Source organism: Eucyclogobius newberryi, unplaced genomic scaffold (assembly GCF_026437365.1).
Source record: "Eucyclogobius newberryi isolate DKJ021-1_F unplaced genomic scaffold, fEucNew1.0.hap1 SCAF_7, whole genome shotgun sequence".
NCBI lineage: Eukaryota > Metazoa > Chordata > Actinopteri > Gobiiformes > Gobiidae > Eucyclogobius > Eucyclogobius newberryi.
Window position 1 is genome coordinate 33,333,966 of NW_027316389.1, and position 72,089 is coordinate 33,406,054.

The following is a 72,089-nucleotide window of genomic DNA, read 5'->3' on the forward strand; positions in this document are numbered from 1 at the left end:
AGACAGAAGTGTGGGTGAGCTGCCTTGGGTTCGTTTGTGAACTACACATCATATTTGCAAACCATAGCCCACAAGTGTCTTTTTTTCCAATACACATCATGTGTATTGAGCGTTGTGTTTTACATTGAGATTATAGTATTTGAAATGTCAGTTTACCTTGTTGCTAGTTAGTTATACAGTTGCTGTCAGGGGTGGTAGTTACATTACTTGAGTGGCTTTTTCATCCAGCTTTGTCCATAGGCCATAGTTACCTGACCAGTCCCTCCTACATTCTGTGTCTGGGACTGGCTGGTCAGGCAAACGCCATAGTTTAATTTAATACATCTGGGCAAATACTAGAGGTGTGGTCTTCTGTTGTAGATGTAGTATAAAGTATTAAGGGATTTCACTGTTGTTTGGTCATAATGTCAATAGTTGTAAATAAACATAAAAAGGTCATGTTTCTTCTTACAATAATTGTAACACTAAACAATATATATTATTAGAAAATCAAGGCCACGTTGCTCGCTTCACTTGAAAAGGCTGGATCAGCTTTGTCTCCGCATCAGAGTTTTACAGTTTTAAAAGTCACCCACAATTAAAACAGGAAAATATAAATGCTTCCTTCTCATTATGTTCTAGATATTTCATTCTTCTTGGAGTAGTTTTCAGACACCATACTTTTCTCCTACTTAGTAATATATATTATACAGTGTAACAGTCCTCTCTTATTTTTGTGCTTGTGAAGTGTAACTTTGTACTTCTACTTGAGTATTATTATTCTGAGGTAACTACTCTTTCTTGTTTTTACATTTCTGGTTTCTTTACCCACCTCTGTCTCATGTATTGAGGGCCCAAGAATTCAGAAGTCCATCTGGTACGGCTCCATGAGTTTGGAGTCAACAGTATTCAAGTTACTGCAATAGAATAGAATGTTGAATTTAATAATACTTCTTTGAGTGAGTTCTTTAAACCTGTAATTGTATCTGTAACTCCTTTACATTTATAATCCAAGGAGTTAGTGTGTACAAGTCCAAAAAAATATATAAAATAATAATAAATGAAAAATTCAGACTGTTCTTGATATCATCTTGTGACCCCCAACTCATGCCTCGTGACCCCCCAGGGGTTCCCGACCCCTAACCCTTACCAAATCGTCCCAATGTCGTCTCTCTGGTGTATCTGCTCCTAGACATACAGACAGAGATACAGACACAGAGACACAGAGACAGATACAGACACAGATACAGACACAGAGACAGAGACAGACAGAGACAAATACAGACACAGAGACAGAAAGACAGATACAGACACAGAGACAGATACAGACACAGAGACACAGAGAAAGATACAGACAGAGACAAATACAGACACAGAGACAGAAAGACAGATACAGACACAGAGACACAGAGACACATACAGACACAGAGACAGAGATACAGACACAGATACAGACAGAGACAAATACAGACACAGAGACAGAAAGAGATACAGACACAGAGACAGAAAGACAGATACAGACACAGAGACAGATACAGACACAGATACAGAGGGACAGATACAGACACAGACACAGATACAGACAGAGACAAATACAGACACAGAGACAGAAAGACAGATACAGACAGAGAGACAGATACAGACACAGAGACAGAAAGACAGATACAGACACACAGATACAGACACAGAGACAGATACAGACACAGAGACACAGAGAAAGATACAGAGACAGAGAGACAGATACAGACACAGATACAGAGGGACAGATACAGACACAGAGACACAGAGAAAGATACAGAGACAGAGAGACAGATACAGACACAGATACAGAGGGACAGATACAGACACAGAGACACAGACAGAATCTAATGTAGATTGGGGGCAAAAACAACTTAATTCAGCTTTGAATTGTTTCATTGTAGAATGCCTGGAGGAACTAGCAGAGGTTCAGACTTGCAAATCGTGACTTGGACTTGAGTCAGACTCGAGTCACTATTTTGATGACTTGAGACTCAACTCAATTTTTTTCTTTCTTTCTTTCTACAGTTGATACTTTTAGTCAGGACTATGAGCCATTTTCCATATTTTTGTACAATGACTTGAAAGTACTTGAAACTCAAGCATACAGTAGATTTATGTAGAGCTTTTTCCAACTTTAAGGCACTCGAAGCGCTTTACTAGGCAAGTGTCTTGCTCAAGGACACAACATTCCCTCTGGCGCCTCACTGTGGCGCCTGCTGTTCCTGCGGCCTCCCATCCAACTACTAACCAGGTCCTGCCCTGCTCACCTCACCAGATCGGATGAGATGGGACCTTTATGGGACTTGGGCCATTGACCTGACTAGGTCCCACCTCTGGTAACGAGTACTTTGATTACTAGTTTTCAGATGCGTAGTAGTGGAGTAGTAGCTCTACTTTTACAGGGCAAATCTCCAGTACTTTTTCCATCACATCACATAGTTGTTTAGTTACATTGTACTTTTCCCCTGAAATAACACTCAGTGCCAGGCTGAAAATGAGTGTTGGCCTCTGAATTGTAGCTAACTATTACAAACTGAATCTCAAACAAACATTCCCAAAGATAAAACATGAATTTATTGGGAAAAATAAGGACACAATATGAACAAATTAACCATTCAGAAAATAATACATGAATGTGCACTATAGCCCGTCTTATACTTAAATAATAACTATGAATTGGAAATACTTTGAGTCAATATTATAAACATTAATGATTGTGGCTATGTGTTCAAATAATATTGTTTTATACTGCATTCTGATCAAAATATGACCCAACATTAAATTAACATTTTTATTTATACAAAAAACAGAATACATAAAGATTGGGTCACTCTCATATTGCTTCAAATTGCTTTAGCTGAGGAAACGGCACGTGGATAAAAAAACTATATTAATAATAATAATAATAATAATTTGCTCATTTGTCACATCACTCCCTTTGTCCTGTTCCGGCTTTTGAAAACTACAGTAAAACAAAAATAACGAAATACGACAAAACGACTAAAACGTGTCCTAAAATCTACAAACATAAATAACAAAAACGCACATTGAGTTTGGCTTTACAATACACAGCTTTGAGAGTCCATCCAGTGTCCACTTTTCCTCATTTGATTGAGGGAAAAAAGAAGAAAAAAAAAAGATAACAACACTTATATCGTCAGTAAAGAGAGAGTGGCAGCAAAACAGAGAAAGACATTTTTGTTCCTCTCGTCTGTGGAAGCTCAGAGTCGCCCCGTGTTCTGTAACAAGTTCTGTGAGGTTCGGCCAGCAGGGGGAGCAAGTGAAGGTGTGAGAGGAGAAAAAGTAGTCCCCGTTCAAAAAGAAACGACTCCACACTGCGGGGCGGGAGCGGTGAACGGTCTGGAGAGCGCCGGAGCTGGGTAAGATCGAGTCAAGTCAAACCCGTCGTGGGAGTCCCCGCCTTCTCCTGTCCCGTGTGGGGTTTAGGTCATCCTCTTCTCCCTCGTCCGGCCCGGGTGTGGGGGTTTAGGTCATCCTCTTCTCCCTCGTCCGGCCCGGGTGTGGGGGTTTAGGTCATCCTCTTCTCCCTCGTCCGGCCCGGGTGTGGGGGTTTAGGTCATCCTCTTCTCCCTCGTCCGGCCCGGGTGTGGGGGTTTAGGTCATCCTCTTCTCCCTCGTCCGGCCCGGGTGTGGGGGTTTAGGTCATCCTCATCTCCCTCGTCCGGCCCGGGTGTGGGGGTTTAGGTCATCCTCTTCTCCCTCGTCCGGCCCGGGTGTGGGGGTTTAGGTCATCCTCTTCTCCCTCGTCCGGCCCGTGTGTGGGGGTTTAGGTCATCCTCTTCTCCCTCGTCCGGCCCGGGTGTGGGGGTCTTAGGTGGTCCGCTCCTCTCCTCCCCCCTCCTCCTGCCTGGTCCGGCGCAGGTTGCTCTTCATCTTGACAAACTCGGGCGTGTTCTCCTGCTCCTCCTCGTTCTTCTGCTGATCCAGCTCGAGCTGCACAGACAAAAGTCAAATGATTCATTTTTCTGGTGACAAAACGAAAAGTGAGATTTGTGCAGTGTCCAAATGAGTTTGGTCATTCATGTTTCGGCATTTTGTAAAAAAAAAAAAGGAAAAGTAATCAATCATGTTTTTAAAGCTTTTCCACATGCGTGTGTTTTTCTTTTAAATAATTTAAAGACCCAGTAAGTCACTTTTTAGACACAAAATACACTATGATAAAAGCATGGTTTATTCATTTGGGATGTTTTTATTCCACTGAAAAATGAGCGGGCTTGCCACTCCACAAACCTGACTCGTACATTGGTCTGTCCCTGGAAATGTTGTTTCTTTGGCTATAATATTCCAGAATATGGTATAAAACTATCTGCATGGCCAATGTTCTGAAGTGTGGTTTAATGCAGTGGATATAAAAGCCTGGATGATGTGTTATTGAGATTGGGAGTAACATCAGAACTACTAGAGTACTAATAACAACTGTAATGTAATGCAATCATTACAATTAGTCAATGATCAGTTTAGGCCTTTTTAATGGGACAGGTCCACAGCCAATCATCTGCCTGTAAAAGCATGTGGGTCAGAGCCATTTCGGTGTTTATTTGCAGTTTAAATGTCTGCTTTATGTTGAATAAATCAATATTTAAAGCCACTTGAACTTGTTTTGGAAATTGCTGAATAAAAAACTGAATAGAAATTCACGATTAACTATACGTACATCAAACATGAACTAACTAGTATTATATTTGCACACTTTCTCTTGATTATATTGCATTTCAGTGGTTTCCTATTTCACAAAGGCACAAACACAATAGTTTTACAGTAAATATGTAGCAGCCCTGTGACATGATCAAATACTACTGTACAAGCAAACGGGCCTCTCCTCTCTTTACAGTGTTAGTGGTCAAGTTTGGTCCTGTGTTCTGAACCCATCTGACCGCTGGGCTGAGAATGGCCTCCACAAAGTGCAGCCCTGGGTCAGGAAAAGCCCTCTCTTTAGTATAAATAGCCTCTAAAAGCTGCGCTCGGTCCAGCAGCCTCTGAAGCTAATGGAGCTCTTCTGTGTGTGAATTATTGACCTGTTCCAGTTTCTGCTGGCGTTTGTGAAGCTCGATCTCCAGGTCGCTCCTCTTCTTGTGGGCCTCCTGCTCCTCCCTCTGAGCCTTGAGGACCTGCTCCCTCTTCCTCTTCTCCAGCACCTTCTGCAGCTCGGGCTTGTTCTGAGGAGCCAGGCCTCTGCACAGAAGAGAGAGAAAGACAAATCCCTTTATTTTATGTTCTGTATCCAGATAATCAGTGGTGTAAGGTCAATTAGGTCACTTAAGTAAAACTACAGATACAGGAGCAGAATATGTACTAAAGTAAAGAGTATTGCAAAGAAAAGTTTAACTTATAGAGCAAAAAGCAGAAGGATTTATTATTAAAAGGTGAAATGTAGTGACCTTTAGCCGTTCAATTTCTCAAAGTTCCTACACTTTTCATGACTATACAGTATATATTTGTTTGCTCAATGCCGGGACTTGAACACAAAACCTTTCGGCGAGATGTCACTGTGAATATACTCTAAACTCAATAACACGTCACTTTCCGAGGCAGACATTTTGTTTCCATCCTGTCCTGCTCTTACAATGGTTGCACAGGAGTCTTGGTTATAGCAGATGTATATGAATTATTGAAACATTCATAGAAGCTTTTATGGGCTCTTTGCTCTCTGCGTTTTGGGGCATGAGCAGCACCAGCAAGTTTACACTGTCCCACGAACCAGGACCTAAGTGCCACAAGACATGGTCCGTCTTCTGGAGACGCGTCCTGAGCCGTGAGGTCAGGTGACATCACTGCTGACCTCATAATGATCATTTGCACCGGGACCAACGCTTTTCCTCATGCACAAGAAGTTATTCAATAACACGTACATTTGGCTATAGTTTTAAGTCCACATCTCGTATGGTCTTGTTCCCGTGGACTCAATATTGTGTCTTTTGTCGTCTCATGGAATTTATCCCTCCCACATAAACATTTAAGTCCAATTCTATGCTGAAATAAAACTGAAAATAAATGTAGTGTGACCGTCTGAATAGTTTTAGGTGCAGAACTGCAATACACCAATAAATGAAAGATACTTCTATTGAACTGGAAAGCAACCATTAGAAAGTACTACAGAATACTGTATATTTATATAGAAGAAAAGTACTGTATTTCAATGTATATGTAGTCACAATTCTACAAATACTGGCAAACTGCTTATCTATTATTTTTATGTTTTTAAAATGGATTGACAAAACATACTGAAGTGCAGATTCTGGTATTTCATTACCAAAGTATTGTCACTTCAAGCTATTACTAAAGTAAAAGTACAAAGTACACTTTCTTCAAAAAGTTATTTGAGTAAATAGAATGTGATCCTTTGTGCACTAATAGTATATAACATTTACATAAACCAATGGTAAAATGTATCAGCATTAGAAGTGTTGTTATGATCCTGATCACAGAAATACTGCGAGTCAGAAGAATTGTGTATGTGTAATGTATTTTTCTGCTCGTTGTATAACTTCCTAATAGTCTTTTGTTTTGATGTGGCTTATATAACTCTGCCCTCGGCCTCTGTCCTGTGCCTGCTGAGCGAGCTGCTGCCCGGTCTCTGGGTCTGTGCCCGTGCCTGTGCCCCGGTCTCTGGGTCTGTGCCCGTGCCTGTGCCCCGGTCTCTGGGTCTGTGCCCGTGCCTGTGCCCCGGTCTCTGGGTCTGTGCCCGTGCCCCGGTCTCTGGGTCCGTGTCCCGGTCTCTGGGTCCGTGCCCCGGTCTCTGGGTCCGTGCCCCGGTCTCTGGGTCCGTGTCCCGGTCTCTGGGTCCGTGTCCCGGTCTCTGGGTCCGTGTCCCGGTCTCTGGGTCCGTGTCCCGGTCTCTGGGTCCGTGTCCCGGTCTCTGGGTCCGTGTCCCGGTCTCTGGGTCCGTGTCCCGGTCTCTGGGTCTGTGTCCCGGTCTCTCCTCTAACCCACTCCCAGCCTCAGTGAGACAGAGGGCCTTCTGAGTGAGGAGCTGAGTGAGCATGTTCCCATCCGCCTCCTGCACACTCTTAATTAAACATATTATTAAATCTGGAGTCTTATGTAACCAGCGGGCCTGTCCTGGCAGAGAGGGGGGCTCTTAGAGAGGGGGGCTCTTATGAAAGCAAAACACCCGGTCAAAAAGGTCACAGTGAGAGTTATATAGTGAATATTGTTACTTCAAGAACAAGTTAACTGTAGTAAAGTGAGTTTTTCCTCTACGTGCTGTGCGGTGGGTCAGTGCGCACAGAGAAGATGCTTCAGTTCATTACTTTACATCCTGCACAGGCAGAGTACACTCAAATACAGTGATCAGACCTCATATACTTATTTCAGACAACTGAGCCATCAAAGCCTGTGGTCATGTCCCACCTACAGTCGCCCACTCAGTGTAGGAGCGAAATGCCTCCATTAGAGAATGTGGGATAGTCACAGCTACTTGTGTCCAAAGAACTGGTTTTGAGAGTAAATTCTGTGTCTTCTCTTCAGCTGAACTCGTTTACAATGATGACTTTGTATCAAACCACATGGAAACATAAGAAAGTATTATCATTTCATGTTGAATATTACATTCTATTCTATTTGTATCTAAATCCAGTTTGAAAGTTGAGCATCAACTGCCCACAGCGCCACATGGAGACCCCCAGTGGGCACATTCCTCCCCGGTCCTCACCCTAACCCCTCTCCCCCGTCCTCGCCCCAACCCCTCTCCCCCGTCCTCGCCCCAACCGCTCTCCCCCGTCCTCGCCCCAACCGCTCTCCCCCGTCCTCACCCTAACCGTTCCCCTCCCTCACCCTAACCGTTCTCCCCTCTGTGCTGTCTGACATTCCTGTGTCTGTGTTGACAAAGGTAAAGCAGCAGCAGCAGCAGCAGCAGCAGGTTTTGTAACCACTATTATGCAACGCACATCACCCTCTCCATCCTCCCCTCCCTCCATCCTCCCCTCCCTCCCTCCTGCACTCATCTCTCTCACCATCCCCCTTTCCATTTCTCTCCCACTCTCTTTCTCACTTTCTCTCATCCGTCTGCTCCTTTCTTCCCTTCTCTCCCTTTTCATCGTTTGGTCTTTCTCTCCATCCTCCTCCGACCTCTTGCATCGTGACTAATCCGCTGCTCAGTGAGTGGTCGGGCAGTGAGTGGTCGGGCAGTGAGTGGTCGGGCAGTTGAGATGACGTGTCGGGAACTGTTTGTACTGATTTGTTTTTATGTGAAAGAAAATGCTGATTCCCCAGTCATTAGTACTTTCTTATATAAGACGTCAATCATTCTAAAACTGTTGAGGAAAGAAACATTTTGCACAGTTTATATGATTTCGATGGTTTGGTTTCATTTGCATCTGATTTTTGATACTTTTGACAAACCCAGACAATTGCATCATGGTAAAGTAAACATAGAAGAAAACTAAATGAGACTTAATTTTGGAAATGAAGAAAATATTTTTTTTTTAATTGTGAATGAACTTAATTTACACAGGATGAATTGCTATATATTTCATGGAAGTCACATTCATAATCCTAATACAAATAGTTTTAAGAGAGATATTAATCTCTGCTATATTAATCAGAGTTATATCATGTTGATGAGGTACAACTCTCCTCCACCACAGCAGTAGAGCCAGCCGCCTCCTCAGCCTCTCCTCCTCTTCACCACCACTGCAGGGAAGGAATGCTAAATGTCTTAGAGAAACCATCTCTTTACTGGGTCTGAGCATCAAATACATTCAAATACATTTTGTATAAAGAAGACGTTCACTGTATTATGATAATTTAAACTAATATAATATTTTGTTTTAGAGGCTAGCACTGTATTTAAAAATACAGAGATATTCATTTGTGTCAATATCGCCCACTTTATCGCCCCTACTAATCTATTTTGCATGTTTAGTATGCTTGCTTTTTCAGTATGAGCTGCACCATGTTGGAACACAAAAGCACATGAAAAGCATGTTGTTCAGATCGTGGTGACTCAGGAGTCAAAGCTGTGGCCGTAGTTCAAAATGTCACTCGTGTGCTGCAAATGCATCTGTGTTTTAGTGTTAGGCTTGTCCCGTCTTATTGTTCTTTACATACGTCATCTTCAAGCACATGTTTCAGGTTCTGCTTTTATGTGGCATCCTCATTTGAATTACTATTTATCTTTATCTCACATCTTAATGTATATAATGTAAACTTGTATGAACCACAGACTACTAGCTGTATAGCCAATACTCACATAATTCATTAATTAGATAAACACTTGTATTTTTAGAGAACAATAAAACAGAATAAAGATATTTTGTGATGTTACATCTAATGTCCCCAAGGAAACGGTGCCAAACAGATGTTGGGTTACATTTTAACGTTAAAGTTAATCCGTCTTCTACCGTTTGAACTCTATTAAGGCGGCATCCATATTGACCTCTTTTTAAGGTGGCGCATCCATCCCCATAATGCCTCTGTGATGTAACAGTCAGCACTGTGTGCAGCCGGGCTATTTTTAACCCAGCACAAAGCGTCCGTTCTGGGGGAGAACAAACACGTGGCGCCAAAAGGAGACACGCTAGGCTAAGCTACAGATATGATGCTACAATAACAACAACAACATGGTGGATGCAGTAGACCTCAGCGGGAACGGCCGCGCACGGACCTCTGGGGGTGAAATTATACATTCATTTTAATGTAGAAAAGCTGCTCGGTCGCCCTTTGTTCCACAACTACAAGAGCAAACGCAGACTTCAGAGTTATATCGAACCAAATACAGACACAAAGACATGAGGAAGAATAAAGTGATTCAACGGCTCAAATTTGTACTGTAGCCTAAATATCCTAGAATGATAACGGCGAGCTAAATGCTATTGTGCCGCCACGATCCATTTACTTTTATCATGACGTAGAGATGTTTATTTGGTTATTTGATATTCATGATCATTCAAGTCAAAATAATCAAAGATAACAGAAAAGAGAATCAACAATGAGTCATTTTTTTCAATACTATACTCGTGAATATCGGTGAAATTATCACGACTCCTGAATTTAAAGTGGCCTAAACTGGACCATCTCTCATCACCTACTGTAATGTGACGATGACATGTTTACATCATTCATATCTGACCCACAGAAGAATGCTTTTATGTCATGTAAAGTTGATGTCATCAGATTTATATGATATCGTTTCGGCCGCTCCAGAGTCAGAGTCAGGGGAGGGGTTATGGCCCCGCCCTTATCACCCCTGCAGCAGAACTGGAACACACATGTCCTATGGTATACAGTAGTTTTCAAATATTAACCATTTAAGTGAAATGTAAGCACAGCCGCCATCATAAACACCTTGTTATCAGAGAGAAATACAGCTCATGGATGTAAAAGGAATTGTAAAAAATATAACATAGATATAGAATAGGTTTGTAGGTTATAATGGAAGACGGGGGGTGAAGTGTCTTTCTCAAAAATGCAAAACAACAATAGTAACATTTATAAAAGCACATTTTCCCCTTCTAATCTTATATTTTTGTCCTTATTTGTTTCTTAAATTTATCATAAACAATGGTGGAAGCGGAAAATGAACCACCAAACGTCTGGTCTGTGTGTTGTACATTAGTAACTACAACATGGCGTAGGGCTGCTGGGTATTGCCTAGTACCTCATAATACAATACATTTCCAGGGTTCAGGGTCCACGACACTATACGAATCCTAAAACATGGAACTTGATACGATATGCGTCCTGATTCACGATATCCCTTAAAACCGGTGTTAATTAAGAGGAATAACAAAATGTTTTAGAATCTCATGTTCACACTGTCCTCAACATCAGAATGTCCCATGATGACGTCACATGTCCAGCTTCTCAGATCCAGCCTCGTCTCAGCTGTCGTAGGTTCAAAAGTGTAAACGATACTCATCTCTGTATCGATACTCGTATTGCAAAGAAGTCCATCACGGCAGGAGGCAATAAACACCTGGCTGCAGTGACTTTCAGCATAAAACACTAAAGCTTATCTAGTTTATTGACCGGCTTCTCTTTGTAAACGGCACTCGATGACAGACCAGTTCTATTGCCACATTTCTATGGTATTTACAAGCTTTGATCTAATGGAATTGAGTGGTTCAGTGGTTAAGCAACACCTCAAGTTTAGTCTGGTCCCTTACAGTTTGCTGAATGTCCTGCAGTGGTCTCCAACCCATTTTAGTTGAACAAATAGATCTTAAAAATGCTCATTAGCTGCCAACAGTAAATTACCTTCATATTGGTGAATCTGTTTTATATATAATGTCCATCGATGTGAGGACACAGTTATGACATGATAATATAATATACATTTTGAATTGCAGATGAAGATTATAGTAAAGTATAACATTTACATATGAATTACATATACAGGGCTTTTATTTTTAAAGATAGTATAATAGTTGGCACAAATTTATAACACAATTGTAGTTTCTTATCAGTGTTAAAAAGGTAATAAAACAAAAAAATTGATACAATATGCAACAAATGGCACAACATACTATTAAAATTGTGTCACTGACTTTATTAATATTTGAAACTTATTCTACAATTTATAATTTTTTTGTGCGCACTGCTATTTGAAAAATAACTAAAACCAGTAAATACTTCAACTGTCTACACGTTTTTCTTTACCAAGTACTTTTGTTTTGAAAAATATATCACAGAAATGGTCTCATCTCATTGGTGCGTTAGTGTAGATTACGTGTAGATGTTCCTACCTCTTCTGGTTCATGAGCAGCTCGCGATGCAGGTCTTGGTGGTTCCTGGAACTCTTGACTGGGTTGAGGAGCTTCTTGGGTTTGATGAGCTCGTCACAGGGGCCCTCCAGGTAGTCCGGCTCCGCCATGACACTGCGGGGGGGCGGGGACAGGGCACACGGATCTGGGAGGGGTACAGGGACAGGGCACAAGGTCAATATGTGCAAGAAAGTACTATTGAAAAAAAAAGCAGTAACAAGGAAGTGGATGACAGGAACTGAGCCGACTGAAATGACTGACTGATTTTAGACTCAAATTCTTTAGGTTTTCGTCTTTCATACATTTTCAATAATTTTAGACAATATGCATGGGTATTTCCTGTTTAGAAATGAAATAATGCATGGAAAAGAAATCAACAGTATGGAAATTACTGACAGATCACAGATTTATCACAATCAGTCACAACCACAAAATTATATGTCACGATATCAAATAAAAAGAAAAATCACTTCACATCATTTACGATGATTCACAATCTTTGATCCAATAGCCAAACTACTAAATCCATCTTTTTTTTCAATCTCGATGTTGAATATATCACTTTCCTCAAACATGTGCACATCTTTATGATCTCAAACTTTATGAATGGTAAGTTAATGCGATATAAACAGCCAGATTAACAACACTTCACAAATACAGTCGATTTTCAATTTCAAAAAGCAGAACAAAATATCTTATGCCTATTTATGGGAATGTTTATGCTAAATGCTCGTTTTGCAGTTCACATTGTGGTCCTTGGTGAATGGTCTCTATGGAGATGCAGAGGAAGTACATCATTGTTCTGTTGTGGTGAGAGCGACATCTCATCCGACGCACACAGAACATTGTGTCTCATCCGAAGCACACGCGCGCGGACGCGCGCGGACGCGCGCACGCGCGCACGCACGCACGCACGCACGCACGCACGCACGCACGCACGCGTCTTCAGCATCGTGACCAAACAGCATTTCTACAATCCAAACATATCAGTTACATTCATGTTTGGATGTTCAGGTCAGAGTTGGATTATTTACTTTAGAAAATGGATGAAATTGAATACATTTACTGTTTGATTAGTTTTTTTTTTTTACCACGCATGAAATAAAAATATGATCATACATTTCAATATTATTCAAGTACTTATGTGACAATATTATTGTTTTTAAATAAGTGTGAAAAATACAGTTTAAATCGTCCCTTTGTTTACAATATTGCATTATTACTGCATTGTTAGTTTCAGTGGTCTATTCATTTCTATTTTCCAGACTTTTTCAATACATTTCTAAACCAATAAAGGTTGAAATATTGTGAGTGAATGCTTCTAGATGGATAAAGTTTATTATTGGTGAAAACATAAATAGTTGATTATTTTTTGACATTTTGTTGTAATAATCGTTTTTAAAAAGGGACATTTTATATAGATAGATAACGATTATGTAATGAGAACTAAGAGTATTGTTTACACTAGTCATGATATTTCATTAATCGTTGTTAGCTGTATTACATAAGACACACAGAACACACACATTAGTATCGAGCACAGTGATCGCAGTGAGGCGGAAAGTTTAGAATGAGAAATAATATATTATCCTTCAGAACAATAAAACCTACAATTCTATGAACCACGAAAGTAGCTATTTATAATACTCTTCATAAACAAATACATAAATAATCATACATTTTTACTCATTACATCATCTACACAAACAGGTCTCAAATGATATCTGCAGCAAAATCCACGTTCTGCACAATTATGATTCTTTACAAACTAATTTCAAGTGGAAGTGAGAAATGCATAGAATATTGTTTAGTAAATAGTTTAAAATAAGGGTATTATCTGCTTTTGTGATTGATAATTAAACCTCAATTAATACATTTAAATGTTTTAACACATTTCTGCTGAACTGATATAATATTGTCTCATAATTAATATTCCAATAAAATAGAGATATTCCTTTTTGTCAATATCGCTCGGCCCTACAGGTCAGAAGGGAATACGTTTTTGCTACTGCCAAACTTTAAATCTCACCGTGAACAATAAAAACAATTGTATGAATTATGAAAACAGCAATTTATAGACGTTTAATAAAATATGGAATTAATAATACATTTTTTAATGTATTAAATAACATGCAATATATTGAATCAGTTCCTCATTACAGAGCGTGCAACATTTTGGGGACTTTTTTCCCCATTAAATATATATACATTTCATTTTAAATTATTAATTGCTATGGAAACAGTCCTAACGTTTCGTCATTCTGGACATTACTGTGCTCAAATAATAATAATAATACAAAGTGCTTGACAACAAATAAAATACAGAAGATGAAGAGGGTATAGAGAAAGTATAAACAAACTAAAACAAGGCCATTCAATAAAAGTGAGTTTGATTTAACTCATCAAAATGTACGTTCTGCACATTTAAGACTTTTCCAACGTCCAATCCCAGAAAGACATTATATATTAGGTCACACAGTGCAAAATACTACATTACAGGTAGAGTCTCAAAATAGCAGCTTTTTAACAATCCCGACATTTGACTCGGAAAGCATATGTTGTTTAAAATGAGGCTTGAACGTGTCAGAGGACTCACCCTGGAGATGAGGGAACACGGGGTACCTGAACATGGTCGCCATCTTTCTTGTTTTGGTTTGTTAAAAGTTTCCTGGCTGCTTTTCTCCAACGCCTGATCCTTTTGAGTCGCTCAGTCGCTCTTGTGCCGTCGTGAGCGTGCGTTTGATCAAAGTCGGTGCTTTTTATAGCCCTACATGACCCCTCCCTCACTGCATCGCTCCCCCGACCAAAGACCCGCCTCCGTCCTGGCCAGACCCCTCCCACACTCAACTGCTTGCTTTTCCCATGCATTTATTTACCACTAGATACAAGTAAAAGTACTGAATGTATTGCTGGAATCAGATGGCAGAGTTCTACTTACAGTATATGGTGTGGTTGGATAGTGTTATTAATGTAAATGTGTGGATGTTCATTTGGGGGAAATCTGGTATACTGGCTTCTGACCACGCTGAGAGAGGGACAGCAGCACAGTTTACAATGAAAAACAATTCAAATCAACATATTTCATCGTTTGAATGGGGAAAGGGTCTCACTAAATCTTTCAAACCCGCGAGAAACCCATGAAAAGAACATGTAAACACAGAACCTGATTATCTAAACCGCCGCAATTGTACCACTACGACAAATCTGCAGGATATCGTTTACCTGCTCGAGTTTGCCCATCAGAATAAAACAACAACAACAACAACACATTATGATGAAAAATATCAAACAGTTACACGTGGAACCACCTGATTATTTCCACCATTGTGACAGTTTTACACCAAATCTGCACGTTAAAGACAGAAGAACTTTGACCTGCTCGGCTCCATCTCAATGCAAGGCCTTCAAAACTATTCAGGATTTAAAAAACAAAAGGGAAGGTTTATTTGCCAATGTGAAATGTCTCTAAAATGAATCACAAAAGTGCAGAAATACAACCCTACTCATTTTGTTTTTAATCAGCTTTCCCCCCCACGTCTACATACAGTTACACATTTTAAAACATGTAAAAGCTTTTGTAGACAAAGTACATCCTCAAGGTGTTTCAACAGTGTGTGTGTGTGTGTGTGTGTGTATATATTTTTTTTTAAAAGCACTATTCATTCATAAGTTGTGTGAGTCTCAAATATTTCTATCATCAATGACATATTGTGTGAAAAGTGTGTTTTGAATGTACAGAACAGGGTGAGTTATGTAACAGACACATGCTCCGGACAATAGAGCAAAACATCCACTGAAGTGCAATGAGCCAGAGTCACCACTAGAGGCCGACACTGTCACACTGCACTAACCAGCAGCAGCCAGCATCATAGTAAGTACAGTACAGTAAGTACATCACAGTACAGTAAGTACATCACAGTATAGTACAGTAAGTACATCGCAGTGCAGTACAGTACATCACAGTACAGTACATCATAGTACAGTACATTAAAGACAGGGAACAGGCAGAACAGCGTTTTGGTATTTTCTGGTAAGATCAGAGAAAGGTGCAGTGAACTCTTAGCCAGCAGTGCAAGTAATCACAAAATAAGAACATGTTTTCCACTACAGAAAAACAACAGGTTTATGAGATGTAAATCCCAGGCTAACCATAGGGAACAAGGCACATTACTTAAGGGCACAGCTATATGAAAAAACTATTCAAAGTCGTCCATTTATGATTGTGGCGGCTAAAGTTTGACAAAGCAGGAATACACAAAGAAATAGGGTATATGTTAGTTCTTATGTTTGTTTGGTATTTGACTTGTTCATTTGCTGATAAATCTATTGGTTCTAAGGTTGGAAGTTACTGAAGTTACTGAATACTGAAACTAATATACTGAAGTTCAGTAAAGTGAAGAAAAACAGCCATTTTGAATAGTTTTCTGTTTGGACCCGGTTTGGACCAGGTTTGGACCCCACCATTAATGTAGATGTTAATGCTTTGCCTAGAATTTTCTACTGTATGGACAACAAGGGCAGCAAGGGAGACCTCTTGCTGTCCTAAGCATAGGACGTGGTAGGACGTCCCACCCAGGTCACAAATCAGGGAAATTTAAAACAAAAGTGTTTAGTGCGGCTCATAGAAGGAGCAGAGAAGCTCGTACACAGCATTAATGATAAAAAAGTTAATGAAACCAAAGACAATTTGTGTCCTTTAAGGAATAAAAACACCCTCAATGAAACAAATGCTATATTAACTAATTCTCTACCGCTTGTTCCCGTTAGGGGACTCGGGTGACTTTGGGCCTTAGGCAGGGTACATCCTAGACAGGGGTCAGCTGGTTGCAAATACTAAAAGTAGACGTTTAATGCCATCTCCAACAGGTATCAAACTTCTCGACAGAAAAGTTACACAGTGCACCTTTAATGAAGAGTCGTTTTGTTAGAACGTATTAGAACTGTCCCTGCCACCTCAGTAAGCTCAGGAGAACGTCCAAAACACTTTGTACAGTTCAAATGTGCAGGAGGCTAACGCTAACCAGCACATGTGTTCCTCCTCAGCCCAGGGACATGGAAGCTGCATGGGGCGTTCAAAGGAGGCCTGCACTCTCCAAATTGGAACCCTGCTCCAAATCTGCCCCATAACCCCCATTTTATTGCATCTTTCATTATAAACCTCCCTTTGGCAAAACTTTAAAGGCCTCATGACTTGGTACATGGTATACGTGTTCGTTTAAACCAGGGTCAAATAAACTTGTTTTTAGTCCTGGTTTTGCAATAAACTTACAGGATTTACATAACGCAGAGGTGTGTTCAAAAACTGAAAAAACAACATGAGAAAGAAGTAGGTCAGTGATAAGGACTGTTTGACAAAGGAGAAGTTGTCTCAACGCTTCACTCCATCAAACCCGAGTGGAATGAATAAAGCCATAAAAGTGTGCTAAAGAATTAGTCATTCGAAGTCTAAACACAATGACTTTCAAATCTTTTACACCAACTCAGGACAAAACAGGATCTCAAAGTATTTTTGAGCAATATAAACGCCTAATTTAACAAAATAGAAAGTGCATTTGACAGGTTAGGCTATACTTTTCACTAAAACAGTTTGAGAAGTTTATAACGTTACTTCCTGGTTGGACATGAGCAGCAGATGTGACATAGAGGTCATTCCTGTTAGTACCTCCTGCTGTTACCTAGCAACCACAATGTAAACAAGGGCCATAATCCATATAAATTAAACAACAGTTATGATTTGACAAATAATAATACAACATCACACTTTTATTGTGTTAAATGATTGTTTAGACTGTATTTTGAATGGAACGTCGCCTAACGATGACATCACAGTGGGATTCTGTTAAAGACCTCGACTCCTTCCCGTCATTTTCAACTTTTATTTTCTAAATGTCTTCATGAACTGCAACTTGTCTGATGAAAAACTGATAAACAACACAAGGACTGTCCCACCAAACCAAGTAAACATTTGAAAACCCTGTCGTGTCCACTTTAATGCTACACTGAGGAACGTTCCAGACCCACCAGAACAGTTGCATTTAAACTTATGACTGAACAACTATATTTGGGCTTTTACAACGTTGCACAACTTTTGTATGTTAGCTGTGTAACCTGCAACGCAACGACTGCCCTCTGCTGGTGCACTGACGAGTGAAGCCATTCAAACAGGGAAAACTATGTAAAACCTCAAATGATCAGACTGAGCCTTTCTGAGCACGAGTCAAACAGGAGAGCAAAAAACAAACCACAAATCAGGTTTAAAGATTCAAAATACCCAGTTTAAAGCTGAAAAAGACAGTTTCGCCATATGCAGGACCCTTAAGAGTGTTAAAGTGTCGATGTCGGGCTGTAACTGACCTAATGACAGGATTCCGGTGACTTCAGCTGCGTCACGCTGAGCTGCAGCATATGAGCAGGTGGACTGAGAGCAAATGTACTTCACAAACAAAAAAAAAAACTAATTTCTCAACTACAGTAATTTCCTCTCAACCGTCATTTCCGCCCAACTCAAAACCATCACCGCACTCAGGAAGTGTACCGACCTCAACGAACAGCACATTTAGAAAAGTTGTGATCGGTTTAAACTGATTTAATAAATAAAATAACATTGTAATAGGTTAGAATCCAAATTATGATTAAATTATGATTTAGGATTAAATCAACAAGCACAAAAGGCATTTCATGTTTGTCCCACAGATAAAAAATGACTTGATGTTCCTTAAACAACAGGACACAAGTAATAAGAGCGAACAGACAAACCACACTGTTCATCAAAGGTCCACGCCCACAAAACTATGGAAAGTTAGAGTTTGTTCACTGACATCACTTTCTACCTCGTTCCAGAAGGTCATAATTCAAAATGGCTGTGTAAAAGGATGTTTTTCGGTCATTTGAGTTAAAAGAAGCCATATTGTGCTTTTGTTCTGTAACTTAATATTAAACTACATCATAAGTAGACATCAGGTTCCATTTTGTTCATTTGTAAGATCATAAACAGTGTAGTAATAGATGTTGCTCAAGTGGCTATGGGGGTCTTCATTCTTCAAATAATCACAAGTACAGGATGTGGGCGGGGATAGGGGGTAGGTGAAAACAGGAATTTGGTGAGCGCTGAAGTCCCAGTTGCAGGACAAGACGGGGTTAACTCAAACAGGCAGGAATCAGAAAATGATGAAGAAAACACCATTGTAACATGCCTAAAATGACTAGATTTGGTGTAATATGTCGGCTTTAAGTGTTTTAAAGTAACGCCTTTTATTCATTAACAGTCATCTCAAACAACTTGAGAAATGACAACTGAAAAACACATTAAATTCAAATTCAAATTCAAGAATAGTGAACAAAACCAAAGAAATGGAAGCACGGATGCATTCCCCCAGCAGCCTACTCACTTGTTCTGGTTGTGCCATAAATGGTTGAGAAGTAAACAAACAAACAAACGAATAAGCTTTCTCGCAAATTTTTCAGTCAGATCTTTGTCCAGGAAACGGCACATACTTAGTGTTTTGATCAATATTGAGTGACTGGGTTTAATGAGGCACTGTGGACTGTTTCAGCTATTCAGGACATAAAACACCAACAATGGAAACCACTGATGGATACGTGTGGAATATACTTTTGACCGCACTCATGGGAAATGTATTTAACCAGAAAAGAGAATAGAGCCAACCGTCCAGGACCGGACTGAAATAACATAGTTTTTGTTTATTACTACATTTCTTTCAGGACTCCTGCCATGACACAATAAATGGTTACTTCTGGAACACACTTCTGGCAACAGCAAAAAAAAGTACCTCACAAAAAAATTGCACCAATAATCAAGGACTGGACCAACATTATATGGAAACAATTACATTTAAACTACATTTGAAAATGGAAAAATTTGGCAGACTATGTAATAAATAGAACGTTTGGTTTGTGTGTGGATTCATTTCCTTTTTTTTCCCTCCCCTCGTTAGATGTCTACTGGTTTTGATTCTTGTCTACACTTCACTCTCTGGTCTTGTTTTGTTTAATTGTGTATATAAAATAATAAAAATCAATTTCACATTAAACGTAAAGAGAAACTGTCCGACTCTGGAGCTCCGTCTCCCCCAGTCGTCAGTCGTCTAACAAGAGCAGAGGGACACAAGGACCATCGGGATATTGGCTGTGACTGGATAGAACCAGTCTCTGGCCACGCCCCCTCCCTCACGCAGGGGGACGCAGGGGGACACTGAAGGGACGGATTATTCAGCAGTTTACAGTGGACAAAGGGTGGAACAATGAGCTGATGTAGAACTGCTTATCACAAGGTTATACGGGACCAGGATGTAAAGAGGCAGAAGTCACACAGCCACAGCCACTTCTACTTACATAACATGTCCAGTTTAAAGGCAGCAGCGGAAAAATGTGCCCCTACTGGTTTCAAAATGCCAGTACAATCCCAGCTGAATCTCTGCTGTCTAGAGATGCTACATATGGAGGGCGCATGACATCAGAGAGGGTGCTTTTGGGTTCACATGATCTGACAACCCAAAGTGAGCTCATGCTGCCCTCTGATTGGATCATCTTAAACAACATCAGAATTATGTAAATTGTTATCAGTAAAAAAAAAACAATATTTGATTTGAACCAGGCCTGCAACAAGTGAATTGATTAATAGCAACTAATCTTTTACCATTACCTACTAATTTATAAATGGAATAATCGTTAACTGGTTCATACATGGATTCCAAAACATGTCAGGAGACGAGAAAATAAGTTTTATGATTCAAATTGAGCTGCAATTTCATGAAAATGACCCTATGGGCTATAAATTACTACAACATTTCTCTGGTCAAACATACAAAACACACAAAAACATTAGCAACAATATGAAACTTCAGAGAAAAAAGGTTTTGTGATAAAAAAAAAAAAAATGAGGCCAATGCTTGTAGAGAAGTCCATTCTTGAGGGGAGAAAAGGGCCCTGAGTAACGACTTCCTTGTCCAAACTGCTAAACTTTACTGCTGTGGTCATAATTGTCTCAACTCCTCATTACCCACATTAAGTGTTTCAGTTGTTAGCGTATGCAATTACAAATAGAATAAATGTATAAAACAAATATACGCTCTCCCACAACAAGCTCAGTTTATTTTGCATCATCTCAACGATCATTTTCATGTTGATAATAATAAATCATGAATGTGCTAGAACGTGTATATGTCTTAGTCCAGGTTCAAGTATTGCAGTTTCGCAAATCACTTCAAACGACATCACTTGTGAAACTGTCCATTTTCCTCCCGCCTCGTCCCACCCCTGTTGATGCATGTTTTCGGCTGCTTGTTGCTCAGAGATGGGCGTTCCACACCTCGGGGAAATGACATCACCAATACCCTCTCCTCGCTCCTCCCCCTTCCCTCCCTGACCGTGTTATGGACCGGCCGGTATGGATCCGAGCGCTGCCTGCTAATGAAGCCACCGTTCAGCCAGAGACATAGGAGCACTAATTAAAACACAAGCACACTGCAACGAATAGGCTTTTAACCGAGGGGGGGCGGATGGATGGAAGGAGGGAGGGCGGATGGAGGAGTGATAAAGGACGTCCTGTAAGTGCGTTTCCTGCGGGCCCCTCTTCACAAGGCCCCTGTGACCAAACACATGTCACGAGGGGGGTCGGTGACGTGCAGGATTCCACGACGCTGAATGGGACAACAGAAAGTCTTTTCCACCATCAAGATTTGAACCCGGCGACCTTGTGGTAAGGGGGCAGCAAATACTTAACACATAAGTATTCCACTGGTATATGATATTTAGCTATTGCAATGCTAACGGTTACAGTGAGAAGGTCCAGGGATCGACTCCCAGGTGACGTGGGGCCTTTCTGTGTGGAGTTTGCATGTTCTTCCCGTGTCTGCGTAGGTTTCTTCTACCACTAAAAACATGTACAATAAGCTCCTCCCCTCTAGGGCAAGGACTCCCCTGATAAAGAGATGCTACAGCTCAGTGGGACTCCGGTTTAAATAAAAGGTCAATACTAAAAAAAGACCACAGACTCACAAAAAACAAGTTAATACATTTATTGGAACAAATCGATTATTGAGATAATCAAACAAATTTAGTAATCGACTACCGAGCACCTCCCATGTTTCTTCTCACAAGAACTGTTACACGCTAGGTCATTCTAAAACTATTTTCTAACACTTATTTTTCAGAATTGAAGCTTGTTCAAATGAGTGGATGGCAGTACCTTGGTAGTACCTTGGTAGTATCTTGGTAGTATCTTGGTAGTATCTTGGTAGTATCTTGGTAGTATCTTGGTAGTATCTTGGTAGTACCTTGGTAGTACCTTGGTAGTACCTTGGTAGTACCTTGGTAGTATCTTGGTAGTATCTTGGTAGTATCTTGGTAGTATCTTGGTTTCTTTGACAAGCCAATAGCAAATTCCAGGCACTAAACAGGGTCAAACGATATATGGGGCCCCTGACTCGACACTTGTATTCTCAAACAATAAGGAAACATAGCAGTGGGACTCTACAATGGGCCCCATAAAACACAGGCTGACTGAATGGAGAGCCGGGCAGAGTGTGGCTGAGACAGGAGGCTGGTGTCAGTCGTGACGTACACGGCCATGATACGTAACAATACTTCGTCCAATGATTTGTTTGGCTCTTTAGAACAATGCAGATTGAAAATAGCGTTAAAGGGCTTGTACCCGATTGAATTTATTCTATTCAAGATAAATGCTCTTGGCATCGCGTGGTAAAAGCAGTTAAATGACAAGTCAATTGAGACTATAGTATAAAACCTATGCATTATACACCTCTTTTTGTCCAATCAGCCACATTGTTCACTATAGCAGTTGCTCACGTACAGTACAGGCCCCTAAGAGCCAGGCCCTGTGCATGGTACGGCACTGACTCCACCACTAACAGAAGAGTTCCAGGATGCTCCAAAGTGAACTGGTCTGGGGGATCAGGACCAGCCGAAACAAGGCTTAAAAATCATGGAAAACAAAAGATACTGCCACAGACACTTGGTCTCACTCACGGTGCGACAAAGAGTGAAGAAAATGCAAAAAGTGGGCAGAGATTGGTGATGTATATGGAAGCGACATCCAGAACTGTAGTTCTGTGTCATGGTGCAACATCAAAATGTCAGAGAGGAATAAGTGGGCGCGGCTAATGGCTCAAACTAAAACAAGGCACAGGCCCATTAAGGACGATTGCCAGTGTGGAACACAAACAGGATTGGTGATTTTAATCAATAATACAGTTTATATATATACATATATACATATTCCCCATTTAGAAGCCTTCAGTAGGTATTTGCTTTGCCTTTATCAGGTTGAAAATGTATTATAAATATTTCAAGCTGTTATATAAATCATTGTTTAACTAATCCAAAAATAATAATCACTGACTTCGACTACTAAAATAATCGATAGCTCCAGCCCTGGGTTAAAACTTGTATTATAGCAAACAAGTAAAAGCATTCCACCTTTATTTCTACTTAGTACTGAACGTTTAGCAGAAATCTCCTGACGTGACCCAACAAACCTGATTAACATAACCAAGGGAACGTGGTCGTAAACAATGCCTCCATCTGAACGGTGCATTGAGACACTAGTGTGGTGACGTTAGGGGCCAATCGCGCAGTTAAACGCAGGGCCCCGGGCTGCACAGACACACACACACAGATACACACACAGACACACACACAGACACACAAAGCAGAGGAGTCATGCAGTAAGAATGTGATGAACGAGCAGAACCAAGACGTGTAGTGACAAAGATACAAGCAACAGCAACTGGACAGTGCATTACGGGCCTGAACTTTTACACAAGCCAAAACACATGGGTCATCAGCTGCTTATTAATATGTCAAAGGTACAGTAAGTGTTCTCTCAGTGCTGTTGGTGAAGCTGGACTTGAGTTATTACCATGTCCTTCAGGCCAACTTGATTTGGTGAGCAGAGAACCAACTTGAAACCAGACTCTGCAGTGACCGTGTGGAAATATCATATGCAGAGGAATGTTCTGTGATTCAAACTTTAAAAGCTGCATTGGATTAGACAAGCGGAGTTGCCCTGGAGATTTGTAATGTTTAAATTGTGCCCGGCGACAACATCTATTTACAATTAAGACATTATGATTTGGCGATAGTTGAGCGGCAGCTGCTTTCTGCTCGGGTCTGACATCAAAGTGCTGACCGGTGGAGCTGGGAGCACAAGAGGAGGGGGTCAGAGGGAGGTTCGGGCACACACCTGTCACTCACATACAAAGAGCCGTTTAAATGTCCACCCCAGCTGACTCTGCACATATTCTGCTCGTGCACGGGATACGGGAGATGGGACGGGCCAAACAGCTGCAGCTACAACTGTCAAGCTCAGTTAAACACGACGCAACTGACTGTACACAACTTCAGACCTTTTATGGGCCGACTGAGCTCAACTGCCAGGATTACAGAGGCTGGTCCAATTGCTGATCATTGACAATTAACGATGACTGAATCTCAATTTCAGATCAATTCAGTCAGATATTTTGTAGCACGATATGTACAGCGAGAGAAGAATATCACAATAAACTAGAATGCGCGTCCATGTCATTCCCAGTTCGTCCTCAATGCATCAGACTGGTCGATTTGAACAAAATAGTGAGTAAAAATTGAATAAGAAGAGTAATTAGACTAAAAACATGTCTGTAATAGTTACATAATCATGCTACAAATGATTATATACGCTAAATAAATACACTTTGTTTTCACTTCATACAAAAGGGAAAAAGTAAATGAGGGAAATTGACTGTAAATTAACATACAGTGTTTTTGTTATGGATTTTAACATTTTAATACTTCTATTTACAAATATCGGTAATCAATATCGGCTCAAAAACACATCTAAGTCAGATCATAGAGATGCAGAAAAGTTTAGAGCGTTTTTGCCAGATTTCACTAACACGTTTACTGGGGGCCTTTAGTCACTTACAGTCACGCACAACACACAAACAACTATAACGGACTATTATGTTAAAATTCAAACATTAGCGGTTCATTTTATAGTTGACTAAAAAAAAACTATTATTTCTAATGTACACAAGACTTTTAAATACATTACCAAAGCTGTAAGATGTATATAAAAATGTATAATATCGCCATTGTTGCAAAATTAGAATTACAGTCTGTGATTAAAACTATTAAAATGACCTCAAAAATAGTGAAGTGATATTTCTGCACTTTTGTTATTAATGTTAAAGCTACAGTCACGTTGTGTGCAATACTTGAGCCTCAACAAGACATTTACAGACACAATTTGAGCCAATTTGAGTGATTTATTGAAGTGATACTGACCCATTTGGAGTATTGAAGTTGATCTCACCCAGAACCAGCCTTCACGACACTGCCCGGGTCAAGCTCATGAAGCCAGAGAAACCCAAGTGGTTCATCTGAGTGGATCAAAACAAGCCTGGACTGCTGTGACTGTGAGAGGGGCTTAAGTCTTTGTTACCACTGCCCGTCTGCGCCAAGTCCACATTCAAAGCTTTGTGCTGTGCTGCTGTTTTCCCCTCCGCAGCAGAGGACCGCCCCCTTCCTGGCCGCCGATTGGTCCGAGGCTGCGCCGTGATTGGCCGGAGAGCACACCGAGTACGACTGGGCAGGGGCTTTCTTTGTTTACATGCTGGTACAGGAGAGCCCAATAACAACTGTTACCGTGGGCAACCAGACGGGCTCGCGGTGGGCTCAAAGACAGGTATTTGAGGAACAAAGCAACAAAGCAGTCTTTAAAAGGACGTGGATTGTAAAAATATATCAAAATACTGCCATGTAAAATAGAATACATCAAGGAATTACAGTAAACAATAAAACCACGGCAAAAGAAACGATAGCATTCTGACCACCAAACATGGTCCCATCGGAATACTGCGTTCTGAATACTTACGCATACAATACTTTCGCTTCGAGTTGCATTATAGTGTAAGAAAACGTAACACAGGATTATTTTAGTTTTAGGGTTAAGTTTACAATTTTTTTTGCTATTTTGCTCACCAACAGTGTGCAGTTTGAACCCAAAATTGTGTAATCAGCATGACAGCATCACAATGTATTTATTTGCTTTTAGAAAAGAAATTGTATTCTGGAAACCAACAAATGTAAAATTGGCCATATGAAATTAATTATTTGCACATGGATTTAGTTACTTCCCATCAACACTCAAACATACAGCCATACTACAAAGGAGTGTGAAAATGACTGCAGACAATACAGTTAAACAAATAATGAAAGAATAACAAGGGAATGTTTCCACTTATTTACACTGTATAATAAATAAAAAAAAACAAGACAGTTTTATTACCGGGATGTTAAATGCTAAAAGCACCAAAGAGACATTCAGAAAAGAAATCTGACTTAAAAAAACATACACCAAATCACTATCAGTAAGTTGTCAATGTGGCAATACAAAGTTACATAGACAGCTCAATCACCATGTGTTTTATAAAAGATACCATAAAACAAGGGTGGGCAAACTGCGGCCCGTGGGCCACATTGTGGCCCGTTTGTCTTAATAATCCAGCCCGCCAAACATGCCAAGTAATATGTTTTTTAAATATATAATAATAATAATAATAACAATAACAATAACAATAACAATAACAATAACAATAACAATAACAATAACAATAACAATAACAATAACAATAACAATAACAATAATAATAATAATAATAATAATAATAATAATAATAATAATAATAATAATAATAATAATTTGCCCTCGGGCCGGCCCTCCGCTACTTGCCTGGATAGGAATATGGCCCTCTGAGGACACAAAATAAGTTACAAAAAAGCCAACTCCAACAGCCATCACAGTCATGAGTCTTATTCTTGACTTCACTCATTAGTTCTACTGGGACACAACATCCGTTAGTCATTTTATCCAGGACCAATCAGATTAGCTGTGGGGACGTGTCAGTCTAGTGACATTCTACACATAGTAACTGTAAAAGCGACACCGTTGGTTGGTCTGAGAGTAAGTCTTAATTTCACAGTTCTCTTTGTACTTCCCTTTTCTTTTTTCTCACTCTCCAAATCAACTGCACATCCTCTTTTTACGACTCACTACTTGTCTACACATGTACACATCCTCACAATTTGGCTCGTCTGACTTGAATTTGTCCCAAAACTCAAATTAATGTTGTATCTGTAATCTTTGAAACAATAACCAGATCATACTTTGGGAACCCATCAAACGCGTCCAGTTCAAGCGTTGTGAATTGACAGTGCAGTATCACATAGTAAAGTGAAATCAGTTTTGCCCCAGTACGATATAATCAATATTCAAATCTTTCATACCTTGAAAACAATAGTGTCAATATCCTACATGGACTGTCCCGCTGATGTAGGCCTACTTCACTCAGCTCATTCAAATTGTTTTAGCGTAAACAGGTGCAGACTTAAAAATCTACACACGCTGCAGCTCTCTCCTTTTCTTTTTACGGTATGACGTAAAACACATACTTTGAAGAAGACGTACAACTACAGAAGACGTTCAACTACAGGAGACGTTCAACTACAGGAGACGTTCAACTACAGGAGACGTTCAACTACAGGAGACGTACAACTACAGGAGACGTACAACTACAGGAGACGTACAACTACAGGAGACGTACAACTACAGGAGACGTACAACTACAGGAGACGTACAACTACAGGAGACGTTCAACTACAGGAGACGTTCAACTACAGGAGACGTACAACTACAGGAGACGTACAACTACAGGAGACGTACAACTACAGGAGACGTACAACTACAGGAGACGTACAACTACAGGAGACGTACAACTACAGGAGACGTACAACTACAGGAGACGTACAACTACAGGAGACGTACAACTACAGGAGACGTACAACTACAGGAGACGTTCAACTACAGGAGACGTACAACTACAGGAGACGTACAACTACAGGAGACGTTCAACTACAGGAGACGTACAACTACAGGAGACGTACAACTACAGGAGACGTTCAACTACAGGAGACGTACAACTACAGGAGACGTTCAACTACAGGAGACGTACAACTACAGGAGACGTACAACTACAGGAGACGTTCAACTACAGGAGACGTTCAACTACAGGAGACGTTCAACTACAGGAGACGTACAACTACAGGAGACGTTCAACTACAGGAGACGTTCAACTACAGGAGACGTACAACTACAGGAGACGTACAACTACAGGAGACGTACAACTACAGGAGACATACAACTACAGGAGACGTTCAACTACAGGAGACGTACAACTACAGGAGACGTTCAACTACAGGAGACGTTCAACTACAGGAGACGTTCAACTACAGGAGACGTACAACTACAGGAGACGTACAACTACAGGAGACGTACAACTACAGTAGGTAGCTGCCAACCGCCTTTAAAAGCAACACAACAACAACAACAACACACACTGCAAACATTAGCATGCTAACAGTGCACTACCTGCTTCACAAAGAATAAAACGCTCTGTAATGATATGCAGACAGCACATTGTGGATTGTAGTTATTAATTTCAAATGAAGAGCTGCCTTTACAATAAATATGTGCAATACTATAATATAACAGAAGGCCTAGGACACATCTGAAATCCTGTACTTTCATAGGCTGCTGTAACTTTCCGTTGTGTGTGCACACTGTGGTCAATTCTTCTCTACAGTCTTACTAGATCATATATCTTGATCCAGGCTTACAAGGAGCTTAATTCAATTCCACAGCGCTCCCCATCTCGCAAGACGACCCGACAACCCGCAAGAGGCAAAGCATTCTACATCAGGATGACATGCGGAACAAGCGCCGCACGGCGCTTGTTCCGCAGAACCTTTAAGTGATGGAGCAAAACGGACATAAAAATCAATATCTTGTCTATGCGCACATTTCTGAACTTAAGTGAATAATTCTTCGGAGAGGAGTAAAAGCATAAACACAGGCAACCACGCTCTAGTTCTTTATTGGGAACTCAAAACCAAAACAACACAGTCATAACCATGCCGTAACCGTGGCGACCGAGACCGCAGGCCAATGTAAACACATCCTTTGTCCCCGTGATACCCGGATCCGCGGATTGCATCATTGTGTTGCAAGAGTTGAACCGCAAAAAAGGGGGAGATGGAGGAAGGGTCGAAAACAACAACAAAACCTGCCAATAAAAGTGCTAGAAAACAAAAGAAGAGATCTACTGTTGTCCCATCTGCCAACCACTGAATTGTAAGTCAACAGGCCATTGTGGATAAAGATTAATCCTACCAAACATTGATAATTAAAGGCGATGGGATGGTATATTCAATGATACATTCCTGTTTTGAATCTCCAATCAGGTCCTTAATAATAGTGGGTCTGTGCATAAATCTGCTTTGGAATAAAGCCATAAAAAGCATCATAAAAGCCTATTTGGTTCTTCCTGTATTCCACTGCCAAAAATAGTCACCGCCCAAGAGAAGTGCCACAAATCATCTACTCTACATCATCTATTTGCAGAGCTCATAATATCAATAATAAAAGCTGCATTTGACCATGACATTTTAAAATGGAACATTTTTAACTTTAAAAAGTTGTTGGTAATCAATAACCAGCTTTTAAAACTTGCCTTGCCTATTAATGCATATGGTTTCTGGTCGGGTCTTTTGTTTATGTACAGTAAACAGTCAAAGAGACTCATTTGGACCATGTGATGTTACAAGACAAGATATTCAATATTCCAAACTATTGATACCCACATTCAGTTGTTCAGCTGTTGCTAACATCACTGTTAAACGTTCAGTGTGGAGACAGGCAAATTAAAGGACACACATTACGCATTATTAGGGGAGAATTGTCCTGGCAAGGGACGCTAAAAAAGTTGCAGTCAAAATATGACGCTCCCTCCAAAAAATAGTTCATGTGAGGCTATGTAAAAAAATCATACAGGAAGTCGGCCATATTGGCTCAAACACAGCGCTGACAAAAGTGCACCTCCTCGTACAGTTTTCATTGAAAACACTTCAAATTTGGCCACAGGACACAAAACCCATGAGCATTGAAATGTTCTCAGTTTGAAGCTGATACGCCCTCAGGTGTGGTCATCGTGAATTTTAAACAAAATTGCAATTTTGGGAAAAAAAAAAGTTATTGGAAAATGTCACTGGAGCGTTTGTGAAGATTTCGAGGCTGAACACAATGATAAACAAATGCAGTGGCTAGCTAATAAAATGGCTCTCCAAATTAGATAGTCTTCTATGATTTAAAAATAATTTGTTATAGACAACTGAAAAAAATAATAACTGGTTAATTTGTGACCGGGCACGTGACTCTAGCTCTAGTTTCAAATAGTAGAAAAAAAAATTCCAAAAAAAAGTTGTCGTTATGATTATATATATTTTTTATATTTTTCCTACAAACCACCCTAATTTTGAGCCCCTGAACTTTGACAAAAACTTTTTTTTTTTAAACAAAAATTCAGGATCGGTGAAATATTCGTTTTTTTGGCGTCTAAAAAAATAATGCTACAAAATGACTCACTAGTGCCACCTCAAATTTCAAAATATATTACGGAAATGATGGGCTTTTTTTGTCATAGACTTATGAAACTTGGTACAAACATACCTCATGTCCAACAAGTAAAAATGTATATTATGACCCCACAGTAAAGCCCACCTCATATTATTTTTTCCACCTTAGATTTTCAGTAAAAAGAGTTGCAACTTTGTCAAATGAACTAGAAGAAAAAAGCCGTTGTGTTACTTTGGCGGTTGGCATGTGCTTCATCTGCAAAATCATACTTCACTGTGATTGGCTAAATCTATCTGTCACTCCATGTTGGGATGTGCAATTAATTCTGCCATCTCTTTGATCATTTTTAATGCTTGGATCTACAGCTGACTTTAGAGGAAGAATTGTTTGTTTTCAAAAGCAATAAGTCTGTAATTTATGGAGAAAATTTTTGATACCCATTCGCAGCATCAACAATAAGATAAGCCTTTATTTGTCCACACATTGGGGACATTTTGGTAAATACCTTCACTTTTTTCGGCACGGTCCTGGTACCTTCGAACGGTGCCCAGCCCTAGCTGCGGTGGCACTCCAAAAGTGTTAAACCGTGAAAAGACACTTTCAAACTAAGACCAAATAAACATGTCCCAGCCTGGTTCACAAAGGAAGCATTGGGTTTGCAGACGGAGCGCTCAGCCTTTGTTGACATTGCTCATTACGGGGGAAACCGCTGGAGTAATACAGCGCTGGAGAGAGAGGAGAGCCTGGGTGAGTCTGCTGTGGTCTGAGGACTTCTGCTGAGTAATAAGATCCAGCAGCCCGCCGACCAATGATACTGTCAACATACACTGAGCTTAGACACTCGCAGTCTGCTCCAGAATCTTCTTCTTCTTCTTCTTCCATGGTGTTTTATGGCAGCGGTATCCAATAGTTACATTACTGCCATACTTATTCTGTAAACTTTATCCTTTAGACCCCACTCTTCAGTTCTTCTTCTTCTTTGGCGTTTCAAAGCCCACGAGTTCATAGGTCCAACACTAGCATGGGTCAAACTATGGGCAGTTTATGATGTCACAGGATCAAAACCTATGGCATGATCTCAAAATGACAGGCCGAATACAATTATCTCTTCAAAAACAGAAAATCCACAAATGGAGAACTTTAAATTTGTGGATAGGTTTGAGTTCTAAAAATAATTCTGTCACTTTTTGGCAATAGTGAAATAAACTTGATTGACTCATAAAAACTACAGATATTCACCATAAATAGGCTCAAAACATCTGCTTTTCCACACATTTCTGTGCAATTCTTAAATCCCACTTTTTCCAATTAAATAACATTTTTCTTAAGTTCTAAATCACAAAAGCAGTTAACTCGTGGCTTTTTACCTATAACACAAAAGGCAGAGGGACAATATGAAAAAGGGGAATATTTTAATATAGCTATTTTGAGACGTGTCCTCTCAGAATGTGTCAGAAATTGTGACCCATCTAAGGAAACAAATTTGTCAAATGGTTTGTGTGACATGGGTTTTTACGCGTTAAGGAAATGATTGCGATGACTCTGCTTGTCCTGTAAGATTTGAGCAGCACTGGAGCCACTCCCTGTTTCAGTTTTCTTATAACCGTTAGCGTCAGTCTGCCAAAAACGCAAGTTATGAATAATCAATGGGATTTGGGCACATTTACGTGAGGTCAAAGCCTTTGTAAAAGTCTGTGTTGAGCGTGTAAACCATTTGGAGTTTTATTTCAGATTATAACTGAACATCTTTCACATATTAGTTTTAAGGAGAGCAAATTAATTATATATACACCATTGATTTTTAGGTTTAAGGAATGTTTGATTTGGCATAACAATGGTTAAATTCAGCTTGTCAAGTGATTAAAGTCTCTATGTTTGTGCATGAAGTCTATGGAGCTGCCTTGGATCATCCGGTCCTCTGGGGCTTCCTCCCACAGTATGAGACATGTCATTTACAGTAACCACAGAGTGACCTTACATCAGTGTAAAACCCTCTGTCTCAAATGGAGCTACTGCAGTGCTTTTCAGGGGCAACTATAGCCTCATTATCACATTTGATCAAACCTTTAAATCTCCTTTGGGGTTGGTTAATTCATAGACTTGACAAATTTTAGATGAGTTGTTTTTTCTTCTCACTGTATCAGTTTCTTGCACCGCACCTTCACATATGATCAGAGGTTTTTGTTTTTATGTCTACACTTTGAAAACACAACATTTTGAGCATTAATTATATATTTTTTCTCTTTCTGATTAGTTCAACTCATAAATGTGAGTTTTTTAATGTCCAGACTGTTACTCAGACTTACTTGACTAAATACTTTCTTACGCTTACATTTTTTGGAGCACTGTTTGTACTTTTACTTGAGTAATATTATTTTGAAGTAATGTTACTCTTCAGTACACCTCGTGTCTACTCCACCCACCCCAAGTTTAGATCATGTTAGGTTCTATCATGTCAGCAGACTGTGCATGTTTTGAGCATAACAATATTCGTGTAATATTAAGAGAATTCAAGCCCTAAACCTGGCGTAGAAACTAATTCACGCTCTTTTTCATTTACTGAAGGCAATTCACAGTGGACTTCTCAGTCAGGGAGGGAGTGTTAAAGTTCAGTGGGAGGAATGTTGAGTTCTTTCATCAAAATACTGTATGTGAAACAGACAGTGTTTCCACTGTGAATAGCCGACAGCACTTAGGGTGGACACAGCTGAGAGATGGTCCTGCCTGGATCCTTTTCAGCTGAAGTCAATATCCTTTATCTGTCATAATGTTGTGGACAATATTTTATGTTGAATTTTGCCTCGTTCACATTTGTTTCCATGCATTAGCTCTTCTCCCTCTGAGCCTCAGAAATGACTCAGTTTCAATTTTCTGTAAATAGTTACGACACAGAAAATAACCCAGAAGTCTTTGGTGCCGTTTTTAAATGGGTTTAACCACAACTGCGTGCGTATATTAGCAGGCCGGTCACGTTGCTACATGGTAGTTTTGTTGTAGTTTTTTTCATGGGTCATAGGTAAAAGCAGGACATTTCTAATTCCTCAGACCTCGAATACAGGACGATACAAAATTACTCAATCAAATAGGAATCAATCTATGTAAAACTTTGAGTAAACAGATGATAAAAAACACTGTTGTACCAAGGTTTAAAGCTTGTTAAAGTTCATGTTGCATAATACGTGTCCCCTTTAAGTAAATACAGGCTCCCTCATCACTCAAAACAAGAAAATGACAACAAAAAGATATGAACATTTAGAATACATTTCAAAAACAACATCTTCTTAACGTTATATCTTTCTGCTCATGTCCATTGAAGAAAATGTGTACTACTTTCACAAAGGTAAACTCTAACCATATGTACTGCCCACATTCCTGGAGTACAGGCGCATTCCTTGGGCAGGCAGCAGGATACGAACTTGACTCACAACAGCCAAGAAGTGACAGCATGCTCAAGACGGGAAGTACAAGGCTCACACAAGCAAGGAAAGAGAGGGAGGAAGAGAGGGAGAAGGACCACATCACAAAACACATGTAAGACATTTGACCAAGTCCCTAGTCCTAATGATTACCACATGTGCTCACACCAGACCCCTCCCTGTTGCATACGCACACTTCAAAACCACTTCTAAGTCACCTCACGCACTTTCGGCACATTTGATCGCAACATTCTTTTCACCAGCCTGCTATTTACCCTCACATATGGTTAAGAGGAAGGTTTATATAATGTAAAACAACAAGTCAAACTGAAATGTATTGTTATGGAATTATAAAATGGCTGAAAGGACAGTTTCTCAGAAGAACACCCAAAGATCACAAAAAGTCAACCATGAAGGGTACGTATTGTGCCAAATGGGCTTTTTGGAGCTTTTAATCATGTTGTATTGTGTTTCCTCATCAAAAACATTCCTGGAGCTTTCCAGAGGTCACCTTCTCTGAGCGCTCACAAAGCACTCAGTTTGAATATTCCTCACACTGTTGAGTCACAGGTAAAACATAGGGGTAACAAGGGTTACATTTACTTATTTTCCCTTGTTCATCCCACTACAGAAAATATTGGAAATAGAGGTTGTGCTTGAAAAGTGATTTTTTTTTGGGATAGAAAATGATCAATTCTAACCCCCAGGTGAAAAAAGCATGTTTAAAAGCCAATTACAGCTTCAAGAATGCAACTAGATTCATCAAAAAATTTCCTTTATTCCCTTTTAACCATATAATTAACTAATTTTCAAATCAAAACAAAGTTGGAGTCCACCTTGTGATTGGGGGTGGGCGATACTGACAAAAACTAATATCTCATGTTCATTTAGAGTATCTCGATAACAATATTCATACGATATTATGTCAATCCAACAGAAATGTGTCTTTAAAACATATTAGTTGAGGTTTAATGATCAGAAATGTCTTGTTTTTGTTCTGCTTTTTGTTGAATTTTTCATAAATAAATAATTATACTCAATATTAAAATGTATCACATCTTCAAGAAAGGGCTGGTTCTGATTATTTCTGCATGTCGACTTTGACACTGTGTTTAGCCTCATTTGTACTGCTCGACTTTCCAGTGGGACAGCAGATGCTTTCGCACGTCTCCTGACATCTGTGCCCAGTAATCAGAACTAAAAGGACTATTTGCCTTCTTGTAGATACTTTCTTAAACGTGAAATGTCAATGCTTTTCTTTCCAAATGTCACAGCCTGATTGTAAGTTAACCACTTCTACAGAGCACTTCTGATTCACACAATAAACTCCCTCCTCCACACGCACAGTCATGTTGAAACTCTTACAGGCATTTGGCACATTTCTGAGGCTTGCCTGGGCAAAGGCTCGTGACAGTTGGCTCCTCAAAGATGACAGCACCCCAGGGCTCACCACTCTCACCCCACCCAAGTGCTGGGACCCCACAAACTGGGCGACAAAGCTCCTCAGAATGACCCACTTGTTCTAAAACACCCGCTGTCTGAAACATAACATGAAAAATGCCACGTTCAGATTGGGCAAATTGCTTTGTTTTGGGCTTTCAAACAAGTAAACTTCACCAGATCACCACACAAGTCGCACATTTAAGACACATTTAGATTTTAGCACTGCATTCTAATGACTTTACAACAATGAAATCGCTCAAATATGAATCCATCTGCCCCAAATTCTGACTCTAACTGTCCCATTGGCTCCACAGTCATGCGCTGCAACAAAAGGCAGGACAATGAACACGGAGTTTCAGCTCGCGCCGCTTCGCTCGCGCTTCGCTTGTTTTGCCCGTGTTTTCGGCTTCTACCTTTCAGTTTGTAAACGCGTCCAAAAAAAAAACTGCACTTTTCAAGGCAAAACGGGCTCCGGCAAAACCGTAACAACGTGCGGCTTTGTTAGTTCCTCCAACGGCTCGCGGAGGAGGAGAGAAAACAGACAAGCAGAGCACGAGAGGAGACACACACACACACACACACATACCTCTTCGTAAAGTGTCCAACTTCGTGAATTTTTAAGGCGAACAAAGCGGCCGGGCCACGCGCGGGTGTCCGGTGTCTCCCCGGGTTCAGGCTGAGGTGGGACGGCGCGGCAGGAGCGTGGACTACGGGCTGGAGGAGGAGGACACTCTACACTGGCCGGGACCCATAGAAAATGTAAACGCTTGAGCGGGGAGGGGAGGGCGTGACGTCATGACAGCGGCCCCGCCCAGGCTTCACGGGAGAGGGGAGTCCTCGCGAGCGGGGGCGGGGCCTAGGGGGCGGGGCGCAGGGGGCGGGGCACCAGCCGGGTCAGGGAATTACGCACCAAAAGTTTGACGGTTTTGCGGTGATTGTGTTTACGTTTATGGCGCCAGATGTTTTATTATTTATTGTGATGTTTGGTGTTGATTTTTTGAACTTATGCTGATTCATTGAGGTGTGGAGCACGTGGTTTGACATGACTAAATATGACGTAAACATGATGAGCTGGGTGCGTAATGTGTGCGAAATGCTGTCAATGGTCATTCCAGAAAACCGGTGATAATAATTAAAACAAAATTGAAATACTCTCATGATTTTTTACACATTCAGATAACTTAATAACAAACATAAACTTTGAAACACAACATATTTGGACTAAATGTTATTAGTTCTGTCTGATTCAACTATGACCCACCAGTGCTGTGGTGCAAAAAGCTGACCTTGAATGAAATGCTAATCACAACAAATGATCTGCTTTTAATTCAAGCTAACTTTGAGCTATTTATTAATTTGCAAACGTGTTAATATTGAGCAATACTTATTCCGTCGATTTTATTGCACTTCCCAATTCACTTTCCAACCTCTATTACTAAGCCAAAGCCGCCATGGGGCAGACTGACTGGAGCATGGCCGCCTGTTGTTTCACACAATCACAACTGAACCTAAAGCTGGATTATATCTGAAGAAACACACATGTTCATGTTATTGAATTTAATGAAAAAGTACTTGAGTAAAAATGGAGTACTACCCATCTCTGGTATTACATAACCACAAACATAGAACACTTGGCCCGGCCGATGGGGCCACACGGGTCAGCTGCAGGTCTGGGGATTGGGTTACAGCATGAGGACAGTCCAGGTACAGCCAGGATCAGACTGACCAGACAGATCTGAAAAGGGACAGTACCAGTCACTGTTGCATATGGTTCACAGTCCTCAGATCAGCTCAGGACCACCCCTCTGCTGGGGGGCTTCAGGGGGCTTTAATGTCACATTCAATTGTCTGCGACTCTCATCGTTTTCAGTTGCACTTCCTCCCAAATTCCACCCAGATATGACACTACATTTACACACAGACCTGAGCCCACATGAGGCAAATCATTAAAGGGGACGTATGATCAACTTTAATCAGCTTTGACACTTGTTACAACAGTGTTTCCTCATCATTAGGTCATGAAAAAGTTATATTCTGATTGATTCTTGCATGTTTGAGTAATCCTGTAGACTTGAGCTCTCAGAAAAGTCCTGTATTCACCTACCCCCTATCCCCGCCCATATCCCTGTACTTAATTGTGATCATTTGAAACATTAAGACTCTGAGTGACACATGTAGAGCTAAACATTTTTACATAGCCTCAAAAATCAAAAGGTATAAAAGACAATCTGCTGTTGGTTACGATGGTTAAGATCTGCAGTTTTGAACAGGAAGTCAATGCACCTGTCTCTTATCAATGCACCGCTTTTAGATCAATGCGGTCTACAATGAACCATATGGATTTTTCCTTTTACCACTCACACATTCACACACCAGTTTACACTGTCACTGGGCGGGTTAAGTGTCTTTTTGGACAACTAATGAGGCACACATCCCAAATCACCTGTTTTGTCAGCTCAGTTGCAAAAACAGACATCTCCGTTGTTTAGTCACAAATAAACTTGTCCTTCTTTTGACATCATCTTCTACTTATATTAATAATACCAGTACAGTTGAGGGGATTTGCTCGAGAAGGAACGGAATAACATATATTTACGAAAAACACTGCAACAAAGTAAACTGTTTTTGGAACGCTACACAGTACTACGATTAAAGCCCTTTTCATTGTGGTTCTTTTATATTACTGTTGCTATATACATGTAATATACCACCTCTATCCCTCCTCTGACGTATCAGCCCGTCAGCATTGTAAGGGGGATTCTGAAGTAAGCCCCTCGCCCTTCAGACACGGACCACATAAGTGCGCCGCTTCTTATCTCTCTAGGTTTGATTGAATGTGTTCTGTTCTTGGACAGTGCTGATTATCCTGACCATGATAAAGAGTAATCTGCTTATGCCCTGGTCTGATGAGGGGCACCACCAGCCCCCTCCATCCATCCTTCTGCTCCGGCCTCACTGAAAGCCCCCCCTTATCCCCTGAGCTCAGCGGACATGGGCCTGGCCTATTTGTGGGGGTATAACATAATCTTTCACTTGTCTCTGTTTGTGTCACGCTGTGGCAATGCTCTTTAGTCCTCACAAAAGCCCTGAAATTAGGAAGGAATCGTTTGCCTGATTTGTTACATTTTGAGATTAATTTTACACGCTTTCAGTTCACGTTCAGTACATATAGCAGTGTATTATTAGCACTTTGAGAGGTTAAAGATGGGTTTATTATGTACATGAGTGCTGTAAAGCTGTGGATGAACATGAAAATGAATACTAGCGAATACTATCTTTGTGTGAAACGTCCCACAGTATGGCAATAAACATCATTACTGTACTTGATTAAACATACATGAACATATGTAAAACTAGAAAATTTGCAATGGCTGAAGCCATTGCTAGAGTGTCTGCGTCTCCCCCTCTCTCCCCCTCCCCCACCTCCCCCTCCCGTGTGTGTCTCCCTCTCTCTCTATCCCTCCCTCCCTCTCTCTCCCTCCCTCTCTCCCCCTCTCTCTCCCCCCCTCTCCCCCTCTCTCCCTCCCTCGCTCTCTCTCCCTCCCTCTCTCTCTCTCTCCCCCCCTCTCCCCCTCTCTCCCCCTCTCTCTCCCTCCCTCCCTCCCTCTCTCTCCCTCCCTCTCTCTCTCTCCCTCTCTCCCTCTCCCCTCTCTCTCTCTCTCCCCCCCTCTCCCCCTCTCTCCCTCCCTCTCTCTCTCTCCCTCCCTCCCTCTCTCCCCCTCTCTCTCCCGCCCTCCCTCCCTCTCTCTCCCTCCCTCTCTCTCTCTCCCTCTCTCCCCCTCCCTCTCTCTCTCTCTCTCTCTCTCCCTCTCTCTCCCTCCCTCTCTCTCTCTCCCTCTCTCCCTCTCTCTCTCTCTCTCTCTCTCTCCCTCTCTCTCCCTCCCTCTCTCTCTCTCTCTCCCTCTCCCCCTCTCTCTCTCTCTCTCTCTCTCTCTCTCTCTCTCGCTCGACTGGCTCCGTCACAAAATTCTAAAGAATAAATTCTAAAGAATAAATTCTAAAGAATAAAGGCTAAAGAATTCCGCAGACACTCATAATGCCAAATTCATTTTAAAATGGGGAAAAAGTACGAATACTTTTGAAAATTCTGCAAAAAGTACAAGTTGTTCAAATGTCAAAAGTAATGTCACACGTACTACTGTGAAAGCGATCATAATGAGGTATAACTTGTTGAAATCGGTTGAAGCGTTAAGGAGTTTAAACTGGCTAAATGGAGTACTAATACTTTTGCAAATTCTGTAAAAAGTACAAGTTGTTCAAATGTCAAACGTAATAGCTGTTGAAGCGTTAAGGAGTTGAAACTGGCTAAATGTAAAATCATGGAAAATATAATAATAATAAGAGGGAGAGAGAGAGAGAGAGAGAAAGGGAGAGGGCTTCAGCCATTGAGTCTGCGTGACATCACTCAAAATATAAGAACATATAGTGCCTGCGTGACATCACGCAGACACTATATGAACCATGTTTTTGTGTTTCCTCATTAGTTTCCTGAGAGTTCAATAGATTCCTGCATGTTTGAGTAATCCTGCTTTGTCCTGTAACTGAGGCTCGAGTGCTCTGCAAATACTACTAAAAACTATGAAACAAATAATAGAGAACAAATAATAACCTGTGGAAGATTCCCAACTCATTTAAAGACTTACTGTATTCATAGTTTTAGTAAATAATGTGTACTTGAATATTCTCTTTGATTGACTTTTGTGAACTGTGTTTTGATGACGTGTTTTGAGGGAGAAAAAGTATTTTAAAAGCAATTTAATTCTATGAAATAATGAAAACCGCCTAAAAAGTGAGTGCTCTGGAAATATCTGTTTTCATCTACCTCCTATCTCCGCCCACTTCTCTTTCTTTACATAAGATTGTCATTTAACATTGGGTTAAAAATGTCACTATAACATTTTGCAACAATAAAAACATGTCAGTTCTGCAGGTTTGAACAGGAAGTCATTGGACATTGCTTCTAGTACTTATTAATATTTTTGGTAAGATAAGAATTTCAGAATGTTATAGTTTAATACTTAATTAGTTCTGGGTTTAGTCCCAAGTTGATGTGGTGTGCAACTAACCGCAAATCTAAACTACTCAAATAAGATCTATATTTAGGATTTTTCACTCACAGTACTTTTTGTGTGATATTTGTTTGCATTTTGTACTTTCTTCATCACCCAAGCACGTCCGAGTTACTCACCCCTGACACGGCTTACTGTAAATGAGCTCTAATCGGTACAACGCTGGGTTTGAGAAGAAGAAGAGGGCGCGGTGGGGTCGAGCGTCCCCCCTGAGGGCCATCATCATTCAGGACGGCCGTGACTCACATCTTAAAGGAATACCGCGCGAGCCGTTTTGATTGACAGCGCAGGCCCCTCCCTCCTCCCAAACAGGAAACACATGTGGACCGACTTTGATGCGCGACAGCCGTTCTGAGCACTTTCACTCCAAGAGAATACCCTCGCTGCCGTGGCAACCGGTAAACTAATGTCTGCACGTGGTGTGGTTAGAGCTGCAGAATGATGGAGGGAAGTATGTGTCACGTTTCTGTAGATTTGGAGGAAGTTCTTGATACGAAAAGTCTGATAAATGATTGTGAAACTTCATTTTTCAACCAGAACTGACAGTGGTTGTGAGGGGGGCGGTTTCACACAGCGGAGGCCTCATCCTGTGCGCGTCCGGGGGTTTCCGTACGACACGTTGCTGCCTGGAAGTACACCCCCCCACCTCTAATGACCCCTCCCATCCCCCCTGTCACCCCCCTCTGACCCCCCCCGCCCCCGCTGATATGTGAAGTCTCATTCTAGGACAGATGTTTCCAGTCTGCCATGTTTGTGCACATGTGTGAGCTGCGTCCATGATGTCGGCACTAGTGTTTGTGTTGCACCCCCCCGGAGTCCCCCCGGAGTCCCCCCGGAGTCCCTCCAGAGTTCCCCACTTTAAACAGGATGTGGCCCAAATCTGGTCACAGCGAGGTCTTCCTGTGACGCCATCAGAGTGATAAAAGGATGTAAGGGGTCTCTTTAGTACGGGTGAAGAGAAAAAACAATGCTACATTTTATTTTGTGTTCTATGAAGTTTTGGGTTGAGACAATTGGATAAATCGACACATCATTTCATTTTTCATCATTTCAAACGCTTTTGCAACTTTTGGAAGAGTTTTTTGAAGAGTGCTCCACGTTTTCACAAGTAATTTTGTTTTTCTGTTCTAATGTTGTAGAAAGATTAATAGATTATGATAAAATGAAAAAACAATTACATTCAATCATAATATTACAAGAAATAATGGTACGAATGGCTGATTAAAAACACGCTTTTATTTGATTTACAGTTTTTATCTCATCCGAGTGTCCTGAATAGTGCTATGTAAATAAATGAATAAATAGATATTATTACTATCATTATTAGTATTAGTAGTAAACTCCACACATTTTTATTATATTGATTATAAATTGTGGAGATTCATGAATATTTCTAAATGTAACGTGTCCATCCATCCATTTTCTACCGCTTGTTCCCTTTCGGGGTCGCGGGTGACTGGAGCCTATCCCAGTGACTTCGGGCCTTAGGCGGGGTACACCCTGGACAGTGGCCAACTCGTCGCAGGGCACGTAACGTGTCATAAACCAAAAATGACTGGGCCTAATACAAACTGTCCAATGTTGTTTGTCTCAGTATTTTATGAAGTGTCCAGTGAAGGCCAGATTTGAACATTCTTCAGTTTTTTGGGCTGTTTGTTGAACTCACTCTACCGCTTCTCCCCATTCTATTCATTAACCCTCCCAACCTTAATTTATATTTTACTTTTTTGGAATTGGGTTTGCATAAAAATCCGGTTGGCCTTTCCCCTACATCAGAATCCAGTAGAACACAGATTAGACATAATTACCTGTATATAAACACGACTCCATGTGTTTGACCCACTTCTGCACTGGGGCGGTCAGCCGGACTCATGTGCCACTGCAGAGCTGAGTGACTTTTAACATTCTGTCTTCAAGTCCTTGTTATTTTGCTTGACTTTGAGCATTCTTTCCACAGTATTCTTCCCCTCACTCCTCGCCTGACCCAGCGACCGTCTGGGAATCAAACCACAAACCACACACTGCCCCGAATGCACTAAAGGAATAGTTCACAGTCATCAGAATAAGTTTACGACAATTCTGGCTCATTTGAATATAAATTAGATGTTCTTATTTATTATTATCCAGGAATTTTACTTTCTGTCACCGTTAGCCAATCACAGCCTGCTATTCTTGCCTCAACCAAGAATAGTAGAATATTATTATTATTTTACTAACTTTATTAATCCAGAATATCCCCTTGAAATTAATTTGTTAGTAGCTTCTGGGTAGTTAAGAAGTAGTTTGTTAAGTAGATTGGTTGTAGTTTGTAAGTAGTTTAGTACCGTATTTTCCGGAGTATAAGTTGCACCTTTTTTCATAGTTTGGGCCCGGGTGCGACTTATACTTATATACTTATACTTGTTCTCCGGAGTGACTTATATGTGATATTATTTGTTATTTTCACACTTGCAACCTCATTTCATACTCCAGTCCGACTTATATATAATCTTTTCTTCTCTAATATGCATTTTTTGGCAAGTACGACTTATACTCGGGTGTGGCTTATTGTCCAGAAAATACGGTAGTTTGGCTGTAGTAGTTGTAGTAGTTGCAAGAGTTGTAGAAGCTGTAGTAGTGGTAGTGACTGTAGTAGTTGTAATAGTTGTAGCTGTAGTAGTTGTAGGGATTTATGTAGTTGTAGTGGCAGCTGTAGTAGCCATAGTAGTTGCAGGAGATGAAGTAGTTGTAGTAGTAGTAGTAGTAACAGTAGTAGCTGTAGTTGTAGCAGTGATAGCCGAAGTAGTGAGAGCAGGACAGATATTGTGGCTCGATTACAGAGGCACATGGGTTATGTATTCACCCTGTAACCAGATGGTAGCCAGTTCAGTCCTCCGCTGGGTTGGCATCTGACATAAAATCCTGCTTAAATCTTACTGTGTTTGACTAATAATTGGAATACAAATGAGTAATACATTTTCATACATTATTCTTTTGCCTGCAATGTTCCAGAGTATGGCATTATTAATTCATATTCAGCATTTATTCAAATATTAAGTTGTATGACACTGTGGAACAGTCTAGCAGTAAAGTAACATATTTCATTCATAAGTGAACACATATTTACGTGAATTGGAGGATGCTACTGTACCATGCTTCCTGTATTTGCATATGTGTGTTGTGTGTCTTTGTGTGTGTGTGTGCGTGTGTGTGTATTTGTGTGTGTGTGGGTGTGTGTATATTTGTGTGTGTGTGTGTGTGAGTGTGTGTGTATTTGTGTGTGTGTGTGTGTGTGTGTATATTTTTGTGTGTGTGTGTGTGTGTCTTTGAGTGTGTATTTGTGTGTGTCTTTGTGTGTGTGTGTCTTTGTGTGTGTGTGTCTTTGTGTGTGCGTGTGTCTTTGTGTGTGTCTTTGTGTGTGAATGTGTGTGTGTGTGTGTGTGTGTGTGCTGTTGTGTGTGTGTCTTTGTGTGTGAATGTGTGTGTGTCGTTGTGTGTGTGAGTGTGTCTTTGTGTGTGTGTGTGTGTGTGTCTTTGTGTGTGTGTGTGAATGTGTGTGTGTGTGTGTCGTTGTGTGTCTGTCTTTGTGTGTGTGTGTGTGTGTGTCGTTGTGTGCCTGTCTGTGTGTGTGTGTGTGTGTATGCCGTGTGTGTGTGTGTGTGTGTGTCGTTGTGTGTGTGTGTGTGTGTGTGTGTGTGTGTGTCTTTGTGTGCGCGTGTGTGTTGCTTGCGTCTGGTGTCTCTGGTGTTCTTGCTGAAACTATGAAGATAGATCAGGTTTTACAGAGACTCACCACAGAAAGGTTCTATAAACGTTTTTTCTCCCACAAAATTAAAGGGCATTATGCGTTTTCTCCATCTAATTGTGAAACATTTTATTGATCGCAAACCCAGGATTTAGAGCCTGTTACGCCGTTTTGTTGCTTTTTGTAGACGAGAGGTGGTTGGCTGTGAGGGCGGCCCACCCTGCCTCACGTCTGCGTGTGAGGAGGTGGTTCTAAAGCTGGTACTAAAACACTTGATGTGCCCAAAACTCACGCATTTGAATTCTAACAATGTGTCCAAACGTTTGTGAGAACTTGGAATTTGTGGGAGCTTTTAAAAATGCCGGGCCACTCTGGTTGCCTTAGTCACAAATGCAGTTTTTCCCATCATGTCTGTGAAACATCTTGAGCTGTGGTGATATTAGGCAATGCAAATAAAAGGATTGTGAAATATAAAGAGTGAAAGTACTATATTCCCAGCAGAGATGACGACATAACGTGACTTCAGAAATGGTGTCGTAACATGTCCCACATCTGGATCTGATCACAAACATCTGGATCTGTTTGTGTCCTGGCAAAGACCTGCTCCGCTCAGCCCAGTCCGCTCATGTTGTTTATTCAGAGTGTTAGCAGTGTTAGCGCGCCTCCCCAAACTCAAGAAAGAACTCAAATATTGTCATGCTGTTTGGTACAATTTTCACTTTTAAATGTGTACTGGGTGTGAGCTTTTGAGCAAGCTGTTTGGACAAAAAGGGAACAGAGACTCAGAGGAAACGAGATGCAAAAAGCAGATAGAAACAGAAAATGATAATTTCTCACCAAACGATGATCATGATCTTATGCTAAACCAGTGTTTTATCCAGCTGTTGTAACTTTTATGTTGAGCAGACACAGTTAGCATAACAAATGTTAGCATCAGCTGTTTCCTGTTTATCGACACACGGCACTCAAATGAGTTGTAAGTATAAAATAATATGATATTTCAAGTTCATAATGCATCTAACATGAGTCGTTAGGCTACATAAAGATAAAGAGGACGTAAATGCGCGTGTAGAGGCTTTGCAGAGTGATGAAATAAATGCTCAGGATAAACCGTTTACAGTTTACTTTAGCTTCACGTCTCACGGCGACACAAACTTGGAGTTACTAAACGTCTTTTTGTGAATTTCTGAGATCAACCTCATGATTAAAAAGTATAATTAAAGTAGGAGACATTTCATTTATTAAGAAAACATTAGTTATGTTTGGGTGACATCAGTAGCTCACGTAGCAGAGCTCTTCCTCTGGGCCCAGAGCATGTGTGCGCCTTAAAAGAAACGTTCTAAAGCCCTCGAACTGGTTTGAGGCATCGGGGTCAGCTGAAACAAGACTTTCATTTTACCACAATCACTAGCCATTATGCCTCATTAGCTTAGACAGCCAACTTAATGCTTTCTGTCTTGGTGTCTTAAGAGCCAGCCATATACATTGCACATTATTCTTTATATATGACAGAAATGGTTCCATCTGGCATAACAAACTTGCACTTACATACTGCACATGCCAATGCAAAATGTCCTGGAAACCCTCTGTATTTAGTGGTCTAAAAATGGTGACCGCTCTAAACTGGGTTTGAACCACTCAGGCTAAAATTATGCTGTTTCCATCCATTTCTGCACAAGCCAATGCCAAGTCTGAACATATTCTTTAGCGATCAAAATCAACCTCTTCTGTTTTTGTCACATCCAAATGAATCATTGTAAACAGAAGAAAAGCGGTGTCCGTCCTGAGCTGATTTGTTTAGAATAGCCTGAATAAGCAGGATTCTCCAGGCTCAAAGCAGGAAGGTCGCTCCAACACCAATGGGCTGGGACAATCAGTGTGCATGACGAGGACACATATTCTGCATTATTGTATTGTTCTTGTCCTTCAAACTTGCTCTTGTACTTTTACTTTGGCATCTCATGATTTCAAACTCAAAATAATATATCTACTGAAAGCCCACATTACTCAGGCGTTCCCTCGTCAGGATTTTGTGTCAGCACTCCATCTACTGGCTACAAAAGGAATTACCATGGGGAAATATACAAAAGCTGGCTTGCTCTGACATGCTAATGTAAGCATGCAATTGTAATGAACAGGATTTGAGGCAGAAATGTTCGGGCGATGATTTATGGACTCTATATTTCTACGTTTGATGTCAAATCTGGGAAATCTGAAACCAGCTGTTTTTGTGAGGCTCAGAGAAGGGACAGACAAGCTCGCAAACAGGATGAATGAAACAAGTCTGAATGAAGCTAAACACAACTCCACCAATGTTTTTGATGGTTTAAAGCTCAAAAAAGGTCAATTATGCATATGTGTCCTTTAAGTGTTTGACCCTTCCCTCTTGTGCGATCGTACTTTAAAATACAACCTAAAACATGCAACAGGTCAAATCCTCCAGCTAAAGTCCTGACCAAGACTAGCTCAGGCTCTGGAGCTGCACTCTGGGCCCCACTGCTCCTGACAGTTTGCAAGTTTGCAAACTGAAGGACACATACATAATATGTATGTGTCCTTCAATGCCACTTATGCCACAATTATGTTTAAGATAATATAAGCCTTTATTTGTCCACAAAATCGGGAAATTTCGGTGTTGCAACAGAAGTAGATACAGAAGTAAAAGAACAGATAACTTATAGAAAGCCTTTTTTTAAAAATCACTCTTAATAGAAAAGCTCTTATAAACAAAACTCTTATAGACAAAACCTCTTATATTCTTAAAAAGGAATAGAAAGAAAAAATGAATAAATAAAAAAGATAAAAATATTAATGATAGTGGCAAAAGTAAACACTCTTATTTACAGCAGTTATGTGCACATGAATATGATATATAACTTCTCTCATCTCAGATTAACAGTGTTTTGTGCTTCGCTCATTGATTCTGCAGAAATCTGTGATGTTCTTCAGTCCCTGTGATACAGACAGACCATACATGTCCCAGATTGGCTAATACACCTGTCCATCACGCTCATCTGAACTCATTGAAAGAGATATCATTCTAGAGTTTCCAGACAAGGGCTTCTCAGCTCTGCAGTTTTCAACAGGAAGTCAATGAACTGTTTCTGTTACTAAGTTGTTTTAGATCAATATTGCACTTTATGAACAAAAAAAACAATCCATATTTTAAAGTCAACCATGGATAATAATAGATTAATTATGTCACGTTTAAAGGATAATCATTCAGAAAACACAAGAACAAATCTTTTATGGGTTAATATTGTCTAACGTCAGCAATGTGCCATTAACAACCAGAGTAGGACACATTATATTGAATGGTAAATGTTTTTTGTATGGAGTGAACATTTTATTCATATCTTTCTTGTCACCACTGTCATTGACACTGCTCTTCTTTATTGCTTTACCTTCTGTATTTGTTGTGTGCTGTGACATTGCAGCAGGGGCATGAACACTTCAGAGTTGTTTTCTTGACTCACATCTGCCCACTAACCTCTCCTATAGTGTCATTATGAGTGCACTAATCCTGCAGACTTGTGGATGCTTTCAAAGGATTAACATGTTTAACTACATCACTGCACCGCCGCTGGCACACTTACCCACAATCCATCTGTGAGAGCGTGTCAACAACCCTCTCATCCTCAGTGTTTACCAACCAGGGGTGCCCCAACCTTACAGGACACATATGATGCAAAACTGAGCTTTGAGCCATGTAATGTAATCCTTCTCTAATTCAAAATGGACCTGGAGTTGAGTTTAGCTTCATTCACACTTTTGTGATGAGTCCTGTTTACAAGCTTGTCTTCTCTGCTCCTTCTCTGAGCCTCATAAAAACACTAGACATTTCCAAGATCTTTTATGTCAAATGTAGAAATCCAAATTAAGTCCTTAAATTATCACCAGACTCGTTCTGAGACAAAACACATTTATTGAAAGCGCTTGCACATATTAGCATGTTGGCTTTTTATTTATTGTTGTTTATTTCCCCTCTGCTGTCAACAGATGGCGTGTTAACACCCATCCTGATCAGAGAACGCCTGACTTTTCATGCATTATATAAACTTCTAAAACATGCTAAAGTAAAGGTACTCAAGAGCATGTTTAATGGCCAATAACTTCTTATTGTAGTTGAAAATGTTACAACAGAACTAATAAAAACAAAATATATGAAAAAATCAATGCAATTCTCTCATCTCTCCACAGCCTCCCGGTCCCAGCAGAAGCCTGGGGTCAGAGGTCAGAGGACTGTTGCTAGTGCTCAGAGTCAGAACCAGGGAGAGAGAGCAGCTCTTTCTTTAGCCAGATGGTGTAGTACTCACTAACATTTACTCCAGTAACATTTTAAAAAAGAAAGAAATTGTACCTCTCACACTTTTTGGAGTGTATACTTCTTCTTCTTGAGTAATATATATTGTGCAGTGGCTCCTCTTCTCTGTGAGGGAATCTACAAGTGACAAAAGCTTTATGTTATGTTATGACAATATGTTTCTTGCATCGCTCCTTCAGATATGATTTAATATTTCTCATTTTTGTGTCCATCCTTTGAAAATCTGGTATTTTCAAAGGATGGACACAAAAATAAGATTTTTTTAATAATAATTTGTGCATTATTTAATGTTTTGTCTTGCCAATTATGATGATTATGTTACATCTATTCTAGAGTGATAATCTTACTTACTTGAGACCAATTTTGGCGACTCTTCCCACCTCTGTCAATTGATTAAGAATATGTTTTTAGTTATGCTTTTAAATGATATACTACTTTTGTAATAAATGTGGTAATTATTTTTCTGTAGGCATGTGCATATGTGCATGTTTCTCAATCCTGGCTCCAGATGCCTGAATGCTAATTTGAGATCTCCCACTGGTTGAAAGGACTTAAAGAGCGAAACCTTTATGAAAGAATCTGTAGGAACAATAATGTTTAACAGTCAAAACAGACAGTTCATGTATCTTGTACTATATGGCTGTATTATAAACCAGCTTTATTGTTGCTGTGTAAGCACGTTTATTGCATTATGGATATACATTGCTGGCATAGACAAAACCACTCATGATAATTGCTTATGTATGATGTATATTGTATAATCAAGTTCATGGGAAATATATATGCTTTATTAATAATATGTATCTGGTACAGAATCTGCCACTATATTTGGCATTTAATCACTAAAACAAAAAAATATTTTTTACCAGACTGCAAATGGATTAAGATATGGATAAATGTCAACTATATGGAAAGGATATCTCAGCTGTGTATTAGGGCATGTTTCCACGATTTCACTTTGTTGTGGATTGGGACAGTTCAGAACCTTAACCAATTTTTTTTTTTTTTTTTTTTTTTTTTAAATATTACTTGCCATGTTTGGCGGGCCGTATTATAAAGACAAACGGGCCGCATGTGGCCCGTGGGCCGTAGTTTGCCCACCCCTGCCTTAAGGGGTCCGAAGCAGACCCTGCTTTGTGTTTCCAAAGGCAGGCTCTCCTTGGCTCCCGAAACACTAAAGCTGAGGAGGAGCTACACACCAGAGAAAGATGATTGGACAAGAGACAAGAGACCACGGACTCGGAGGGAAAACATGGCAGCAAATATCCACCTTATTCCAGAAGTTGTCTTGGGCGCGGCCACCTGTTGTAATCCCCTTTCCGCATGTATTAGTTTACATAGAACTGACCATCTCAATAGAAAATACGTTCTACACAGTCACTAAGCCGTTTTCAGGCCACTCAGAGAAACAATGTAGTGTCGACTTGTTGGCCACATGAACATTGAACATTTTACACAAATATACCTACTTTATATCATATTTTAGTAGTTAATAGAGCTCCCTCTCGACTGGAAGTGTCAACACAACAGAAGTGCTGATCCGTGGACAAAAGACAAAAGATAAAAGTGGGCGGGGCGCACTTCCATAAGAACCTTTGACCATTGAACTCTGCAGTGGACCTATAGGCAGTTGGTAGACATGTCCTCCTGTCTGTCTGTAAGGCAGTATTGTTCTTCCTAATTAATGTTTTGCCCCAGGTCCTGTTGTCACGGTAACCTACAGCACATCAGCCCCTCCCACCTCCATAAACAGGCACACAGAACCCTTCCATTCCCTTTATGACTGTTTACAGAGACTTAACTCCATCCACCATTATGGGAAAGTCAAAATCTTTAACCATAACTGTGGACACTATGTAAGCCCTGGTGTTTTATTACTTGGGGGAAGAAAAAGCATGAACTTTTTTTGTAGCAAACCATGTTATAATGCTAGACAGAATCCCTTATGCTTAGGACGTATGGAGTGAAATTGGCCTAATGTATTTCAATGAACAGTTAAATGACATATTCAAACATATTCAAATGACATGTCATGGTGCTCCAGACCATAATAAAAACATAATCATATTGAAAATCAAAACGGGCGATTCTATAAGATGACAGAAGTTTTGAGTTTTGATCCTTATCCACAGCAGACACTTAAAACCAGGGGAAACTTAACACAACATTTACATCTTCCTCATCCCCAGTCGCTCTCCGTACAAATGATCAAAGCTCTCAAGAGCACATACTTTGTGTCTTATTCAAAAATATAACACTAGGACAGTAGGAAATGAGGCTAACCTAAAAGATCCCATATTTTAACTAATACTAAACCTTCTATTGGTGTTAGTTGTACATCAAAACAACCCACAAAGTATTTTTTTTCTTTCATCCATGCATTTAGTAGATTTAATCATATGAAATGGGAAATGGGGGGGGGGGGGATCCACCTCCTCCAGGAAATGCTCCTGTCACTGCCCAGTCTGTACAGGCTGAGTTACATCAGAAATGCACTATTGTCTCCAATCCAGACTTTTGTACGATATGTATGTAATTCAAAATAAAAATGATCAAAAAGTCTATTTAATTCTGACACGGCTTCTGTCCCCAAGTTGGCGAATGAAGTGCTCTTCAGTGTTCTGAGCATTTGAACATGTTTTGAGCATTTGAACGCTCACAAAGCTGCTCTCTGCATCTGTTGGCTTCATGTTAGCACACACGCTAACTAGCTGATTGAACATGCTTTGGAGCTAATGTAGCGAGCGGTAACAGCCGTTAGAAAGCACGTGTTCGGTTCACAAATGGGAAGGGTCTTTTAGGGTTCATCTAATGCTGCGTTCCTGTGTTCCTGGTCAGAGATCGAAGAAACGGTATCAGTATATAGTACTCAAATGACTCAAACAAGTCATTAAAACATTATTATTACATTTGTAAGTTATAAATAAATGCTTGAAAGTTAATTTGAGCTTTTGTTAACATTAGCTCTTTGTGTAGATGTTAATTAGCAGCACCAAGCATTTCTAACAGCAGAGTACGACTGCAAGTACTACCAATAAACGCAGGCCACAGCCATTCTCCAACTCAAATAAACTTGGCGTTCTGAAATTCAAGTTTTGACACACGTTTACCAAAAAAAAAAAAACCTCTATGTTTAAAAAAAAAAAAAATACAAATACATTTAAAAGAAACAAAAGATATAGAGAAATAATAGAAGTTTCTAATCTAAACGCCGAGGCAAAGTGAAGACGAGCGAGCATACACGGGAGCACAACGTGAAGAGCCAACGCAAAGATGTTCCAAAGTCTCTCAAAAGCAGAAACAATCCAAATAGTCGGGTCAGGAACTTTCCAAGAGACGCAGGAGGAATGAGAGGAGGAAGTGACCCGTGTTTCCGTACCTGATAACTCTCCATCCTCCGACTCCCCACAGTCTGACCGGTCCCACCACGTTTCCTGAAGGTCCGGATCCTGGAGGTCTGGGTCGTCCTGCAGGGGGAGAGAGAGACAGAGAGAGAGGAAGAGAGGAAGAGAGAGGAAGAGAGAGGAAGAGAGAGGAAGAGAGAAGGGAGTCATGGTCAGTCATTTTAAGGTCGTCACAGAATAACAAGCACTTTAATCCAGTGGAGTGGCGACGTGCAGGCGTCTGTGGTGCAGTGACGCTCTGTAGGGCAAACAGGACAAACACAATCAGATTTAAACCAGAGCAATGTATCTCTAACACTCTCTACACTTGTGATATTTGCATCATTTAGAGCAAGGATATTCAAAGTAAGGCCTGGGGACCAAATCAGGCTCTCCAAGCGATTTAATCCGGCCCACAAACCAATTTACAAATATTGTGTATCATTATTAATTTAATGGTTTGTTTCTTGGTTAGCCCTAGTTTAGATCCGATTTAGTCCCTGTTTAATTAGTCCTGGTTCAGACCCGGTTGGTACTAGTCTAGTCCTAGTTTAATTCTGGTTCAGCACTGGATGGCCAAAGCAATGTTGGTTATTTCTCACAAAAATCATTCAGTTGTTATTTTTTTGTATGGACTACTTAATTTACTGAAACAGTGTTTTTATTTTGTGCGAGTTGTGGCGTGTTCATCTCTGGCCTTGGCTGTCTGGAAAATCTGTCCCTCTGGAAAATAAAGTTGAATAGCCCTGACTTATTTGCCGCCACACGCCACGTGATCCTTCTTCCGGTTGTCATAGTTAACACAGTGCAGCCGACCTCCAGAGACAATAAGTTCTTCACAGACTAAAAAGCCGTTTTCAGGCCGCCCAGAGAATCGGTGCTTTGTTGACATGACATACCACATGGACACTGTATATTTGAGACAAATCAATTTACTTCATTGCATACTTTAGCTGCCAGACTTTTCCCTCGTTCTCCATTTAAACCAGTGGAGTTCCTGCTGGATCAGAAGTGTCATTACAACGACAGTGCTGATCAGTGGGAAAAGAGATAAGGTCAATAGACCTGGTTATAGATCATGGTTATAGATGTGTGAAAAGTTTGAGATCCGCTACACGATACATAATAAGTTTTGTTGAGCTTAAACTATTGCTTTTCCGTCATATTCATAGACACCACACAATTCAAGCATGTTTTAGTGACCCTAACCCTTAGATTCGGCTGTCTGTTTCTGAACGGAGAGTATTCTTTTGTGTTTATAGTAGTCCTGGGAATCACAGGGTCCCTCACGATTTGATGTGATACACGATACACGGCTCACAATACGATAATATCACAATTTTGAAATACATCCGATAATCATCTCATGATATATATGATATATCACTATTTCTTAACAAACTCAATACGTTTAAACATTTTTCTTTGCTAAACCACGACAACCAGTTTTCCTTTCTTTAAACAAGCAACAACATTTTAGCGCTGTCACAAAATATTGATACCAAAAATGAGTCATGGCGATATATCTTATCTTATCTTATATCGATACAGCAGCCCACGATATCGATACTGTATCACCAAATTTACTTTGGCAATATAGAATGTTGATATTTTGGCAGCATAATGATCACTTCTGTCCGCTCTCAAACTGTGCTCAATCAGAGAAACACATGGCCTGTTAGTTAGTTAGAACAAACATGGCTGCTTACGAGGAATGACATGGAGGACAAGCACTACACTCTAATAAGTTATATATTTAAATATGAATATTATTATGAGAATATTTTACAGGAGATGTCAATTGAGAAACACATGAAACAAATAAGCAGCTGTAATTGGACCATCCCAAGTTTGGAGAGGTTTTTGGTCAGCTAACAAGGCGACTGCTGTTGCATAATTCATCCAATTGAACTGAAAGAAAACGGCAGTACAAACACTACAACTTCTTCTGAGGGTTTACGATGACTGTTTAAATCCTCCAATGGGTTTCATGAATGATGAGAATTTAGGAAAGCATTTCATGTAATGCAATGTAAAACTAAATGTTTAGAATTTTTTGAATGGGAAAAAGTCCCCAAAGTGTTGCTCTAAACCAGAAAGCTACAGATCGTGGGGTCTGTGTTTGAACGTAGATCGGCATAAAACAAAAACAGTGGATTTATCCTGGGGTCAGATCACAGTTTGATGTTGCCGTGAAGCAAACACGTGTGGGATCGGCCCACGTGTCATTGTTCCACCTCCACCTTGTATTTGCTGAATAACAGACTCGGACAATCTTTGACTAACCTGCTCTCTGCTCATGCTTCTGTCTCTTTATCACAGACATTCCATTCTCAGCTCTGTACATTCCCAGATAAAGCCTTTGATACGCAGTCTATTGTACACATTTGTCATTTAAACTTGGGTTCACAGATAATAACAGTACATGTCGTCCAGGTGACTCTGGCTGTGCAAACCTCTTGATAAAAGTCTGTTTGCTTATTGCCCCACACACACACACACACACACGCACACACACACACACACACACGCACACACACACACACACGCACGCACACACACACACACACACGCACGCACGCACGCACACACACACACACACACGCACGCACACACACACACACACACACACGCACGCACGCACGCACGCACGCACACACACACACACACACACACACACGCACACACACACACACACACGCACACACACACACACGCACGCACGCACACACACACACACACACGCACGCACACACACACACACACACACACGCACGCACGCACGCACGCACGCACACACACACACACACACACACACACGCACACCCACACGCACGCACACACACACACACACACACACACACGCACACACACACGCACGCACGCACGCACGCACACACACACACACACACACGCACGCACACACACACACACACACACACACGCACGCACCCACACGCACGCACACACACACACACACACACGCACGCACGCACACACGCACACACACAGGATATTCTTAACGTTAGTCTTTCCAAATATGGCACTGCTGAAAGATTAGTGTTATAACATATTCACATGACCAGGCGGTTGACCCCTCAAAGGTCAAATGGATTTACATCATTTATTACTGACTGAGTAGCTAAGTACCTCCCAAAGCCTTAACAAATGGGGATTATTTACCATAACAGACTTAATCTCTAATATTAATCATTTCATTTAGGATATATTTCTTAATAAAGGAATATACTGATAAATATAAATGTTATTAAGAAAGGCTTACTTCTGATGAAATGTATTGTAAACATAACAATCTTTACTTTGGTGGTATGGAAAATATTCTATATTTGATTATTTAATTGAGTTTTGTTTCCATCACTTCTGGCAAACGGACATTCTTCTTCTGTTTTATTCATACATTTGTAACATGTTTTTAGCATTTTTTGGCCACTTTGGGAAGTTGTTTACAAATGCTAATTCGTTTTGCACTTCCAGGCCACCGTAGATGGACCATGTAACTAGTGCTGTCAAGACATTTATTGTCCTGAATCACTTTTACTTTTTACAGATCTCATGGGATAAAATTGCTGCAAGACTTTTCTATGGCTTGGACAAAATAAAGGGGTTAAGTGCTGGTCAGTTCAATCTAAAGAGAAGCTACTATCTAAAAAAAAGTGCAATGACGACGGCAAAATATGAAATAAAAGTTACTATATACTGGACTGCACAATTCATTCATTTATTTATACAAATTATGCCAAATCTGGTCTTGTCACATACTTTTATGACTTATTACTTAACTTCCTCTGCAATTTGAGAACAACTCATATTATGTGTCTTCATTATCAGCTTGTATCAGCTTAAAAATGTCCAACATGTGTCCAACTAACAAACATGATCACATTACACCTTCTCTCTTCCTACGTCCTCCTGTTACAAAACACTATGTCGATAAGCTCATATAGTCGTGTCTTTGTTGCTGTGTGTTACAGAGGGGTGGGCCGGTCTCGTCCAATCAGAGGCTCTGCTCAGGGGCCCACTCCTCACTGTCAGAATGCAAACAGAGGATCAGGAACAGCAGTAATCAATGAGCGTGATGGGCAGTGATTGGTCAGCAAAATTAGGAAACATAATTTAATACTAAGATCTAAAACAACAAGAACGACAACAGCACGTCACCGTGGTTACCAGCTGTTCAAATGGCCCCAGCACAACAGGCCCTTTAAAAGTTTGAAATTCCTGAATGGAGAAAAAATGAAGTGTGATTGAAGAAACTGGGATTCACCTCAGAATGTCACAGAATATGATTAATCCAGGTTGGAAGTAAAAGTACTCAGATACAAATGAACACAATTATGTTTTACTGCATAAAAACATCCAGACATGTTGACACTATTTTCTTTTATTATTATTATTTTTCTTTTTACCGTATATATCTCAAATTTGATGACATCCTACACCACAAATGATATCTTTATACAATACAATTTCAAAGGGTCTATTTGCCAAATACAATTGTACTTGAAAGTATTTGTGTGTATTCTTTTGTTGTGGGCAGTACACGTGAACATACTTGATACAATACTCTGGATCGCAGCCGTTGTCCCACAGTCACTCTCATTCCCTCAAACACGATTGTCCATGTTTTTAATGACGAGGCCGACACGTGCACAGGGAGAACATGCAAAGTCCACACAGAAAGGCCCCGTGCCCCCCGGGAGTCCAACCCAGGACCTTCTTGCCGTGAAGCAAGAGCGCTAACAGCTGCAAGAGGATGAGCCACCAGCAGAGGGCACAAGGACGCCATGCTGGGGCCCTCAGGAGTCTGAAGTCGTGATGGGCGGACCAAAAGTCAAATATCACTCCTGAAGGTGGTAGTAAAGTGACCTTGTGGACCTTCAAACTAAGTTCCTCAGGCGTGTTCCAAACTAACAATAATTTCAAAACGTTTTTCATACTTTGTCATAAATACTTCCTCTGTTTGGACAAGCTTTCTGACTGAGGCTGAAAAGTCTTCACCTAAGAAACGTTGTCCAGTCGACAGCTTCTTGAAACTTTAGTTCTAAAACAACTGCCACACAACACTCAGATATAGACAGTGATATGAACGCCGCACACATCAACTACATTCGAACCAAACGCACACAAGAGGCAAGAACAAAGCCTGGATCAGAACTTCTGTGTCACAATAAAGGACACATATTATGCTAAGCTGACTTTTTAGACCATGTAAGTGTGAACGAAGCAAAATACAACTCCAGCTTTGTTTTTGAGGAGGGACCCGTGTTTTAATCCTGTTTACGAGCTTGTCTTCTCCGCGTTTTCAAATGTCCTAGATTTCTGAAGTCTGAAGTAAAGATCTGGAGGTTCTGTTCTGTTTTTAAGTCTATAAATCATCAAAAGTCTGGTTCTGAGCATCGTCTGGGCAAGCTAGATTTGGTTTACTTCCCCATGGTAACAAAGCGTGACAATACAATGTGTGCTTTCAGAAGACAGCCAGTTTGATCATACTTTTGTTTGCTCATTTATAAAAAAAAAAAAAGCTCACCGTAAGGTCAAGGTAATAAAAACAACTCATTTTTTGTCTTTATGTTGTCATTAGTTATATTGTTCTTAAAGGAAAATAACAATACTTACAATACTGCAAACTTAAATGAACTTTTATGAACTTTTAACCACAACAGTGTCACAACATTAGTTTATTCCATGTGAAAGACAATCTGCTGCTTGTCACAATGAAATATTTATGAATCAGACTCTTATCAGTCGTTTTGGATCAATGTCGCGGTTAATAATCAACCAAATGTAAGATAATGATCTGCTCATGTTAAAGTTCCAAATATGTTCAAAATAAATACAACAAAGTTACAGTTAGATTGTCACTCATGTTGTCACTTTCTCATGTCTCACTCTTAAAGCTTCCACGCGCACACGTCCGGGACACTTCGACACGCCCGGGACACTTCCACACGCACACGTCCGGGACACTTCCACGCGCACACGTCCGGGACACTTCCACGCGCACACGTCCGGGACACTTCGACACGCCCGGGACACTTCCACACGCACACGTCCCGGACACCTTCCACACGCACACGCCCGGGACACTTCCACACGCACACGTCCGGGACACTTCGACACGCCCGGGACACTTCCACACGCACACGTCCCGGACACCTTCCACACGCACACGCCCGGGACACTTCCACACGCACACGTCCCGGACACCTTCCACACGCACACGTCCCGGACACCTTCCACACGCACACGTCCCGGACACCTTCCACACGCACACGTCCCGGACACCTTCCACACGCACACGTCCCGGACACCTTCCACACGCACACGCCCGGGACACTTCCACACGCACACGTCCCGGACACCTTCCACACGCACACGTCCCGGACACCTTCCACACGCACACGTCCCGGACACCTTCCACACGCACACGTCCGGGACACTTCCACACGCACACGTCCCGGACACCTTCCACACGCACACGTCCCGGACACCTTCCACACGCACACGTCCGGGACACTTCCACGCGCACACGTCCGGGACACTTCCACACGCACACGTCCCGGACACCTTCCACACGCACACGTCCGGGACACTTCCACGCGCACACGTCCGGGACACTTCGACACGCCCGGGACACTTCCACACGCACACGTCCCGGACACCTTCCACACGCACACGCCCGGGACACTTCCACACGCACACGTCCCGGACACCTTCCACACGCACACGTCCCGGACACCTTCCACACGCACACGTCCCGGACACCTTCCACACGCACACGTCCCGGACACCTTCCACACGCACACGTCCGGGACACTTCCACACGCACACGTCCCGGACACCTTCCACACGCACACGTCCCGGACACCTTCCACACGCACACGTCCGGGACACTTCCACACGCACACGTCCCGGACACCTTCCACACGCACACGTCCCGGACACCTTCCACACGCACACGTCCCGGACACCTTCCACACGCACACGTCCGGGACACTTCCACGCGCACACGTCCGGGACACTTCCACACGCACACGTCCCGGACACCTTCCACACGCACACGTCCCGGACACCTTCCACACGCACACGTCCCGGACACCTTCCACACGCACACGTCCGGGACACTTCCACGCGCACACGTCTGGGACACTTCCACGCGCACACGTCCGGGACACTTCCACACGCACACGTCCCGGACACTTCCACGCGCACACGTCCGGGACACTTCCACACGCCCGGGACACTTCCACACGCCCGGGACACTTCCACACGCCCGGGACACTTCCACACGCACACGTCCCGGACACTTCCACGCGTCCGGGACACTTCCACACGCCCGGGACACTTCCACACGTCCCGGACACCTTCCACACGCACACGTCCGGAACACTTCCACACGCCCGGGACACTTCCACACGCACACGTCCCGGACACGTCCCGGACACTTCCACGCGTCCGGGACACTTCCACACGCTCCAGGGCAAACATCTGGTCACGTTGGGTACAGCTAGGTGTGTGTGCGCATAGTAAACGCTCACAAAATGAAACTTTTAATAACGTACAGTAGGTGGTGTGTTGTAGGTGGAGTGTGACTAAAGACTTGCACAAGGGCAGCCGCTCATGTACAGGCCGGAGCTGGAGTAGAACCACCAACCTGCCATGTATTTAGGATGAACTACACGTACTAAAAATAAGTAAAATTATTTGATGAATTAATACGGTCCAAAATGTCTTGTTTGCTTATTACACGCCACACACAAAACAAATGAATGAATAAATAAAATAAATAAAATAAACCCTGACCTAAATATGTCATCTTATTCCATTTAATTAATTTATGTTGATCCAAAGCGACTAATTAAAATCTTACAATCTAATTCATCGATTTGTGTTGATCCAAAGCAAAAAGAGATGAAAATAAGTAAATAAGGTAAATAATAATAATAAATTGAATTGAATCAACTTGAATCAAACAAATGTATTTAATTATTCATCGAGGCGACTTTGATACCGTCTTCTTCTCCCTGCAGTTTTGTTTGAGGATCTGATCACTATAGCAGTAAAAGTCAGACTGGTCCAAAGTGAAACCCACACTCTTACTTGGCCTGATAGAGAGAAGAGGAAGCCCAGAGCTCCTTTCACTGACACTCAATCTGCTCCTGAACACAACACGAGAGCTCTTCAGGCACGTCAGAGAAACAGGCCTGAAACTGCACTGCTGAGTCCATTACTGCAAGTTTACAACAGCAGAGTTCATTCACTGACGAGATGGGCCCCATGATACTGCGGCGTGGGAAATATGTATGCAACATGGCCCTCTAACGGTCATGTTGGGTATTACAAAAAGAGTCCACCGTATTGGCCTTTTGGAAATAAGTCCCCCCTCTGTTTTGTCTGCTTCTCCCATTTATAAAGCTTTACATGGAACGTAGTGAATGCACGGAGGAAACACACAAAACATGTCTCTACTTTGAGCTCAGATCTTCTGCCTTGACACCCAAACAGAAGAGTTTTTTGGACTGTTTTATGTGCGTTTCCAAGTCAAGTTGTCTTTTATAGATGGCAAACGTAGAAAGTGTGTGTTATCTGTCTTGTCTCCATGGAGAATTATAATGCCAAAGCAATGACAAAGCAATAACTGAGGAACATTCTCCATGAAAATAGATCAGTTTTATTCCCTTCTGTGGAATGAGAACATCTCCATGGAGACAAGCAGGTGGTGGACACACGGCCAGTTACAAGTCAGGTCGTTGGAGATATAAAACCCCTCCAAGTAAATGCCTTTATTTCAATCTAATCTAAATACAATAATACTGAATTAAGATAAGATAAGATATGCAGCAATACAACGCAGTAGATACAGAGGAAAAGGACAGATAAGATAAGATAAGATAAGATAAGATATTCCTTTATTGTCCAACATGGGGAAATTTCATTGGTGCAACACAGGTAGATCCAGAGGTAGATCCAGAAGAACAGATCACTTATAGGAAGTCTGAAAAACACTTTCAGTAGAAGATCTCTTATAAACCAAAACTCCCATAGACAAATAAATAAATACATAAATACCATTGCATGTGATCCCGACAGAAATTGCACATGAATATGTGTCACGACGGCACATGGATTGCACATGAATTTCACAGTAATTGCACATGAATCACAACAGTAATTGCACATATGACGGAAGTGCACATGGTTAGGTCAGATAACTTATAGGACGTTTTTTTCTTAATAGAAGAACTCTTATAAACAAAAACAAAGACTTTTATTAACAAAACTCCTGTAAACAGGACCTGTCATATCTTAAAAGGGAATGGAGGGAAAAAAATAAATAAAGATGAAATATAATAAAATAAAAATAGCTGGCATAAGACAAATAATACTACTAATAAGTAAACATTCTTATTTACATCAGTTACATGCACATGAATATGACATTAATTGTGTGTGAGTACGACAGTAATTGCACATGAATATAACGGTATTGCACATGGTTAATTCAGTATTGCACATGTTCAGGACTAACAGTGTTTGTTATAAAGTCTGACAGCAGCAGAAGGAAAGACCTGTGAAACGTCTCCTTCACACAGCGAGGGTGGATCAGTTACTGAAGCTGCTCTCCAGAGCGGACAGAGTGTCCTGCAGGGGGCGACACTCATGGTCCAGCACAGAAGGACCCTTCTGTCCCCCACCTCCTGCACCGAGTCCAGAGCGCAGCCCAGGACGGAGCTGGACGTCTTCATGACTTTGTCCAGCTTATACGTAGCGGAGCTTTAAAGTGGATGATTCAGTCAAAAATAAGAACTGCAAAATAATGTTGAGTTGAGGTAAAAAGCCTTCTATCGGAAGTAGAGGAACACATGATTGAAAAGTCAAATCACATTAGAGGCAGAAGTTATAGCAGTAGAAAGAAGTGTATAGTTGGGACACCTGTGAGATGGCACATATCATCTTAATACTAAATAAATAATATAAAAGACATGTTATAACCTACTCCTAAACAAATGTAATTGTAACTGGTCTTATTATCCACAGTGGTATCTTGTTACTGAATAAACAAACTTCAAATATCTATAGCCAAAATGAACCAATCTTTGGACCTAAGGAAGCTGCATAAAGTGGTTTGAATGAGGGACCATTGTAAGTTTGCTCCTCCTCTTCAGTGCTTTTAAACCGATGCGATTGGTCAGAAGAAAAAAAGATCCTTATATATCACATAGGGCGTTGTCTCTCTGCTGTTAGAGAGTAATGAAAAACAGAGCATTAAACTGAAAATGAAAAATGCTTCATGAAGACAGACGTTCTGGGCTTTGATCCTCATCTACAGCGTCACTGACACTTAAAAGCAGCGACACCTTTCCACAATAAACCTTAGAGGACATTTCCGTCTGCTCTTCCTCGTCCACAAGCCTCTGCACCGGACACGCCCTCAGAGCTTTAAAGAGCATGGACTTTGTGTCTGATCCTAAAATATAACACCCGGACATGTGGAAATTAGGCTCATTAAAACTGTTATTAGCATAGCCACACAATAATATGTAAACTAGCATTAGCTGCTAACAACCTGAAACAGCTCAGCCTGAGCCTGGAGTGGCTTCTGAAGTCCACTGGTCCCTCCTGACCGCTGTCATACATGTCTGGACAAACAGGATCTTTGGGGACGTTACAGAAGAAGAATCTTTTGTTTTCAGGCACCACAGTGAGCATGCAGCTTTTTTCCTCAAGATGGCAGTATCACCGAGTGTGTGAGGTCACTTTGGACTCATGATTACAGCAGACATTCATCATTTGTGTATCCTTACCTCTGTGTGTCGTATGATGGAGGGCCTGGGGATCTGCGGGTAGCTGCGCTCCACTTCGGGATAGTAGTCCGACTCTTCCTCCTCCTCTGAGTGCAAGGACAGAGACGCCGACTCCAAACGTACATCCTCCTGCTCCGAGGTGATGTGGCTTCCATTGTGGATCTCCCCATTTCCGTTGTGGTCAGACACATAACTGACAGTTTTCGGTTCTTGATTTTGGGGCTTTTCCCCTGGGGCTAAGGCGGGTTTTGGTTGGGATACTATGGGCTCCTTTGGGTCGGCTGGTGTGGGATCAGCGCTCGGACTTGGGAGAGAGCTGTCCGGTTCTTGAGACGGTTCCACGTTGACCTCTGATGGGTCGTCGAAACAGCTTCCCAGAGAGGCGCAGGGTAGGCCATGCATGCTGGCAGAGACGGACACTCGCTGGCTCAAGTGGGCTGCATGCGCGGGTAAATATTGACCCTCTGATTGACCCCTATGTCATCAGAACTCGAGCCTCTGCTGGAGTCAATATAATCCTAAGAATAAGCTATAACTATGTTCAATTTCAAGTGTAAAATGTGAGTTATTTTGCTTGACTATATTGAATGTTGAAAAAAATCCCTAGCCTTAGAAAATAGTTAAAAAGTGTCATTTATGGTAAAACATGTAATATATCCATTTAAAAAAGATTGCAGTGTCAACATTTCTTTAAGCATTTGTCTAGTAAAACAAAAAATCTTAATATATTAAATAAACAAAGACTGTAAAATCCAATAGTAAATGTGTTTAAATCAGGCTGGCATCACTCACATGGATCTGAGTGTTTTTACTTTGCCAAAACCATGTTGACTTGTCATATTTTGTGATATTCCGAGGATTATCTCAGTTTCTCTGTTGAAATTACATTATTATGTTCTTCTTTCCATTCCAGAATGTAGAATGTTTTTGTTTAAAGAGTAATTCCAATTCCTCACCAATATAAAGTGTGTTTAAAATACGTCCCATTCAAAAATAATTTCAGCATATTGAAACTTTCAAAGGCTCAATAATTAAGAAAAAGATGGAAAAGGCTAAACCGGGTGCTTAGTTATACCCAAATGGAAGAGTGACAGGCAGTTTACTTTGAAACCATGTCAGAAATGGGTTTTAGAATCCTCCCATTCATAAAAGTCAAAAAGGCTGCATCAGATGGTCAGTTTGATAAGTCAAGTGTGATAAATCATCCACGTTTGTGCAAAGTGGGTTTAGTCATAATTCCCTTAAAAATGTTTTACTCTCAATGGGTCAAAAAAAAAGTGCGTTTAGAATACGGTTGTTCAATAAAAAAATTAAAAACAGTGATATTAAATTATACCTTCAGCTGGTCAATACTGAGACATAGTCATATTTTCGCAGTCAATCCAGCTGTCCATATTTGAGTTCAATTTGTTGTTCAATGCTTTTCACTCCAACAGATAAAATAATTTGTTCTGGTTGTCCTTCTTTTTGACGGCCAAATGTCCATCCGAAAAACTCAGGTGTTGCCTCCTCTTGGGTCCATTAGTCCTGTTCATAAAACTCACAAAAAAAAAAACACTTTTAGATGATTTTGTCCAGAGGAATAAACCCTTCATGCATATTTTGGTAGAACCGTCCTCCAGTCCTTTACAGCCTTTCCTTCACCTGCAAACACACTTCTCAGAACACTATCAATGGTAAAAACCTGTTGTCTGTGCAGGTGGAGGGTTGTTCCTCTGCCTGAATGACATCCCCCTCTGCGTGCCCTCTGTGCCGCCGGTGTCCCGTTACTGGAGCAGGTCCTTGGCTCGTTGTGCTGTGTTTGGGAGACAGTGCCATGCGGACGCCGGTGTTCTCAGCATCTCCGGTTACCATCTGATCCAGGGTCTGTTCCAGGGTCTGTTCCTGCTCCACACGGCCCCAGTACGAGGTGTCGGGCCGGGCTGACCGCGGAGCAGAGCCTGGGGGCTGGTGGAGGTGGTCATGGGGGAGAGCAGATGGGTGGATGCCAGGTCTGGTTACAGGTGGTATTGTCAAAGAAAGAGAAAGGAGGAATAAAGAATGAGAGAGAAGAGACAATAAAGTAAAGAGATGTTTTACTGCACATCTTCACAACTTAAACTTTATTTTCCTTGAAAGGAGATTTGTCTTGTCACAGTGTTGTAGGTTTGGAGCTGCATTTGGGTTCAATGGGCAGATTAAGCACATTTTTTTGCTGTTTGCTTTATTTCTAAGAAGAACACACCTAGTTACACACAGTTGGAGCTACAGGCAGTGGGAGACAAACAATTTAAGATTTTGTTTAAATTTGACCGTCATACTAAAAGGAATAATATAAAAGGAAATGGCCTGGTAATCGACTACAATCATAATACAAGTTTTAACACAATGTAATGACCAATATTAATATCAAGAAAATATTAGTTTAGTTAGAAATGACCAAAACTATCAATATTAAAATTAGTATCTAGTTTGGATACTAGTTTTAGTATCTCGGTCTTGATTTTTATGGACAACAAAGCAACTACTCACAACCGCACTGGTCAAGTTCATGTAAACAGCACATTGCATTGTGGACTGCATTTGTCATTCGCACGTGAGATACTGACTCAGGAACGAAAAATAACCCTTATTTTATATGAATTCTTTATTTGCTAATAGAACAATTTGGGCTCCATAGTAGGCTCAGTAAAGCTTTATGTTGTTGTTAAGTACTGCAACACTGATGTGATTGCAATATTTGAATATATATTTTGATGTAATAATTCATGTCATATTAAAAATACATTTATGACTTAATGTATTAGTGAAAAGAATGTATGAAAAAACAAGATTAAATCAAGGGAATCAAGACTAAATTAGACTTAAAAATGTTAGTTTGGTACAGTATTGAATATAATAACTATATAACTATATTGCCCAGTCATAACTTACTACTACTTCTTCTTTACTACTGAAAAATGACACAGGGAGTTTCACACGTCACTACTCAACACTGACAGCATCAACACATCAACACTGAGCAGGTTTTGGCATCTGAAGAGCTTTACTGCCCTCTGCTGGTGAATGCTGAGGAATAAACTTAGAATGAAATAGAATCATGGTATAATGATGATTATTTATAAATACCAAATACTGATAACGTTCTATATCAGGGCAGTACATAAACCTGTGCCACACGGGAATATTATTTGACTACAACAATACAATGTCATCAAAAAACGACTTCCACGCTGGCTGATAAAAGAAGACGGAATAAAACCATTATTTTGTAAAATAGCCCACATTTGAATGCATTTTAGGAACGTCACAGCAGCGTCAGAGCTTTAGGTGATTGAAAAGAGTCAAACTCGCGACTGCGCAGCCAAATGACACGTACAGGATACAATCACACTATATTTAAACAATAAGAACATGACAACATGTGCTTTTTACTAAATATATGCGTAGGGTAAAACAAAAAATGTGATGCTATAGTATAGATAAAGCTGATTTGGTTTGTTTGTAAAGCTTTGACTTAAATAGCATCCTGATTACGCGTCTTACACTTTACGCTGAAAGGCACAGGCGGATGCAGAGGTGGCCATCACAACTAGCTTGAGTGCGCCTGCGCGTGGAGGAGCTCGGAGCGCTCCTGAGGATAATCGCAGGTGGCTCTGGGAACCACAATCTGCCGCGGAGGAGCGCCGTGTCCCCGGCCAGACGTCTTCCGTCTTCTACCGCCCGGATCTGGTCTCACGCCCGTCTCCAAAGCTCGTGCGTGATAGTCTGGCTCTCCGCGGTCCAGAATGCGGTGCTTCGCCCTCCTCCTCTTCCTCCTCTTCCTCCTCTTCCTCCTGAGAGACGGGGCCAGCGGACAGCGCCAGTGCGCGGAGGTACTGAGACTGAGATGCTACGGGATCCGCACGGAACGGGCTTATTTTAAACCTTTTTGCTCTTACGATCCATGCGTAGAATGGACTAATGTCAGACCTGACATTAGTCACATCTGCAGATTTAGACGCTCTTTGGCGCTGATGGAGATGAATAGTGTTGTGGCTTATCAGTGATCAAAAGCAAATATTTAGCCTGAAGGGAAGGGCCACGTCCATGTCCGAATCAGGACTAAATCAGGACTAAATCAGGATTAAATCAGGACTAAATCAGGACTAAATCTAAATCAGGACAAAGTCAGGACTAAATCAGGACTAAATCAGGACAAAGTAGTTTTCAACCAGGTCTAAGGGGGGATGGAGTCATTCTGGAGAAAATCTGGATTTCACAAGAAAATTAACTGGACATTAACTGGACCCGGACTGGACCCGGACTGGAGCAGGGTTTATAACCATAAAGGTGCACTATGTAACTTTTGTGATGGGAGGTGACCTCCACCTGCTTGTTTCCATGGTGATGTTATTGCGTTGCCTGTTAATGTTCTCCAGTATTTGTCCATATCCATGGGGAATAGGCCAAGTTACAGGTCAGATCTGTGGAGAGGGCGAGGCCACAGTGAGAATGCTGTTTTTTTGTTTAAAATGTTGCAACAATAACAGATGAATAGTGCCGGATGGATACGTTATGACACCAGCATGTGACCTGTCTCCACTGGTTCACTTTGGCTCAGGTTGATACGGCCCTAAAGTGTTTCTGCTTTCTAAAGTGAACCCGTTTAAGGGGTCCAAAGTGAACCCTTTTGAGCGAGATCAGAGAGATATGAAAAGTAAAATGATAAAATGCTCTTACCAATTGTGGACTTGATCTTGTGATAAACCACTGTATTTCCAGTGATGCTAACTTTAGATGTTGAGCCGATAGAGAGCAAAGCAGCTCTGCAGCTTTAACAAAGACTAAACCAGAGCGGAGCCAGAACTCATCATAAATGATATCAAGCTAAAAAGAGAAGGGTATGAAAATAGTGGCTCGTTTCCAGCCGTGTAGAGCCAGTTTGTGCTCTGCCCTGGAGTGTGTTGAACTTCACTCTTGAGAGCATTATCTGGTTCCTGCCTGGTCCAGTCTTTCCTTCCTCTGCTCAGGCTCAAAGCGACGCCTCATCAGCCTCTCAGGCCCAGATAACAACTGGCACATTCACGCAGCCCGGGCACTTATGCCAGTTTCAAGTTGGAGGGTAAAATTGGGCTCGGATAAAATAGTCTTATTTAAAAGACATGTTTAGCTCTGAGGGGAAAAAGAAAAGAAAATCAAAACATTTGGCGTGATAAAATAAGTAAGTGAAGTACAATGACTTCCTGGTTTACAGCCAATCATGAGTCGACTTTCTGGTGGCAGATGTTCAGTATTTAGTCTTTAGTTTGTTTTGTGGCGGATTTAGCTAATACAAATGTGTGTGTGTGTGTGTGTCTGTGTGTACTTTATAATCAAAAATGCATTTAATTACTTTCTGTTTGCTATTTCTGCCCCATTTTTCTAATCTTTGTTTCATATATTTTATTGCTTTACAAACAAATATAAGTCTCCATTGGACAGAAGTGACCGTATGTACTCAAGTTTTCATTTGTACGCTGCATAAAAGAAAAAAACAACAAATACACCTCCAGCAGAGGCAGATACTGGATATGAGCTGAACAAATGCTTTAAAGGAAAGACAACATAAAGCTTTATTTTAACACTTAAATATGACGATGGTATTGCACAAAATGTGACTCCACTGCTCCAAGTTAGAAGTAAAACATGGTTGTGGATTTTGTTCTTTATTATATTTTGCAGAGCTGTGAATGGTAAAGAAAATAAATAATTCAGTATTCTTTTTAAATCATGTCCATCAAAATTGGCCCTACTTATTAGAATATTGAAGGTAATAGAAATTTTGAAGGCAGAAGACACTGTTTCTTCTGTATTTGTAGAGAATCCTTGTTGTTCTGGTTAAACATCTGGACACTCGGCGTGGCTGGTCCTTGTGTTAATCAGAAGTGTCACCAGAGGCCAGACCGGTGCTGGGCCGGTGCTGGGCCGGTGCTGGGCCGGTGCTGGGCCGGTGCTGGGCCGGTGCTGGGCTGGTGCTGGGCCGGTGCTGGGCCGGTGCTGGGCCGGGTAAAGATTGAACCAGGACTGAACTTGAATTATAAAAAAATAAATAAGATCTGAATAATACTAATGACAAACAGCGTCTAATGCATGTACAATATTCAAATGTGATTGTTTTGCAGCTCCTCCTGGTGAGTGGCCTCCTGCTGCCCCCCCCCCCCTCCATGGTGACATCACCATGGCGACGGAATGTGCCATATGCAAGACCGCCTTAGGAGATGACACCAGTGGATGGTCTTAGTCATATTAGAGCGGAGTGTTTTCAGTCACCTGCATCATACTTTCTGTGAAGTCATCCGAACATTCTGACTAAAGCGAGACTGATGCGGGTCTGAAGCGGGTCTGAAGTGGGACTGAAGCGAGACTGAAGCGGGTCTGAAGCGGGTCTGAAGCTGGTCTGAAGCGAGACTGAAGCGAGTCTGAAGCGAGACTGAAGCGGGTCTGAAGCGGGTCTGAAGCGAGACTGAAGCGGGACTGAAGCGAGACTGAAGCGGGTCTGAAGCGGGTCTGAAGCTGGTCTGAAGCGAGACTGAAGCGAGTCTGAAGCGAGACCGAAGCGGGTCTGAAGCGGGTCTGAAGCGGGTCTGAAGCGAGTCTGAAGCGAGACTGAAGCGGGTCTGAAGCGGGTCTGAAGCGGGACTGAAGCGGGACTGAAGCGGGTCTGAAGCGAGACTGAAGCGGGTCTGAAGCGGGACTGAAGCGAGACTGAAGCGGGTCTGAAGCGGGTCTGAAGCGAGACTGAAGCGAGTCTGAAGCGAGACTGAAGCGGGTCTGAAGCGGGTCTGAAGCGAGACTGAAGCGAGACTGAAGCGGGTCTGAAGCGAGACTGAAGCAAGTCTGAAGCGAGACTGAAGCGGGTCTGAAGCGAGACTGAAGCGAGACTGAAGCGGGTCTGAAGCGGGTCTGAAGCGAGACTGAAGCGGGTCTGAAGCGGGTCTGAAGCGGGTCTGAAGCGAGACTGAAGCGGGTCTGAAGCGGGTCTGAAGCGGGTCTGAAGCGAGACTGAAGCGGGTCTGAAGCGGGTCTGAAGCGAGACTGAAGCGGGTCTGAAGCGGGACTGAAGCGGGTCTGAAGCGGGTCTGAAGCGAGACTGAAGCGAGACTGAAGCGAGACTGAAGCGGGTCTGAAGCGAGTCTGAAGCGAGACTGAAGCGAGACTGAAGCGAGACTGAAGCGGGTCTGAAGCGAGACTGAAGCGGGTCCGAAGCGAGACTGAAGCGAGACTGAGGCGGGTCTGAAGCGAGTCTGAAGCGAGACTGAAGCGGGTCTGAAGCGAGTCTGAAGCGAGACTGAAGCGGGTCTGAAGCGAGACTGAAGCGGGACTGAAGCGAGACTGAAGCGAGACTGAAGCGGGTCTGAAGCGAGTCTGAAGCGAGACTGAAGCGAGACTGAAGCGGGTCTGAAGCGGGTCTGAAGCGAGTCTGAAGCGAGACTGAAGCGGGTCTGAAGCGGGTCTGAAGCGGGTCTGAAGCGAGACTGAAGCGGGTCTGAAGCGGGTCTGAAGCGAGACTGAAGCGGGTCTGAAGCGGGACTGAAGCGGGTCTGAAGCGGGTCTGAAGCGAGACTGAAGCGAGACTGAAGCGAGACTGAAGCGAGACTGAAGCGGGTCTGAAGCGGGTCTGAAGCGGGTCCGAAGCGAGACTGAAGCGAGTCTGAAGCGAGACTGAAGCGGGTCTGAAGCGAGTCTGAAGCGAGACTGAAGCGGGTCTGAAGCGAGACTGAAGCGGGTCTGAAGCGAGTCTGAAGCGAGACTGAAGCGGGTCTGAAGCGAGTCTGAAGCGAGACTGAAGCGGGTCTGAAGCGAGACTGAAGCGGGACTGAAGCGAGACTGAAGCGGGACTGAAGCGAGACTGAAGCGAGACTGAAGCGAGACTGAAGCGGGTCTGAAGCGGGTCTGAAGCGAGTCTGAAGCGAGACTGAAGCGGGTCTGAAGCGAGACTGAAGCGGGTCTGAAGCGAGACTGAAGCGGGTCTGAAGCGAGACTGAAGCGGGTCTGAAGCGAGACTGAAGCGGGTCTGAAGCGGGACTGAAGCGGGTCTGAAGCGGGTCTGAAGCGAGACTGAAGCGAGACTGAAGCGAGACTGAAGCGAGACTGAAGCGGGTCTGAAGCGGGTCTGAAGGGAGTCTGAAGCGAGACTGAAGCGAGACTGAAGCGAGACTGAAGCGGGACCGAAGCGGGTCCGAAGCGGGTCCGAAGCGGGTCCGAAGCGAGACTGAAGCGAGACTGAAGCGAGACTGAAGCGAGACTGAAGCGGGTCTGAAGCGAGTCTGAAGCGAGACTGAAGCGGGTCTGAAGCGAGTCTGAAGCGAGTCTGAAGCGAGACTGAAGCGGGACTGAAGCGAGACTGAAGCGAGACTGAAGCGGGTCTGAAGCGAGTCTGAAGCGAGACTGAAGCGAGACTGAAGCGAGACTGAAGCGGGTCTGAAGCGAGACTGAAGCGAGACTGAAGCGAGTCTGAAGCGAGACTGAAGCGAGACTGAAGCGGGTCTGAAGCGAGACTGAAGCGAGACTGAAGCGGGTCTGAAGCGAGACTGAAGCGGGTCTGAAGCGAGACTGAAGCGAGTCTGAAGCGAGACTGAAGCGAGACTGAAGCGGGTCTGAAGCGAGACTGAAGCGGGTCTGAAGCGAGACTGAAGCGAGACTGAAGCGAGTCTGAAGCGAGACTGAAGCGGGTCTGAAGCGAGACTGAAGCGAGTCTGAAGCGAGACTGAAGCGGGTCTGAAGCGAGACTGAAGCGGGTCTGAAGCGGGTCTGAAGCGAGACTGAAGCGAGACTGAAGCGAGACTGAAGCGAGACTGAAGCGGGTCTGAAGCGGGTCTGAAGCGAGTCTGAAGCGAGACTGAAGCGGGTCTGAAGCGAGACTGAAGCGGGTCTGAAGCGAGTCTGAAGCGAGACTGAAGCGGGTCTGAAGCGAGACTGAAGCGGGTCTGAAGCGAGACTGAAGCGGGTCTGAAGCGAGACTGAAGCGAGACTGAAGCGGGTCTGAAGCGAGACTGAAGCGGGTCTGAAGCGAGACTGAAGCGAGACTGAAGCGGGTCTGAAGCGAGACTGAAGCGGGTCTGAAGCGAGACTGAAGCGGGTCTGAAGCGGGTCTGAAGCGAGACTGAAGCGGGTCTGAAGCGAGACTGAAGCGGGTCTGAAGCGAGACTGAAGCGGGTCTGAAGCGAGACTGAAGCGAGACTGAAGCGGGTCTGAAGCGAGACTGAAGCGGGTCTGAAGCGGCTACTTTCCAGGATTTAAAAGACTTTAATCGATCCCCGAAAGGAAATTATTATTGTTGGAGATGCAGGAGAGACACTAAAAGGAAAGTCAGTATCACAGTAAGAGATACTATAAATAAAAGAACTATTATAAATGATATTATTTAATTATAAATAAAGTACTATTTATTTATTTTGTATCACTTAAACCCCCAGTAAAAACATTTACTTTAAACTGAACTTATGTATATATTTACCTGGACCCTGGTGTCGTACTTCCAATGGTGAATCCAGCTGCTCATGTCAAACAGTCTCTTGTTTATTGACTCGTCTCTGTCTCTGATTGGCTGCGTGTTAATCGCCGCATCACCGTGACAACCTGCCGTTGTGTTTTCTGCAGGCGGACTACTACTACGAGTACACAGAATGTGACAGTAAAGGGGTGCGCTGGAGAGTGGCCATCCCCCAGAGTCCGGGCTCCTGCTCTGGAC

The 72,089-nt window shown here is 41.8% G+C and overlaps 2 protein-coding genes and 1 long non-coding RNA gene across 6 annotated transcripts in view; 2 read left to right on the plus strand and 1 right to left on the minus strand.

Moving 5' to 3' along the window:
- Positions 1 to 2,556: 2,556 nt before the first annotated feature.
- On the minus strand, positions 2,557 to 35,856 carry fam107b (family with sequence similarity 107 member B). Of its 4 annotated transcripts, XM_072435920.1 has the most exons (5): positions 14,320 to 14,454; positions 11,706 to 11,868; positions 5,037 to 5,193; positions 3,792 to 3,954; positions 2,557 to 3,447 (listed from the first exon to the last, which is right to left on the minus strand). In XM_072435920.1, exons 1-4 carry the CDS (start codon positions 14,360 to 14,362, stop codon positions 3,832 to 3,834), a joined length of 486 nt encoding a protein of 161 aa, XP_072292021.1. In that variant the 5' UTR covers positions 14,363 to 14,454; the 3' UTR covers positions 2,557 to 3,447; positions 3,792 to 3,831. The 4 variants fall into 4 exon arrangements, with proteins under 4 accessions (XP_072292021.1, XP_072292024.1, XP_072292023.1 ...); XM_072435923.1 differs by lacking the exon at positions 14,320 to 14,454 and adding an exon at positions 35,659 to 35,856 and having other exon boundaries at positions 2,557 to 3,954; XM_072435922.1 differs by lacking the exon at positions 14,320 to 14,454 and adding an exon at positions 35,647 to 35,762 and having other exon boundaries at positions 2,557 to 3,954.
- A 7,880-nt stretch (positions 35,857 to 43,736) lies between these two features.
- Positions 43,737 to 72,089, plus strand: part of LOC140349545 (uncharacterized) — a 70,850-nt gene continuing 42,497 nt past the window's right edge. The window contains exon 1 of the long non-coding RNA XR_011924541.1: positions 43,737 to 43,767. This is a non-coding gene — a long non-coding RNA (uncharacterized lncRNA). The remainder of the gene's footprint in view (positions 43,768 to 72,089) is intronic.
- Positions 65,996 to 72,089, plus strand: part of elapor2a (endosome-lysosome associated apoptosis and autophagy regulator family member 2a) — a 34,975-nt gene continuing 28,881 nt past the window's right edge. Inside the window, exons 1-2 of the mRNA XM_072434882.1 lie at positions 65,996 to 66,252; positions 71,999 to 72,089. The exon at positions 71,999 to 72,089 is cut by the window's right edge and continues 30 nt beyond it. Of these exons, the coding sequence (XP_072290983.1) occupies positions 66,166 to 66,252; positions 71,999 to 72,089 (178 nt within the window). The 5' untranslated portion in view covers positions 65,996 to 66,165. The remainder of the gene's footprint in view (positions 66,253 to 71,998) is intronic.

Coding starts and splice junctions, on each gene's coding strand:
- fam107b (XM_072435920.1), bottom strand. CDS start 14,362: ATGGCGACCATGTTCAGGTACCCCGTGTTCCCTCATCTCCAGG. Junction 11,869..14,319: donor CGTGTTCCCTCATCTCCAGG/GTGAGTCCTCTG, acceptor TACCCCTCCCAG/ATCCGTGTGCCCTGTCCCCG. Junction 3,955..5,036: donor GCCAGCAGAAACTGGAACAG/GTCAATAATTCA, acceptor TTGTCTGTGCAG/CTCGAGCTGGATCAGCAGAA.